Here is a 72,089-nt window from a genome sequence, read left to right on the forward strand (position 1 = left end):
ATGGAGGTATTCTTTTAATATGGGGAGTAAAGTGATTTTTTATTGCTGGGGTAATGTACAGAGCGGTTACAGTTACATTCAACAGATAGTAGGTGCATTACTTCTCACACCTTGATACCCCTTCTCACGTTTTTGGCTCCATTTCCTCCCCCCTCCCTCCTCCCAATCATCTTGTTCCCTCCCTTTCCTATTTCAAATAAAAAAATATACCAGGTAATAGAGTCAGATATAATAACTATGAGATTAACCAAAGGGAAACAAAAGAGAAGAGAAATAACTTAGCACATTATGACATTGACCCATTTGTAAGGAAATGGAAAGACTTGGAAAAAAAATCATATTAAGTGAAGTAAGCCAGACCTAAAGAAACAGGCTCCATGGTTTCCCTCATTTACAATAATTAGTACAAACCTTGGACTCTCCTAGCAGAGGATTACAATAGCTCAAAACTTAGATACATAAGGCCATATAGGATGAGGCTAAATGAAAGGACCTCCAGGATATTGAAATAAGAGGTTTATAATGTGTGATTGTTATTCTTAATGTATCATGTTATTTCTCATCTCTTTTGTTGCCCCTTGGTTATTCTCATATTGATACAGTAACTGACTTTGTTATCTGGTATATTATATATGTTTGTTTGCTTATTTTAAATGGGAAAGGGAAGGGGGGAAAACAAGATGAGGGGACGGTGTGGGAGGAGGGAAATGGGGACAAAAACATGAGAAGGGGTATCAATGCATGTGAAATAAATGTACTTTCTATCTGGCAAATATAACTGTAACCCCTCTATTAATTACAATAAAAAAGAAAAAAGAAGAACAATAATCACACCAGATAAAGCTCTTGTTTCCATGTCTTAGACATCCTTTCATTTAGTTTCATCCTATATGACCTTATATACCTAATTTTTGAGCTTTTGTAATCCTCTGCTAGGAGAGTCCTAGATGTTTACTAATTACCAATGAGGGAAACTATTGTGCCTATGTTCTTTTGGGTCTGGCTTACTTCACTTAATATGATTTTTTCCAAGTCTGTCTATTTCTTTACAAATGGGAAAATGTGGTTCTTTCTGATGGCAGCATAGAATTTCATTGTGTATTTACCTCATCTTCTTGATCCAATCATCTACTGAGGGGCATCTGCATTGGTTCCATATCTTTGCTATGGTAAATATTGCTGCAATGAACATCGTTGTGCTAGTGGCTTTAGTATGTCCTTGTTTCTGAGTGACTGGGTAACGCCAAGGAGTGAAATGGCTGGGTCATAGGGGAGCTCTATGTTTAGTCTTTTCAGGAACCACCATATAGCTTTGTACAGTGGTTGAATGAGCTTACAGGGGAATAAAGAGATTCTATAATCAGAACCCACAGTCCTGTTTTGCAACCTTGTAGAGTTTCGCTGGGTCAGGGGATTTTGCTTTGGGAGAAATATTTCTCATCTTGCCCAGGCTTCCCAGGTAGTTGAAGGCAGACAGTCTCTCACCTTGCCCAGACTCCCATCTTTTCACAAATATTCCTCATTCCTAAGACATTTATTTGGGACCTATACACACTATACCCACACTAGTCTCAACTCTAAAACTTGCATTTGGATTTCATTAGAAACACATCTTTTTTGTTTGTTTGTTTTTGATGCCTTTTCTAGTGCTTGAATTCAGGGCCTGGGCACTGTCCCTGAGTTTCTGTGCTCAAAGTTAGCACTCTACCATTTGAGCTACAACTCCACTTTCAGCTTTTTTTTGTCATTAACTGGAGATAAGAGTCTCACAGGCTTTCTTGCCCAGACTGGCTTGGAATGATGCTCAGATTTCAGTCTCTTAAGATACCAGGTGGCAGCCATCAGTGCCCCACTTACAAGCTAATCTTTGATGAATTTACGTTCACAAGTGCTATGGCTTCAAGACTGGGCATCTACTTTTGAGCATACTGCAGTCCCTAAATGGAAATGGACTCTGCTTTCAACTTCCAGTCTTCCTGGACAGGCAGACCAAAGCTGGAGAGAACAGGCACCTCTGGTGTATTGGAAAGGAATTGAGGGAAAAGAGAATCCTCAGTTCCAGGTCTGAGCTGAGAGCCAGGTCTGTCCACATAGCAATGGACTTGCTGTGCCCTTTTGCCTTCTAATTGCCACCAGTGATAAGACTGAAATGGAGTCTGTCCCCCCACTCCTGACCACACACACACACACACACACACACACACACACACACACACCCTGGTTGGCACTACAAGTAGTGCGCAAGGACAAACCATGAATTCCGCACACCTGGTTCAGCCAAGAAGCACAGTCACCAAGCTCTGTTGTGTTTCCTGGAAGACTCCTGCATTGTCTCATGCTAAAGGACAGCCTTCGGAGCATGTCTCCTGTCTTCCCAAAGATCAGAAAAGAATGATGGTATTTGAAGGCATCACTTATTTCAACAGAAATTTTCAGTAGGATCCTGGCAGCCAGCAAATCTGCAGGGACTGATTGTGGTCTCTAAATAGCTGAGGCAAAGGAAAAGCAAAACATCTGCTCTGAAAGGCAGCACACGGCTCATGGTCTGTGTTCACTAGGTCAGTGCTATTTCTTCTTCCCGCCAAATCTCAAAATGAATGACTAACTTCATTTGCCAAATATTCTATTGCATACTTTCCCTCCACAAGCCAGTAGGGAGACCACAGAGAGAAAATTAGAGGTGGCAGCTACCTTTCTGGAGTCTCCATTATTTTTTTTCTTTACCTAAATGTATTTACTGGAGTCCTATATATTTTCTGGGAAATTTTTACTACTTTTAAAGCATTTTACATTTTTTTTGTGTGTGAGTCATGGGGCTTGGGTGCTGTCTCTGACCACTCTAACCCTGGGCCTGGGCTTTGTTCCTGAGCTCTTCATCTCAAGGCTGCCACCCTATCCTTGAGCTAAACCCCATTTCCTGCTTTCTTGAGGTTAATTGGAGATAAGAGTCTCAGGTCCTTTTTGTGCCCAGGCTGGCTTTGAACCTTGATCTTCAGATCTCATCCTCCTGAGTAGCTAGGATTATAGGCGTGAGCCACCGTGCCCAGCAGCGTTTTACATTTTACAATTTATTAAATGTTTGCAGTATTTGGGATCTTAGATAATTTTCAAAGGCGAAGGTTTTGAAAACGTGGCATTTTTGTAGGGTAGTGGTATCTTTAGGAGGTAAAGTTTAGGGTGAAATCTTTCAGTCATTGAGAAATGATCTTGAGGAAAATATTGACAGACTAGTCCTTTCTTCTGTCTCCCTCACTTACTTCACAGACACGGATGACTGGCAGATGTGTTGTCTTATCACAGGTCCCCAAATCAAAGGGGCCAATAGACATTGGATTGAAGCCTCCACACTGAGTCAAAATAACCATTTAAAAAAATTAATTAATGATCTCAGGTATTGGTGATCATAACAAAAAGGGACTAAAATTCCGTTGCCTTATTGACCATTCGCTAAATGTACCCACATTCTTGTAGGAAAAACGGGAGTATAATGAAGTTAAGTATTACCTTAGATTATTCAGTAGTTGTTTCTCAGTCTCCATCTGTCAGAATGACTTTTCCCACATGAGTGCAGCTGTCCTTAGTTCATCATAGGAACAGGATGAGCATGATGATGCCTCACCCTTAATATCAAGAGTTCCTCCTGCAGGCTAACATGGCACCATAGGGCTGGAGCCATCCCTGCCCCTGGTATGTCCATTTGGCCAGAAAACCAGTGTTATCCTAGCTACAACATTTTCCAACAAAAAGCCAGGTAATATAGTAGACAAACTCAGGTACTTATGATCTATATCTTGGAAGGACATCAATGCTTCAAAATGCATTAGTGTTCTTGTCACTAGACTATCGCAGTCTGTGAAAACATGCTCATCTTTATGCACTTGAGGAGGAAGCAGGTTCCACTTGTTTTCTCTGTTCATTCCTGGAACACCAGGTAGTCTCTGGTATTGCCCTGGATGCCTGGGAAGCTGGGGGCTTGAAAGAAGAAAATATTCTTTTTCAGGGACTGAGAAACTGTTTTTGTTTATTTTTCTGTTCAGACATGGAGTTTGACTTCAGGGATTGGGTGCTGAATTCTTTTGCTCAAGGCTCATACCACTGAGCCTCTTCTGGTTTTCTGGTGGTTAGTTGGAGATTAAGAGTCTCACAGTCGTTCTTTCCCAGGCTAGCTTTGAACCAAGATCCTTAGATCTCAGCCCCTGGAGTAGCTAGGATTACAGGTGTGAGCCATGAACACCTGACTTTGAGACACTCATAAAGCATGGTTGCCCTTGATCTATGTTGGCATCCTTTACAGTAACTTTGCTGTACACATGCAGAGTCCGAATCTGCTGATGCTATAAAACAAACAACCCATGGATGGTTTTCTCCAATAGGACATGAAAGGACCCTGCTCTCTGGGGGTCACAGTTGCAAGGCTAATGGTATCTTCCTTCTCACTGTCAGCTCAGCCTGCAGTGGGAAAACATTCTAATTCTTGACTAGCTTCTTTGGCTCCATCCCTTTTGTCTTCTTACCACCAGATCTCAAGTGGAAGGAGGGGCAACTTTTCAGCTTATTTACGTTTTTACCTCTCACTATATGAAGATCTATGGAGCTAGATGAAAAAGGGTTGACTTTTCTGACCTTTATAATAAGATTAGTAGTGTCTAATGAGAAATAACTATTTCTGTGGATCCAGATCCCTTCTGAACTGTGATCTGAGGACTAGCAATCTTTCCACATGCAGTTGGAAGGAAGGCCTGAGTACCTAAACAAAATGATAAAGCATTCCTAAAGCTGCATAAAGCAAAGGCTGAGTTGCACTTACTCACCTGTGGGTTCTCATGTTTACTTGTTAAAGTATCACATTATCCCTTACCCAACAGCTTTACCTCTCTAAAGTTTCCATCTACAACTGGTAGCTAGTTTCTCAATGGCACATTTTCCTACCCACCACTAAATAGGTTTCTTTGCTACGTTTCTTCCTTCAAAGTTTATCTTCCTTCTACCTTGCTCTTTCTAGATTCCCAGAGCCGAGCCATGAGAATACAGAAAGGAGTCCTTATTCCTCAGAGAGGCCAGTTGCTCTGGCTGTTTGCCAGGGACCAATTCTGAGGCCTCAATACACGGACAAGCTGAAATTCTAATGTAGATGATCATACTTCCTATCTACCTCCCTTTCTCCTCTGTCTCCCAACAATTACAACTGAATTTGAGATAAAGGGCTCAGAACCACCATTGAACCTATAGGAATGAGAGTACTTTGGGTTTGGAAGGGCTTGACCAAAGGGAAGGAAAAAGCTGGATTTGGAGGTTATCTTTCTGGCAATAGTTCTTTGCCCTGATCCAATTCCAGAATAAGGTATTGAAGGAGCCATCGCATTACACTTATCCTTTCAGCTTAACTCTCACACCCTTCTCTCTGTCAATAACCCATCAATTAAAGGCTGCTAATAAGATGCATTGATACAGTAGATTAGACAGCCAGGTCCTATTGGTTGGTAAGTACGTCAAGTCAATGATTGTAGGATTATCAACCTGCCATTGACATTTGTTACATTCTCTCTCTACTTCCTTGTGAGATGAAAACTATAGTCTCAAAAAAAAAAAACCCAATAATCCCAGCATGCCAACCTGAAAAGCAATTCAGATGAAGAGAACACAGAGGCAACTGTGGCTTTCCTCCCTTCTTCACTCTCTTCTTCCTCTTTGTCATTTGCAGTTTAGCTCTGAACCCTGTAATCCGTTAATATCAAATAGACATGGGAAACAGTTGTTAGGGAGCAGGCCCTTGATTTGCAGAAGTTAAGGCCACCATGAGCATTGCATTTCCTTTTCTCTGGCTGGTGAATATGGCTGCAGATGAGGAAAATAAATTTGTCTGAATCTGACCTTTGGAAAACTAAGGGCATTGCACTGTTAAGAGACAGAGTGAAATCTGTCTGACCTTTTGTTTTTCTTACCCTTCTCTCTGTCAGCCTCTAGTACCTCCACAAAAGTAGCATTGAAATTATTGGATAGTGGTGGTTTTAAGAAGAATGTTGAACTCACAGCCATATGTGTGGAAAGCAAAATCTGGTGAGGGAGATGGATTGCATGGTATTTTGGCACTGCTATGACCAACAAAAACTCTGATATTAACATAAACAGAGGAGCTATTTAATTTGGCTCCAACTTTCAGGGCATCCCATGGACTGTGAAGATTACCATGGTAGCAACAATGTGTGATGGAGCAAGGTCTGACTTTATGGTAGACAGAAAGCAGAGGTGAAACCTAAAGGGGCCAAGGACAAGCTATTCCCAAGGACCTACCCCCAAACATGTTCTACATCCTAAAATTTCCAGTGCCTCCTAAAATAATAACACCAGCTGGGGACTAGGCATTCAAATCACAAGCCTATGGGGAACATTTCACACCCAAATCATAATACTCTTCCCCTGCTCCCCAAAAGGATTTGGTCCATCTCATGAGGCAAAAGGCATTCAATCCATCTCCGTGAATCTGTAAGGTATTAACAGTTCCATCAGTGTTCAAGACTCCAAATTTCAAGTCTCTCTTGAGACTCAAAGAAAACTCTTAACTGAGAGCTCCTGCAAAATAAAAAGAGAAGTTACATGCCTCCAAGATACAATTGTATAGAGTAAATATTCCCATTCCAAAAGAAATGAATGGGAGAATAGAAAGGAGGAATGGTACCAAAGCGAGACCAAAACTCGGCAGGGAAAACATTAAATCTGGCATCTAGGGCCCACAGTACAGTGTGAATGCTGAAGGCACTGGGGAAATCTTGCCTGATGGTCTGACCTCTTTCTTGGGCTGGTGGCCCTCATAGCCTATGGCTTTCCTTAGCAGAAATACCATGTCCCTGGCACCCCACCATCCTTGTGGCTTAGCCTTCACCCTCAATATCTGAAAACATTGTCCCTTCAAGGGCTCCTTGCAGGGCGTTCAAGCCTACTATAGATTGCGTGGCCTCCCAGCCTTCCCTTTGAATATCCAACAGAAAGGCTCACACAACTGAAACACATTTGCAGCTCTGGGCATGGAAGTCTACGACTAAAAGTTTATTTGGAGGCCCCACTTTGGGCTTCAGATGGTCTCCTTGCTGTGTCTTATAGGTCTTTCCTTAATGAACACATCTCTGGTGTTGCTTATGTTTCTAAATTTCCTACTTTCATGGGACACAAGTCACATTGATCATGGTATTTTCACTTGAATATCATTTTCAAGGCCCTACTTTCTAATTCAGTTCCATCAGGAGGAACTGGGGGTTTTGGGTGGGGGTGTGTGTTGGCTTCAACATATGAATGGAGGGACACAACTATAACAGTCCCCAGGGATAGCTCTGTCTTCAGCTGAGAACTAACTATCAAGGCACATTTTCCCAGAGTGATAAAGACCTTCAAGGAAGTGACAACCCACACAGCAGTCTCCCCAAGCCCGTCTCCCCCACACCTGCTTTACTCAGCAAGGAACTCACTCTTCTCAGGAGGTGGAAACAAAACGATAACAACAACAACAACAACAACAAAATTACTACTCTGAGTGGATTTGAGGTTTGAAAACATAGTGTAAAAAGATATTTCCTTATACATTATTTATCTGTACACTTCCACATAACTGCCTTTAAGCTAGTGGTAGGCTGACTGGATTCCTCTATCAGAGTTTATTGGACAGAAGCAAAGAGAAAATTTTTTCTTCATCCCTGTCACATGGAGACCTACTTATGTCCATAGCCAACTGACTTGGCAGCCCCTAGAGTATAATCCTGTGCTCTATAGATGCTCAGGGGCACAGATGCTATGTGCATATAGCTGATTTGCCTGGCTCTAATGTGTCTTGAAGGAGAACAGGGGACTCTGGTATCAGAATGAAGACATAGACTACACTGGATCCTGACGAGCAGCTATGTGAGGTTGGTCCAGCTGACCTATTGGCCAGAGAGAGAGAGAGAAACAAATGGCTGTCACCATGAGCCAATTAGAATTGGAGCTGCTTGTCAATGGTTCTGCCTAAAGATGGTCAGCCTTACTAGGGGATCCCCCCCAACCCCATCTCTTCCATTTGGATCACTGGTTGTCCAAGCAGCTGTTCTTTTACTTCCAGGTGGTCTTGTCCCCTCCCCTTCTCTCTACAGGAATAAAGGTAGCTTGGAATTCCCTACTGGATTCTCTCCTATAAGAGAGTTTGGGGCTGGGAATGTGACTTAGTGGTAGAGTGCTTTCCTACCATGCACAAAGCCCTGGGTTTGATTCCTCAGCACCATATGTGCAGAAAAATCTGAAAGTGGCATTGTGTCTCAAGTGGTAGAGCCCCATCCTTGAGCATAAGAAGCTCAGGGACAGTGCTCGGGGAAAATAACCAACTTGATGTATGTAATCATCCTGACATTTGGGATCTAGAGATTTGCTTTGCGGCAGTGGTTGAGTCAGGACTAAAAATGCCACATCTTCCTCGTAGGTTAACAGTGCTTTCCTTGGAGAATCTGCCCACTACTGTGGATTCTTATGCTTGCCCTGGCATCTTTGCGAGATGCCTGTGTATTAAGTACTCTCTACTTTTCTAAGTTTAAAAAAACATTTAGATGTCAAAAGATTATTCTTGACCTTCAGGTGAGCAGCCTTGGGCTAATCATAATCCCGGTTTATAACCCTCTACTATGATGAGTCATTTAAAGACTTTCTTTGACTTATTTGATTGCTAGTTAAACAATGGAATGATCCTTGTATTAATTATTCATGCTGTGGCAAACAATCATCCAGTTGGTGGCTTAACATAACATAGATTTATTTTCTTACAGTTCTGGAGGTCAGAAACCTGTATTTGATTTCTACTAAGTTAAAATCAAATTGTTGGCAGAGTTGTGTTTCTCTGTGGAAGCTGCAGGAAATAGTCCGTGTCCTTGTTTTCTTTTCCATGGCTTCTAGTTTAGAGGCTGCCTGCTGAGCAAATGGCCCCTTCCTTCTCATCTCCCAAGGCAGCAAGGGTCAGTCTTTCTCACATCATGTCTCTTTGACACTAACTCTCTTGTTTCATTCTTTTACATTTATGGACATCTGTAGAAAGCAGTTATTCTCCCTAATGCAATCATCCTGCTCAAGAAACAGGACATCATCTTGGGGTACACCCCCTGACAATTTCCTGCTTCTTTCTATTCAGAACACTTAGGTTATCTTTATCTTTCTTGCTTTACTTTGTATAATCTTCCCATATGTGTTATGTATACAAATATGCATATATATTTGAGTAGTTATATATATATTAATGAATGTATATAGGCATATATATGTATGTATATTTATCTCTCTCTCTACCTATCACTCTACATAGTTATGTGTGCCTATTATCTGCTATCTATCTATCTATCTGTCTGTCTGTTGGCTTGTCTTCTTGTCTGTCTGCTTATCTAACTATAGACTATCTATATACCTATTAATCTATCATCTTATCTGTATAGTTGAATATGAAATGTCTTCTACCATCTTCTATGTCAAGGCTTGTTCTTTCTCAGTAGCACTATATGGGAGGTAGTGGAACCTTTTAAAGTGGAATCCACTTTTGAGTGGGGAGTTATCCCCCTAGCCACTTCCTCTTTCACTGCTTGCTCACTCCACCAAGCCCTATGCCATAATGCTCTCTTTGCTTCATTACAAGCACAGAAACAATGAAATCAGCTAATCATGGATTAGAACCTCTGAAACCACAAGCCTCAATAACCCTTTTCTCCTTTTAAGTTGTTCTGTCAGGTGTTTGTGACAACAATGAAAATCCTGACTAACACTATGTCATGCATGTAAGCATGCCAAACAAAAATCTTAATTATACTTGTTTCAGCTTCTTATAAATGATGTATCCTATTTAAGCTAGTACTTTCAGACTTGCTTTGATCACTCAACATTGGCTACAAATATTCATCTATATCATCACATGTGGCTGTAATTCATTCATTTTCCTTGCTATCTCAGATGCACTTGTGAATATAAAATTTCATCACTACATGGGTTGTTCTTGTGTTTTGCTCTATGAGCAGGTGCTCCTATGAACAGATTTTCCCTTTTTATAGGAAGGAGAATGATCACTAGTTCATAACATATGTAAATATTGACTTTAACAAGATACTGCCAACTCCAACATCCACCTGTATTGCTTCAGAAAGCCTGCTTATCTATCTTTTCTTAGTTTCAGGCCTAATTTTTGTTGAGAAGGGTCTTAATTTGTATCTCCTGGTTGCAGATGAAGTTGATATCTTTTTTATTTCCAGCTCATGCTTTTTCTTTAAAGTATTTTGCTGTTGAGTTGTTCTTTATCTTTATATACTATAAACATTTATAATCTGGGAAGCAATCTCTTGTTAGTTAACTATGCTGTAAATACCTTTTGTCATGTAGTGGCTTGTCTTTTGTTTTTATATAAAAGCATCCTTTGAAAGATTGGAATTTTTTCCTTGGATCTGGTTACATTTATTGTTTCATTTTAAAGTTTATAGTTTTTGTGTTTTGCTTAAGTGGTCTTTATTTTACTCCTTAGGACAAGAAGATAAAGATTTTAAATAAGATTCTTGGCATTTATATCCAATTGTTTGTTGCTGTCATAGAAGAATAAATGTAGCATTAGTAACTGAGCTAGTGTCCAGTTAACTTGAAACTATTTCTATTATTTCTAAAATCTGCTCATTGGTTTCTTTTAAACATTTTCAGGAAACAGCAGTATTTTTCTAGTCTATATACTATTTTTATTCCATTTTGATGACAAATTCATATGCAATAAATGAACATGTTAAAAGTATAGTTTTGATAAATGATGATTCCTGTGCAAATCATCACTCAAATCAAGATATAGAATATTCTAGCACCTCAAAAAATTTCCTACCAACATAAATCTAGTATTTAAGCTCCTGCCCCAGGCAACCATATTTCTGAGTTTATCACTGGAAATCTCTTGCCAGTTCTAAAGCTTCATTTAAATGGGATTATACAATGTATATTCTTTGTATTTTGCTACTTTTATTCAACAATGTGTCAGTAAGATTAATTCATGATCTTGGGTACACCCCCCCAATCTGGGGCTTGAACTCAGGGCCTGGGCTCTGTCCTTGAGCCTCTTTGTGCACAAGGCTAGCAGTTTATTGGAGATAAAAGTCTCATGGGCATTTTTCTGAGCTGGCTTCAAATTATGATCTTTAGATCTCAACCTGTGAATAACTAGGATTAGAGTCACTGGTGCCTAGCCATAATTCTGTATATTGGCCATTTGTACAAGTAAAAACATTTTTTTGCTAGTCCTCGGCTTGAATTCTGGACCTGGGCACTGTCTCTGAGCTTATTTGCTCAAGGCTAGCACTCTACCACTTGAGCAGCAGCCTCATTTCTTGTTTGCACATTTTTATTGCTATATACTGTTCCAATTATTATATCAGCATTTATTTTTCCACCCAATGACAAACATTTGGATTGCTTTTAATGTGAAAGAAGCAATTAAAAATAGTGTGTGTGTGTGTGTGTGTGTGTGTGTGTGTGTGTGTGTGTGTGTGTGTATGCATGCTAGTCCTGGGGCTTGAACTCAGGGCCTGGATGTTGTCCTTGAGCTTCTTTTGCTCAAGATTAGCACTGTACCACTTGAGCTACAGCACTTGAGCACAGCTTTTTTTGTGTAGTTTATTGGAGAAATGAGTCTTGTGGACTTTTCTTTCCAGGTTGGCTTCTAACCACAATCCTCAAATCTCAGTCTCCTGAATAGCTAGGATTATAGGTGTAAGCCACCAGTGCCTGGCTGAAATAAGCAATTAAAATATATATTTATTTATTTTTGCAAGTATCAAGTTTCAAACTCAGGGCCTCCCATTCACTTGACATATTTGCTGGGCTGGTCATCTATGACTTGATTCATACTGCTGTACTGGTTTTTGGAGAAGAAATCTAGAAGAATTTCTGTTCCAGTTGGCTTTGAACCAAGATTCTCTGGATCTCAATCTTCTGAGTACTTACAATAACAGGAGTCAGCCACAGATGCCTGGAAGAATACACATTTTTAAGGACATCTGTTTTCACTTCTCATGTAATAATATCTGAGAATCACATTGTTGGTTTAAGGGAGTAAGTTTGTGTGTATGTTCATAATAAATGAACAAAATAGTTTTCCAAAGCTTTTTATAGTATTCTGTGTCCACAAAATATGAGTATTTCACATCTTCATCACCTTTAATGCAATGCAGTTACATGTAATGAAGTATGTCCATTTAAGTGGATCATTTGGTGAGTTCCCACATCACATTTAATAATCATGATCAAGATACAGAGAATTCTTATCATTCCAAAAGTTGTTACATGTTTCTTTACAGGCAAGCCCCTTACCTCTAGCCCTTAACAACCATTTTGTTTTTGGTCACTATAGATACACTTAACCTTTTTACTCTTAGTATATAATTTGAATGGTATCTATTACCATTTTATTTTTTTATTTCCTTCATGGATAGTTATTTGAATCTCTTTTGTGGACTCTCTTAACATTTCTACATCTTCTTTGAAATTATTTCTTTAAATAGCATGCCCATTGACATTTTATAATTTTGTAATGCTTTGCTGTTTCCAGATCCTTTATGTTTTCATATGCTGTAGGACTCGCTTATCCATTTATTGAAAAATCATTATGAGGGTTCTTATTTAGACTGTGATTAATTAATGATGTTGAGGATCATTTATAATAATCCATGAACATAATATATTCTTCTTTATTTCAATGACATATTTCTTTCTAAAAGTACCACATGCTTTTGTTTAAAATATTTTTGTGCTGTCATAAATGGCATTATTAAAAAAATAACTTTTCTAAATATTTTGGTATATGGAGATGCAATTTGTTTGTGTATTGGCTTTATGTCCTGCGGATTTGCTAAATTAACTAATTAATGTCTTTGAATGAGGACAGTTTTATACTCTTCTAAACTGATGTCATGTATTTTTAATCTTATGATATGCTCTCTCCCTATCTTGCAAAAATGTAGATTTGATAATGGAATCACATTGTTCCTGGTTTTAAAGGCTGCTTATTATTTGGCACTGTTTAAGATTATGTTTGTTGTAAAGCTTTCCCTAGATATCTCTAACTTGTTTAACACTGCCTAACTGTCCATAACTTCCAGAGAGTTTTATCAAGGAAACTATTAGTATATTCAGTGCTATATTCAGAGATAATAATGAAATCTCCACTGTTTTATAAATGAAATAAATGAATATTATATCTTTTCTACATGAAATAAACTTTGCATTTCAAGAATATGTTCAGTTTTATCATAATGTTTTTGAACCTTCATTCTGAATTGGATTTGCTTTGTTTCAACTCATAAATATAGGCAGAAATACTTCACGAGTATTTGTTGAAAATATAATATGTATTACAAATTGAAAGTATAATTTTTTTCTCATGTCACCTTTCTCTTTTTATATCCAGGCAAGTATTCCAGTAGGATTAATTGGGAAAATCTCTTGCATATAATTAGAGTGGTGTGGCTTTTATTCTCTGAACATTTATGTATTAAATTGTAGTAAAGCATTTCAGTATTTTCTTTTAGCCATTGCATTGATATCTGTACCTATTAATCAGGTTATTCAAGTACTCTGTATGTGTAAGATTTGGAATATTACATTTCTTGAAACATATCTATTCTAATTGATATAAAAAATTTAAATATATCATTTAAATAGTCAATTTAATTATATTGACATTAATTAATAGATGATATTCTCCTGTGGTTTGTATTTGCTATAACTGGCTATGTTTTCTCCTCTTTATCTATTATTAAGTTGTCATTGACTGGGAAAGTATTGCTTACTTTAGGATTTACTGAGGTGTTCCTCAATGAGGGTTTTAATGGGATTTCTAAGAAAACCAACATCTTGGGATAAATAAATCTTAAAGTACATTGGGGATGGAAATAAAAATAGGAGATACAGGTGGGCACATATGTGTTCTGTAGATGGGAGTTGCTGAATCTAGAGCAAGAATATTCACGATTACATAATGGCTACACTAAGATAGCAAAAAGTATTAAGGGATATATAAGTTACATATGTACATACCCAGGCATAAGCATGTCCTAGAAAGAGAGAGAGAGAGAGAGAGAGAGAGAGAGAGAGAGAGAGAGAGAGAGAGAGAGAGAGAGAGAGAGAGAGAGAGAAAGACAGTCACACAGAGAGAATGTATGGAAGTTTCCTGGCCTCTCTTTCAAAATACATGCCACTGTATTTAGATAAAAGGGACTTCAGGCTTGGCTTCAACAAAGGGGTAGACCAACTGGTTTTAAATGCAGAGAGAAAGAGAGAACTTTTTATGTAATGTATACTTAGAACTACTCAAGAACTGCATGAGTGTTCTCCAAAGTAGCAGATTTTCTAACACTGGAAGTATTTAAGCAGAAATTTAAAATACTGGTGGCTAGGGCTGTCCATTCATTCTGAAAACATTTGTTAAGGATCTATTATATGCCAGGATTTCTACTGAACACTGTGAATACAGATTCACAAAAGATGGTACTGTGGGCTGGGAGTTTGTCCTAGTGGTTAAAGTGCTTACCTAGCATGCATGAAGACCCGGGTTCAAATCCTCTTTACCACATATAGAAAAAAGCTGGAAGTGGTGCTGAGACTCAAGTGGTAGAGCTCTAGCCTTGAGAAAGTCCAAGGACAGTGCTCAGGCCCTGAGCTCAAGCCCAGGACTGGCAAAAAAAAAGATGGCAATGTAAGGTGGCTAGGTCATTGTGGGCGATGAGAATCAAAAACTCTAGAAATGATGATGTCTAAGTAAGTCCTTGATAAGATTGCAGTCCAGTTTACAGGATGTGGTAAGTGTATATAGCCCCATGACCTGTGATGAAGTTTTTCATGTCATATGAGCCTACACATGCCCATAAGCTTCTTATATCATGAAGTATCACTATCATGTTGGGTAGAAGAGTTAGGAATAAAAGTGCATTCTTTGAAGAGTACTGAATTGTAGCTTGGAAGCTTGGCTTCCAGTTTGGTACTGCTGTTACCTAACCCTGTTTCTTTGAACAAGAAACCTAGCCCCAGTATTTCTGCTTCCTTATCTATCAGAAGACTGGACAATAACACATTTCAAATTTGGTTATATATCCATCCTTTTTTAAAATCTTGGCTGTACTAAAAATTTTGAAAGAACGTAACATGGGAGAAATGCAAATACACAGTAAGGAGTATAGAAATGTGGTGGCATTGTGTGAGGTCTGGAGTCTCGAATCCATCCTCACATATTCCTAGCCATGTCTTCATGGGTTCTCAAGGAAATTCAGATGAACCTCTAAGATGCCTGGAAACACAACTGCAACCAGTAAACAAGACAGACTGTAGGATTGGTGAACTAACACTTGAATTCTCTGTGTTTATCCTTTTGTTCTTTCTATTCTAGGAACTCTTCTTGAAAGCAAAAGAATCGAAGTTGAACTCTGATAGATAAGAAAAACACAGGCCATCTCACAACAAAAAGAAAGTGTCTTTAGTCTAGGGAAGTTGCTCAGAGGTAGGATGCTGGCCTAGTATGTGCAATTTCCTGGGTTCACTGGATCCCCAGCATAACATAAACTAAACTAAAAAAGAGTCTTTCCTGGTACAGCACATGGATTTGAGGGTGAGGGTGAGTGTGTGTGTGTGTGTATGTGTGTAAGATCAACTGTATCAAGGATCACATTAGTCTATACTGCTTTGTAAAAATGTGGCTTTCCACAGGTTGGGTAAACAGTTTGGGCCTCAGCTTTCTTTTCTGTAAAATGGGTTGTTAATACCATGTGAGTTGCTGTGAACATGAGAATGAAAAACTCAATTTCCTATCCAACTTTGCAATGCAGTCCCAGTGAGTCCGGTGTCCAAGTATACTAGCTAATGGTAGACATTAATTTTACTTGGAAACTCTGGAGCAAGCTTCTATGCACTTCCTTTCCAATTAGGGAATCTCTCAGGTTTTTCCTGCAGCCTTTAAAACTCCCAAACTTGTTGCAGCATGCCTTTAGTGCTATATTTGATAAACACCCATAATCATACCATGTGCCTTCTGCCTTGGAGTGTAAACACTTCTACATTATTCATCAAAAGTGTCATCTCCCAAGATTAGTCATAAAATGTTCTTCACATCATTCACACAAACAGGTTCTTGAATCCTTTCCAGAAATAGAAACTGCAGAAGTAGGGACAAAGGCATGTTCTTGTTCCCATAGATATTGTCTCACAAAACAACTTTTCATCTTGTTCTCCAAGGAGCTAATCTCTGAGCAGAGAGACTAACTGATGGCAAGTTAGAAAAGCAGCACCAGGGTCTACCAGCTCGACAAGATTATACCCTGAATTAAGAATTTTCAATCTGTGTTTGTTTTTCGTTTTGATGGGTCATGGGGCTTGATCTCAGCCTGGGCTCCGTCCCTGAGCTCTTCAGCTCAATGCTACTACCCTGCCCTTGAGTCAAGCCCCACTTCTGTTTCCTAGAGGTTAATTGGAGATAAGAGTCTCAGGTCCTTTTGTGCCCAGGCTGGCTTTGAACCTTGATCCTCAGAGCTTAGTCTCCTAATTAGCTAGGCATGAGCCACAGCCTCCCCTTAGAATTTACAATCTGTTTTAAGGCCGTGTAACCGTAACTTCTTCCAAAGCTTTCAATACCTGGAGAAAGGAAGGAAGCCTCTGAGGCTGGAGCCATGTGGCTCAGCTTCATGGAGTTGGAGACAGGTCTTTGAGAGAATAAGTGACTAGAATATCTCAAGAATATGTAGAAAGGGGATCATGGTTGAACAGCACACCTGAGGAGGGGCAGAGAGAAATGATGAGCCTCGTCTACAAAGGAGCCTTGGCAAAATGGCACTGGGGTAAGGCCACTATTCGTTGGAGGGTCCTGACGAAGAGCCTGTTTGGTCCTGGAAGCATTTGGTATGACTTAGTGGCTTCTCTGAAGATGAAGCTGTCCATGTTCCACTGTACCTCTACCCTAATGTTGAGCCACAATGCTCCTCCTCCGCTCCTCCCTTTTGTTGGATGTCTGGTTTTGGAGATCTCTACAGGATCAAAACCTCTTGAATCTTTGTAATGAGGTGGCCACAGGACACTCCCCAGCTCCTCTGGATGCCATTTCTGTGTGTCTCAGAACCTTGCTGGGGAGAAGAGTGAGAAGGGAGAGGAAGAAGGAGAGGGGAAGGAGAGGAAGGCAGAGAGGAAGGAACTGTGGTCCAAGTATCTCCTACAAAGACATCCTCCAGTGACATTTCTCTCACTAGGTCCTGCCATCTTGCAAGGCACTACAGGATGGGGACCAAACCTTCACACATGGGCCTTTTAGGGTCATTTAAGACCCATGCTATAGCATTGTGGAGACCTCAGAATATGGCTTTATTTAGAAATAGGATCAGTGCACATATAACTCAGAGAGGTCCTTCCGCAGTATGCTGATGATTGGAAGTCCTTTTCTAATATGACGAATGCCCTCATAAAAAGAGACAGAGACACAGATAATGCTACCTGAACTGAGATACAGTTTGGAATTCTAGCAGGAAGACCTAAGATGACCTGCCAACCACAAGAGCTCCACACACTCCAGGAAGTGTGCAAGAGACACTAGCTCTGCTGACATCTTGCGTGTTAGATGTTTAAGCTTCCTGGACTCTATAACAATCTATTTCAATTGTTCCATGCCAGTTGATCCAACACACTTTGTTTCAGAAGCTATAGAATACTAAGTCCCCTTCCAGCACACTTCTCACTGATACCTGCTGGCATTTTCCTTCACCCCATCTTTCCAACTTTCCTGTAAGCTACAGACCTACTCTTGCACCTACTATAAAAGGCCCCAAGTAGCAGAAAGGATGTATGGTTGGAAACCCACCAGTAACTTGTCTATGCAGTCCTAGGCACAGGAAACGTTAGCACTAAGAATGTGTTTATGAGAGCCCACTTCTTCCATCCTCTGAACCCTACTGTGCATGTGCTACCTGCAGAGACTCTGCCCACTCCTCTTTGTCTTCTGATTTGTTCTTTCGAAGGTGGGTCCTCAATCTTGACCTTCAGCCAGTGTATCATATCATGAGGGTAAATAAGAAAGCTCCTGAGGATAACCTCCAAACCCTCTGATTTGTCACACCCCAGCTAGAGAAAATGCATTGTTTTTTTCTCCTTGTGTGTATATTTTCTTCCTAAACACAAATAACAATCCAGTTGCCCCATAATTAGATTGGATTACAGAATAATTACAACCTTGTTTGCTCTCGGCAGATTACATGGTAATTATACTTGGCATTACCATGAAGAACCAAGAAATTCCAACGATGTCATTACATGGTTATTTGTACAGTACAATGCACCAGTGTAATTATACATGCAACATTTGTTCTCCAATAGGAGAATGATTAAAACAATGCTAATGCTTCAAAGTGTTGATTAGGTGCCAGCATGATATGACATTTACAATATGGAGAGGTGTCTGCTTTTGAATTCCCTACAAGATAGCAGTATCTACCTTCATCTGGGCTCCTCTGTGACCTCTTAGGCAGACAGTGCTCTGCCCAAGAGCGATGTGTCACACCTTGCTCTCCTCCCTACCCTCATAGTCCATGTATGCTTACAGTGACTGATAGACTTCCATCCCTATTCAAACCAGGAGGGCAGCAGGAGTGCATTGTCAATTACTTTACCCTGTTTTGTGAAGTTGCCTTTCTTAAAAACCTTTGAAATAGTAGGAACAAGGGACAGGACATCAAAGCAATGTTTTTATTCTCTGCCTTTGACACTCTGTGTAGCAGGGCAAAACAATTTTCCATCAGGACCCAAATTTCTTCCTTTTCAAGACCAGAGCTGAAGGAATAGTGGATGACTGGTTGTGAGAGGATGTTCTGTTTAGTTTTAGACACAACTGAGAGTCATTAACTCTGTTGACTGGTTGCTTTCCTACTGTGACATTTGAAGTTGTCATTTGGGAAAGACTGGTTGCATACATGATGGAAAAGAAAGAATGGGAAGTTGGCGCCCAGCACATATATTTGAATCCTCTGTGAGGCTTTTTTCTTTCTCTTACAATGATAGGAGAACAATGATGATGATTTTGGAGCATTGTGAAGCCTAGAAATAATTAAAATAATGATTTCTATAATAATTATAAACCCTTGGCACCTTCTTCCACAAGTAGACAGTGCTCACCGTACAGTTGCTTGTTATAGAGGACTATGAACTGTGGAGCTCTCACAGCTGAGCTATTTCTCCTGCATGGGGAAGAGGGTGCACTGACCATGTGCCACTTTGACTGGGGTGTTGCATCCCGGCTAGAGCTGTGTTCCTGCTGCTCTCCAACCTGCTCCTTCATTCATTCTGCTTTGGAGGATCCAAACACAGCTCTCACCGGTGACAGACACAGGCACGGAATCACAGACACTGGGCTGCTGTTTAGACGCTCCAAGTGCTTCTTTCGTCCTTTTTATGTGGGTCTGAGTGAAGAAGAAAGAGTAAAGCAGCTGAAAGTAAGACAGTAATAAAATGCTTCTTTAGCTGTTCCAGCTCTGTGTGTGTGTGTGTGTGTGTGTGTGTGTGTGTGAGAGAGAGAGAGAGAGAGAGAGAGAGAGAGAGAGAGAGAGAGAGAGACAGAGACAGAGAGAGAGACAGAGACAGAGACAGAGAGACAGAGAGAGACAGAGACAGAGAGACAGAGAGAGAGACACACACACAGAGAGAAACAGAGAGACAGAGAGAGATAGTGAGGGAGCATTAAATGATTGGCAGAAAAGCATGCATTTTTTTTTTCAGGCTGATCTTGAGTGTCACTGCAAGTAGAAGGTAGAAGGAAGGCAAAAGCGGAAGGCAGGTAGAAAAGTAGGAGGAAGTAGAGCTTGTTCTGCAGTGTATTAGCCAATTGAAGTTTTTGCAACCTAACACTGTTGGAAGTCTGCCAAAATCCTAGTTCTGGAAGTTACAAACATCACTCAACAGAAATCTGGGGAACTGGAAAAGTTGAGTGGGTTAGAAGTACAGAAGTTCTAATAGGAAGGTTGACCTTGCCCCAAGAAATAGCACATATGTAGAGTTCTCAGGAGCCAAGCCACTGTCAAAGAAACCAGGCTTTCCAGGTAAGAAGCCCGAAGGCACTGGAGAGGCTCTCATTTGATTTAAGTACACCCTGCTTCTGGGAGCCAAACATCATAGCACAAAGAGGACAAACACTTCCCCAGCCTATAGACATTGCAGAAAATGATTGCCTTCTAGGCCAACATGAAAGTGAATATATGTATATATCATTAGATTGAGTGAAAATATAATAGGACACAAATATGAAACATTGTATATACATATGCATATATATACATATAAATATTTCACTGCCAGTCCTCTCTGCAGACACTGTGGTATGTGTTGTGCAGCAGGAAATTAAAATAAATCCAGCTCTGTTTCATATTGAAGCAACATGAAAGATGTGAGAGAAGATCCTGCACAGATGCTTTCCAAGACCAGGATGTTGCTGCATATAAACTCTCTATGAAAATTTCCAGCATCAACAGTCCAGGCGCTCTGTGAGCAGCCTGGGATGGTAGATTGGTACCTGATGGAGTCATGTCAGGTTCAGGGATACAGGCAAGCATATATAAGAGATAGATTTTGGAGTTCACAGGCCACCTGGGAAGAGAACTAGAGAAGCAAGTGTCTTACCTGTCAGTGGCACTCAATGTGGACATCTCAGTAAGATGCATGCCTCTCAGTTGCATCAGCATCTCTTGGACCACTTTTGTGTCTCTCCATTTAACTTGAAGAAATTCCCAGTTCTTTTATAATAGAGGAAGTGCTACTGTGGCCAGGTGAAAACAGGATCCCTGAGCCCTGCTACGTATGAATTCAGATCTCAGCTCTTCAATTTTATAGTCTCGTGAAAGTTCTTTAGGCTCGCTGAGCCTCGGTGTTATCACCTGTAGAAGTGGCTACTGGGCATGTCGTAGTTAGGACTGTGTACAATGGTTTATTTAAGAGATTCCTATCGTTTCTGGAATATATTTTCAGTGCCCAAGAATGTAACTATAATAACTTGCTGTGATATCCTACAGTAGAGTAAAACTAGAAATATATGGAATCGGGGATATGACTGAGAGCAAAAGAGTCCAGGAGATGGGCTCAAAGTCAAGGTGAGTTGATGCTAGTTGTCCTGATGACCATTAAGGACTTTTGTGGTTGACTCTTGAGGTCCCTCACATCCCAAATACCCCAAACCTAAGGAAGTGGAAGAAGCACTGAAGTGAGAAAGCTGGATACCAGAAGCTGCTGGTCTAGGAACAAGTCTCTTGGCTATACTGGCCTCAGTTTCCCCGACTATAAAGTGAGGGATTTGAGTGAAGTAGCTACGAAAATTCCTTCTAGAATTTTACAATCCTGAGAAGGATTTTTATTTTTCTCTTCCAGGAAATGTGGCCACATTGTGTATGTGAGGTCAGTTTGGTTTTACTGAGCTGGGCTTCTTTCTTCCCATATGTGTGCTCACTATAAATATACACAGACGCATATGTACATACAGGCATTGAAAGAGGAAATTGTCCCCACACATCAGTGCTTTCAATTGAGCCATCAAGTCACTCAGGGATTTATGATGGAGAGAAAAATATGGGTACTGTTTTCTTCTCCCGGGAGGATCAAGCCAGGAACTCCTTGTGGCTGCAAAAACTCACATTAAAATAAAGAAATGAGACATCTGAGTGTGTGGGTGGCTACATCGAAAAGGAGACGGTGTGTCTGCTCTGGGCTCTTGTATTTTCAAGTAGCACTATACCACCATCCTCTGTCTTCTCAAGAAACTCCACTAAAAGACCATCTCTTTCTGTTCCCACATTTTCCTTGTGTCTGCATTGGTTTGATCCTACCATGCTCATTTCTCCATCCCCCATCTGAGTCTTCTACCTGTTGGTTCCTCTCGATGTTAACTGTGAAATAATACTGTTGGGCCCTGACATTGTGGAGGGAAGGAAACATTATCAGTGTTGGGATGCACTGTAGGGAGCACAGACTCAGTGTGCCATCTTAATATTTTATGGGCTCTGGGGCATGGCTGGCTGGCTACTCCAGTCTCAATGATTTAATATAAGGAAGTCGATTCTTGGCTTGTACAGTATCAGTTCAGTCTATGCACTTAACACTTACACATTCCTACCTGTATCCCTGCCACTCTGCCTGCTTCTATGTCTTTTATTTCCCTTTGGTAGGTAGACAGAGGCCCTTTAGTTTGCAGTGACACTGACCATATTGCACATGACCTTACCTCCATCCAGTCTAGGAAGTACGAGGGAGAGTAAGCCTGGTGGCTGGCGAGTAGATAGACAATATCTCAGCTCTTTTAAGGAGGAAGGCCCCAGAGATTGAGCAGGTCTAACCTAGCTTGAGAATGGTGAAGGTCTTTTCAAAGGAGCACACTGGCATTAATCAAGGATAAGGAGGTGAGGTGGGAAGGCCCGGTTACTGGCTATGTGTTGTCACTGCTGCTGGGTAAATAAAGAAAGGTAAGACCCTTTAGGAAGTACAGTCTGGATTGAGTGCACTGGGGTCTAGATGGGTGATGAGGTTCTTGTGGATCATGAAGGATGTATTCTGACTTTGACTCAAAGACAAACAAGCTCAAGACAGCATCAAGGCACAGAAAGTGAGCTTACACTTACTGCTACAGGTAGCATTAAATCTGGGCCCACAAGTACAGTCCCGGGTAATGTGATGGGTCACAGCCTAAGGGAATGCCATTGGGATGGGAGAATAAAGGATTTCAGAGACTTGATAGTGGCAGACTCCCTAGATATAAATATCTATTAAAGGGCCCTGCTCTCATTCATCTGAAAGTTGCATCCTCAGAGCCTTCTCTCAAAAGTCTTCCGTACACTTGCTCATAGCAAAAGGAGATGGCATGGTCATGGTGCCTCTGCTGTCAGTCAGGGTTCTGAGCTGCATACAGTGCAATCCACTCCAGCCAGTGTTTGCAGACAGTGAAAGAACTACAGGTGGATCAAGCATGGTGGATGAGAAGTAGATAGATTTTAGTAAGCGCTTACCCTAGGGGCTTGGATATCCACAATTGATAGAAGGACAAAGCTGATTCTAGGGAGCCTATCTGGAGGAAAGACCAGTCTACCACATAGATGGCCTGCCAAAGGAGCTGGCCATTCCATCATCCAGATGGTGTTGCCTCTGCTGTCTCTACTAGCAAGGCAGACAGCCTCTACTCTACTGTGTCCATCTCATAATTCTTCCCAAACTTGTAGCTGGAGGGTATAACGGGGCAGTGGCATCTGATCAATCTAATTCAACCTTATTTGCTGCCTAAGGGCAATGGAAACAGGTAAATGTAGATTGGGGGAATGCCTCATGGGAAGACAGTTGTTTTTTGTTTTTTTTTCCAGCTTGCAGAGAGAGTACTCAGAAGACTTTGGGAGGACACAAATGATGGGTGACTCTGAGGTCCATCTGGCTTCCTGTGTTTTACAGCACCACGTTGCCGGGACATTTTCCTCTTACTCGCTGATGAAAACACTGACTCATAGTGACTAAGAAGCTTTCCCAGTGTCACACCGCGTTTGGCCCAGTCTGAATGGGAATTTTGCTTTGTCTGTCACCTCAAGAGTGTCCACAGACTTGTAAAACGTATCCTTCTTCACAGTTACATTCTCCCCAAACCAATCTCTTCAGTTTATTTTGCTCAGTGCAAACTGAGGAGGGTTCCTGAGGGCAGGACCATACTTACTTGTAAGGTGGAGGTGGCAGGCTTTCTTAGCATGAAGGGTCAAGGCTGGGCCAAGCTATACACATGTCAGGCTGCTTCATTTGAGAGCTGGTCTTGTTAACATAACATAGCACACTGCTGCTCTGGGCAATAACAGAAGAAATACAGTCGTTAAATTTTAATTAGGAAGAATAGAGGTTCATTATTAGTTGTCATTCCTCATTGTTTCCTAATTATGCTCATTGCATGATAACATGAAAGACTACATTTCACTTGATTGTTCTTGCTCAGGGCTGATGGAGAAGAAAGGCATATCCAGAGTCTCATCCTCCCTCCCTTACCTGATATGTCCTCTCTCCTCATCTCCCTCACCCCCACAGCTCAGTATGAATAGCAAGAGGTAGGGGGAAGCTGCAGAAATAAGAAAGACATGCATGGTCTTGACCCACCCCTCTCCACCACTTATCCACTGTCTGAATATTTGCAATACTGTTCTTTTTTCTCTGATTTTTAAGTTTTTACTCTTTGACATATTTTAGTACTTGAGCCATGTCCTTTGATATTTTAAAGATATTGCAAAACAAAAACAGGAAGAAAGGTCTAGGTGCATGGCTTAAGTGGTGAAGTACCTGTCTGCAAGTACAAATTCCTGGGATGAAAACTGAATATCAGCCCTCCAAAAACAAAACAAAACAAACAAAACCCTTTTAACCATAAGCATACATCATCAAAAAAGGACTGTATTTCCAAATGGAGACTACTTTTGTAGCAGACATTTATTTATAGGATCAAACAGAAGAATTTCCAAAAAACATGAAATTTGGGGAATTCCACTGTTAAAGTGTGTGTGTGTGTGTGTGTGTGTGTGTGTGTGTGTTGTATGTTGTGTGTCTTGGTTTATACTGAGGTTAAAAGTCAGGGCCTCATGCTAGCTAGGTACACACTCAACCACTTGAGCCCCAATCCCAAATGTTTTTGCTTTGCTTAGGTTTTCAGATAGGTTATCATGCTTTTGTCTGGATTTGACCGTAATCCATGATCCTCCTTATTTTTCTAAGTAACTTGTATTATAGGCAGGTATCACCACTCCCACCCTGTTACTGTTTCTTCATGTATTTCTTTGTGGCCTTTTAGATATATAGGAATTTTGTGCTGTCTCAGGAACACTCAGAACATATGTAGAGGGGTGGCAGATAAGGAAGACAGACTGCTAAGTTCCCCTCTCATTTCCCGCAAATGAATCTAGCAAGAAGATTTTGAGAGGAGGGGGTTGAGGGCACAAATTCTGGAGCTAGTCTGCCTAGGTTCAAACTTTGATTTCTCCTCCTGCTTCATTTCTTCTCTTTCCAGCGGAAAGTCTCATGTATGCTTATTACTGTTGTCACACATGTAAAGTGGGCCAGTTTGGAGGGCATACCCTGCCAGCTGGCCACTCCAATTCACAATCTGCTTTAGTAGTTGATCCTATCTCCTTTGACATCCATTCTCTAATGATTTTCAAGGTCAATTTCTTTTTATTTTTGCTGAGAACTGCCTGAGGGGAGGGTTTTTGAGGCAATGCTCACTTTTGGGAGAAGAAATGAACCTATCAAAAGTTTTCTCTCAGAAGTTTATTGTTGGTCAGTGGCTCCTGCCTGAAATCCAGGTTTCTCAGGGCTGAGATCTGAGGATCGCAATTCAAAGCCAATGCAGGTAGGAAATCCATGAGACCTTTATCTTCAATTAACTACCAAAAAGGTAGAAGTAGAGATGTGCTTCAAGTGATAGAGCACTAATTAAGCGCCTCTCTGTTGGGAGCCCAGTGCAGAGTCAGGCTGGCCCATGAATCAGCATCACTGATAAGATAACCACATAAAGAAATGAGCTGCCATGTATGAACACCATGCCTAACTTTGAGCTATATCGTCAGTATTGTGAATCACTTTCTGCTGATTACCATTGGGTATGAATGTGTTATTGCTTTATCACTCTCTGCTGAGACCTATAGTGAGAGTAAACATGTGGACCTCCCTGGCCCTGCCCACCTTTGTGCTGATAGGCTTCTGCACCTTATATTAGCTGAATGCACTTCCTGCCTTGACGGGTCTCCCCTATGCATCTGATTGTCCTCTGGCGAGGGAGGGCTGGGTACAGGCAGTCAGTTGGCCTTCTCCTTTCTCGGCTCATCCTGGTTGGGGCATGTTCTCTCTATCCCTCCTGCAGGTCAGGATGGACCAAGGACTAAGATCCCTGACACCCCCCCCCCCAAAAAAAAAGTACCCAGACTGAATTTAAGCTCCAGTTTGCTCCATGGCCATTGAGAAAACTTTTAGCTTTTAGCTTTATTTTTTTACCTATAGGGAGACCGCTGTTTGGGAAACTGTCTCAAGGCTTTTGGATTTTGGGGTTTAGAAATGGCCAAGAAAACCCCATTTACCTAATTCAACAAGAAATCAGTAAAATAAAACTATGATTTCTTTAGGGCATTTCAGTTCCTCAGATTTACGGTAGTAAGTCCAAGCTCTACTCTTCACACCCCTTTATGACACAGGTTTTCTCGGTCTCCTCTCTCATGGTCTCTGGGCATCTGCAGGAACCTGCAGGCGTTTCTTTCCCAGTCTTTGGGAGATTTCACTGAGGTCCAATGCCAGCATGACCCTTGAATACAAGATCTGGTACTGGTATCAGTGTCTCGTGGGATTTCGTCAAGATTTCCTATTGAGCTTTAAATAACTAGACATCCCCAGTCTCTCCACTTTCCACAGCAGCAGAGCTCATGATCCATGTGGACACAGATTCTCTTCTCCACTACTCCGCTACATAGCTTGGCTACCATGGTACAACTGCTCTTCCTTTGCCTCCATTCTCCTCCTCATGTGTCTGGTCAGGAGAGAGGGCCCTGGCCTTCCTCTCCTCCCCTCCTTGTATCTTTCCTTTCCTCCCCTTCTCTTTTGTCTCATAAGAGAAAGCCCTTGGGCCAAACTTTCCCTTGAGCAGGTGTTTGGGTCCCCTCACCCCCACCCTTATGCTTGGGGTCCTGAAGCCAACTCAGCCCTCACTTCAGTGAAGTGACCAGCAGGTTTGGTAGAATTGACTCATGGGGCAAGTTACTGTAGACATTATGAATACTGGAAAATGTGGTTGGAGGAAGTGTGAAAAATCCAGCATTGAAACCAGCCTACCACACAGAACTTGTGAGAGGATACAGATACTCCCTCCAGAAACCATGATAACTGCTGAACTGCCTGGGGTTCAGGAGACCTCTGAAAAATGAAGAACCCATACATGTAGTGTGGAGAAAGAAGGGGACACAAACACAGCTGGAAGCCAGTTTCCCAGGGAGTCCTCTCATAGAAGAGGAGGGGGCTGATCTTGAGTCTGAGGACAGAGGGGAGCAGTGGTCCCTGAAACCAGGCACCTGCTTATTGAACTCTCCTTTGAGCCATCATCTAGTGTGTTTTCTATGTTAGGAACAAGACGTAGATGAATTAAAATGGATGAGCTAATAAGGGATAGCTTCAAAGGGCCCAAGCAAATAGGTGGGGACCCCCTCTAGGAAGCAGAATCCGGGGAAGGCCAGAACTATAAACATCAATCAGCTAGCCCAGGTCCCAGGCAGGGGGTGGAATATGGGGAAGAGAGATGCTCTGAAAGCAGACCAAGGCTCGCAGAGGGGCAGGAGATGTGGTAGGGACAAGAAAGAAGCAGCCTCTACAATTCCTTCTCTGTTCCTCCCCCAGATATCCCCACTTCTCCCCTAGGCAACCATTATTTCTTCATTGAGGATTGCTTGATTCTACCTGTGCCATGGGATGAGTGTGAGACTCCAATGAAATAAAGATCAAGGTGCCTTGGAAGCTTTCAAGTGGCACACACAGATAAGGGGTTGCACAGCAGACTTCCCATTTTCCATCTAGAGGAGGAAGGGGTAGGAAATGCAATTTTGCATCCGGTGTGAACACTTTTCCCTCTCAGTTTTTCATCCAGAGATACTGGACATGTTGATGAGAGCTTTGTCTCCATCCACTTATTCATTCATGTATTCAGCATAGACCCTTTGCTGGGTGCTTGTTGCCGAGTGGCATGCCCAGGCTGGGTTGACGATGAAGAGAACTGGCACTCCCTGCTCTATCCAGGTATCAGAAAGGGAGTCACTTTTTAGATCAAGAAAGCTAAGGACCTGCTGAAATGCCGCCCAGGGCTGCTCTGTGCTTTTAAGGGGCTGCTGACAACCATCATTAGCTGAGCTTCAGGAAGGGAGCGATAATCACCATTGAGTGACTGTAAACACTGGCTGTCCCAGAAGAGGAGCTGGCTCATCTCACAACTTGTTAGCTTTTGTCTGGGCTGCAAGGAGGAAAGGGAAGTTCCCTCAGAGAGAGCACTTGCCAGGGTAAAAACATAAAATCAATCGTATGGTTCTAATTTAATTTTAATTCACATTTTTATACGTGGAGTTCGTTAGAAAGGCTGACATTTCAGCTGTGGAAATCTATAAAAGCTGAATTGTCCTCATATTAGAAGATTTTTAAAAGAAGTTCTTTGCCACTGGGTTGCAATTTGTTAAAACAAACAATAGCATAACCATGGTGCAGTTGGTTGACGAGATATTACTGGACTCAGCGAAAATCAAGCAATCTTTTTTAGGTTCTTTTCTTTCCCAACTCAGCTCCCCAGCAATGTCAGAAAATGACAAATTGCAGGACGAATGTAAGAGCAGTGCCTTCAAAAATACAATAGTTATACAAGCCATCTATTGTTAATGAAGAATATAATGCAATTTGCCTGTCTGTAATACAATTATGCAAATCAAAGGAGGAACTATCCAGAAATCTCTTTACATTCCGATTAAAATGAGATAATTTATCAAACAGAATATTACTGATTATGTTTATGTGTTGCACATTAATCCTGTTACAATACTGTATCCTTCTCCTAATGTAATGGATTTGTGCAATCTAACAGAAAATGACTTTTATACTATCCACAATTATAAAAATGTTCAAAGCATATCCATCCCAGTGTAATAGCACATGTCTACAACTGTGCAATAAACCTATTAAAACAAGCAGAGCTTATGAATGTTGTCTTCAACCCAATAAAGATGACAGTACAGTCAATTTTATTGTACTCATTATCTGAACAACTCCATAGATGATAAATAATAGGTGCAAATTAGCTTAACCTCTATCCCCCCCATTTTTTTAAGGAAAAGATGACTTTAATTAATAGCATGCAGGTCTGCTTTCCCTATCAGTAAGTCTGATATTTATTTCATTTTATATATGAGACATTTTGAATTCATAGAAGAGTTACTCTTCTTTGTAGTTGTTTAGATTTGCACATTTCCGTTGGATAAGAGTGTTTACAAAAAGTCTCATTTCCCATATTGTTTTTGTTCAAAACATTGGGAGCTTGTATGTGGTATAGAGAAACATTGCCTGAGAAGCCTTCTTCTCCACAGGGAACGCACAAATCTCCATTCGTGTATGGACATCACAGCCAAACACTAATGAGGAGTATTGTCAGTAAAAACAAGAGCCCCCAATAATTGGTGAAGGTCTCACTTGTGCTTCTATTGCCAAGGATAATCATTTTTGCATTTATACCAATCTCTTCTACCTTGATGAGAGTCATTAGCATCTGACAGTGAGTGATAATGTGCTTAAATTTCACACCTCTTGGCCTTGTTTGCATTGTCAACATTTTCCCATATGCATACTTCCACACCAGGCATGCAGGTTGACTTCAACAAATGTTTATCCTTTGTAGTGAAAGTGTAAACCCCCTACCTCCTGCCCTATGATGGCAAACTGTCACATTGTTTTTTTCATGCTTCTAAATACCTGAAAGCCAATATTGCCTCAAATAATGCTTGAATTGTTATTTTTTTCTCACAATATTGGGACCTGGGGGAAGGGGAAAGAGTAATTTTTCCTTTTTTGGTTAGCACTGCCAAATCAATAAAAAACAGAAAAAAATATCTATGAAAAGGGCCTTTACTTCACTTTTAAACACACACACACACACACACACACACACACACACACACACACACACGTGGTCCCCAATGGAGAAATCTACCATTCTTTCTCAACAGGTCAGCATTCATTGCAACTGTGAAAGATTAATTTTTTTCCCTAAAGATACAGATGAAGGAAGGAAGGGAAAAAAGAAAAGACTATATTCATGCAATAGTTTCAAGTAAGCTCTTTGGCTTAAAATAGATAAACATAATACAAATTGAAAATATCATTAAGTCCAAAAATATTTGAATATGCCTAACCTACTGAATAGCCTAGCTTGGGCACACCCACATCCATATATATATATATATATATATATATATATATATACATATATATATCCATCTATCTATCTATCTATCTATCTACCTACACACTATATATTCTATATACTAGGTATGTATATATATATACACTACGTATACTATACTATATATATTCTATACTATAGTAAATATACTATATATGTACATATATAGTAGGTATTATCAAACACATGCCAATAGTCAGGCACATACCATGAATCAGAATTTGGAAATATGGTTTCTGTTGACTACATATTGATTTCTCACCATCATGATTGAAAAGTTATAAGTTGACCCATCTTTAGACAGGGATCATATTAACATATACAGTGTCTCCATGGCTTTTCATGATGGTTTTGAGGTGAAACTTTTCATTTCCACAAGATGAGACCTTAACAAGAAACAGCAAGGGGAGCTGGAACCTGGCTTGATGGTCAAAAAGATTTCTCTTTCTATGATTTTATCATTGTTTGGAGTGCTGTTACATTTTGTTTTCTTCGATTTAGACTGGATTATCCCAGGTGGAGAAATTGGAGAAGGGAAAACTGTTTTGCCTTGGGCTATCTGGGAAGATTTTTTTCATCTTTGCTCAGGGGAGAAAAACAAAACAACACAAAACAAAACCAGCATACCCTTCACTCAGAAAGATTTCCCAGGCCAGGTCAAGGAAATCTTGGAACTTTGATTAAAAAAAAATGGGAACCTTAGAGATGTAGCCACAGCTATGGGAGTGAGGAGTCTGAAGAGAGCACACATGGAAGGCATCAATCTTCCTGCTGCTGGAGACCACACCTCCCTGTCATACCCCAGTGTTGCTAAACTCTACTCAAAGCTTGAGGTCTGAAGACAATGGCAGCAAGAGAACAAGGCATTGATGGATGAGCTAGGCTCTTCTGAGCAGTTCCAAGCTGTCTTAATAATGTGTTGGAAGCTTGGGAATGGTATTTCCAGACTCTTCTGCCATAAAATGGCTTAGAGAAAATGAGATGAGCCAGGTATGGTGGCTATACCTATAATCCCAAATACTTCCCAGTCAGGGATCAAGAGGTTGAAGTCTAGCAAGACAAAGGCTTTGAGTTCAAATTCAAGAACCATTAAAATAAATAAAGGAGAAGGAAGTAAATGAAAATTTAGAAGAGAAAAATGAAATGAACAATGTATATCAGAGCAGTACACGTGGGAGCAAGTATAAGACAATGGAAGGTAGACGATTCCATTTTGTGTAAGATGGATGGTTGGAGAGTGGGGGGTGTTGGCAGGTTAAAAAATACTTGCAGAGAAAAAAGTAGAGCAAAGCAAAAGGGGAAACCAATGAAGAGGGTAGAGGAATGAGACTCACAGATTAACAGAGAGTGAAGCAGTGAATATGGTGAAAAAAATATTCAGATAAGTATGTGTTAAAATGGAACAATAACACTTGATGAGATTGGTTTTGGGAGGAGGGAGGGAAAATGAGAGAGAGTGATGAGGAGGCTTTGTAGCCATATATATATAATATATATATTAAATGTATATAATAAATAAATAATATACAATATATAGTAAATATGTATTTCATTTTCCATTCACTTTAGTTTCCAGTCCTAGGATCTGCCTCTGTCTGTTTCCATTCTGAGCAGCTAACTTCAGGAATGACATCCTCTTTTGCTCACACCACGGTCACTTCATTCAGTCAAGCCATAGGAGGAAACTATGATGAGATACAATAGCCCTGAACTTGTGAGTTCTAGTAGTTGTGCGACATTGAGACTTGTGAGTTCTGGTAGTTGAGAGACAGGTAAGACACTGCAACTGTCTCAGAAGTAATTGGTTAAGAGTACAACATAGTGTTGCTAATAGGCTCCTATTGTAAGGGATCTCGTACATGTTTATTTTTCCTTTAAGTAAGCTGAGATGTTAGAAGCTGCAACAATTTGATTCACTAAATGACAGCTGTTAGAGCCTTCCCTGGAGCTTCAGTAAAGAATTCGTAGCAATCAACTGGATGAACTCACCTCACATCACCCAAGCTGCTTCACACACTCCATAGAGACCTCAGAGAAGTTACCAGCACATCTCCATCTCAGGAAGATCCTGTTTCAGTTATGACTGTTTCAAACACCTCACCTTTTTGCCATCACGAGCCTTTCTGAACTGTAGATGACCATCAGCCTGTCACACAGGCCCAAGAGGGAACACAGGCTCCAACCTGAATAGGTAAAGCCCTAAGTGTTTGCTTTCTAATGTCTGGCACACTCACTATCTGGGCTTGGAGCTTTAAGTCTCTGGGTCTACCAGTATAATCCCTATGTCTTGGACACTCAAGGACCTAGAATTGGCAGCACTGGAATTACTTACTTCACCTCAGCCACCCATGACTCCTAATTGTGTAGAGCAAAAGAACCCCACCTATGGGACTGGGAATGTGGCTTAGTAGCAGAGTGTTTGCCTAGCATGCCTGAAGTCCTCAGTTTGATTCCTCAGTATCACATAAACAGAAAAGGCCAAGTGTGGCACTGTGGCTCAAGTAGTAGAGTGCAAGCCTTGAGCAAAAGAAGCTCAGGGACAGTGCCCAAGCGCTTGGTTTAAGCCCTAAGACTGGCAAAAATAAAGAACCCAGATAGCACATGACTGGGAACACGGGGTCATTTCCTTACAAATGTCCTTCAAATACAGGGTCATCTTAAAAAAAAGAATAGCAATTTTGGATTCAGTGATACTGTTTTCATGCTGTTGGGCTTGTATTTGAACTCCTGGCTTCGAGGTCATAGCTGACTTAAAAGTATACTTTGATTTCTACTTGAACAATCCCCTTCTTGGTATAGTATTTCCACAAGGTTTTGTAGGCACAGTTTCTTTTGTTGTGTTATTTATTCCAAATGAAACACCATCCCACTCACTGTAAGTGACTTTTGGTGCCCCTTAATATCTTAGGAATTTCTTTCAGTTGCTTGTCTGTCTAAAATTATCCATGGCTCCTGCACGGGTGGGTGAAGTTAGTGCCCCCAAAGAGTTATAAATCCAGTGTCCCACTGAGTCATTGTATCAGATCCAAAAGTGTATGAATTGCTGCCCCAAGATATTTCTTTATTCTTTGTTATGAAATAGGTAACCAGATCTCACTAAATGGAAATCCTCCTTCGAAGCAGTTTTGGCATCTGACTCCGCTTTCAACTCCTGCAAACCTTATTTTGGAAAAATGGTCATTTATAATATCAACATTTCTATATCATGTTTTAAAGACAGTTACAGGCATTTGGGGTAACCACATGCCAGAGCTGTCTACTTCCAATCTAACAACCCCCTAGGTTGAAACCAGAGTGAAACTTAGAGACAGGCGGCCAAGAGCTGAAAAACTCTTGAGGGATATTTATAATCCCCAAATTCAACCAAAATTGTTTCCACTCAAAATTAATACTTGGAAACAGATTTTGAAGCCCAAATTTAGACTCTGTCTTCAGTTTCTTGGTTCACGATGGAGCCAACTTGCTTGAAATAAATGTGTTTGAAGCTGATTGAACATTAACATGATTGTCTTTTACATTGAAAAGACAAATAACACAAAATATTTAAAGAGATGCTGTCTTTATCCCAGGGTTCTCTGAGCCAAAGACCAGGGGTTGGCTGGAGGCCATAGCCAGGAAACGTCATTACCAGGCGTATGGATTGCACCTCTGTTTACACATGTGATTTTTCTATGGCTTAAATAAGAGTCTCTATGTGGTGAATATAGTTACAATTCATATTTATGGAGGTAATGTGATACAGTGGAAAGCATTTGGTCTTAAAGTTAGAAAATGTAGGTTCAAAGTAGTTTTATCAGTTCCAAGCTGGGCAATCTTGAACCAATCATGCTGCTTGGAATCCCAGGATCTCCATATGTAAAGTGAAGCCTACGGGCTCTGCTCTGCTCCCTCTTCACAACTGATTAGAGGCTCCAGTGAAGAAATGATACGTGCAAGCACTGATCATGATTCCAAATGTATACTGTTACTGTGTTGTCCTATTTGCTTTAACTTACTGTTCAAATGTCAACAGTTCTTGAGCAAAAGGAGCTCAGGGACAGTGTCCAGATCGCAGTGGTATACTTTGGTAAGCTAGTAATTAACTGGGAAAATACAAGCAGAAATACGATTTTCCCAAGAAGAACCTTATAATAGACATTAATTAGGACATAATCTTTGTCTTGAATATCTAAAGATTTACCTACCCCCATTCCTTGAGATTGTAAAAGGCTTTGCTGGCTAACCATATCAACCAATTTCAATAACTGAGTTTTTAATTATTCATGTTTTTACACGTCCATGTATTTCATAGAAATGAATTGGAGATGCATAAAGTTTTAGGCGTGGTTCTTCATTAGGATTGCCAAGTAACACAAACCTGAACTTCAGAAAAGCAGTGCACAATTTGTAACTACAGTACCAATACTGTAAATTCATACTTGTTTTGAAATTGCCCAAGTAATAACAGTCAAGCCACTGTTTTAAAATACTAAGTTGACCAAAATTTTAAGAAACTGCATGGAATAGTCTTATATTAAAAGTTATATACTGATACTCAGTACAAAAATATACCTGAGAATCCTATGTTTTCATTTCTTAAGTCTTCTGGCAATCCTACCTATGTGCTGGTAATGGAAGAATTCTTCCACCAGACAGCATTCATATTATAGTGAGACAGACGATAGGTGTGTACAGGAAATGTAGATGCATCTTAACCTTCAATGAAATGAGATCCCCATTGACTCCATTATAAATTGAAAATATCCTAAGTCAAAAACACATTCAGGGTGCAAAATTTAAACCACATCGCCTCAAGGCTAGCCTACCTTTAACATTCTGAGAATACTCACATTAAGCCACACAAGACAGAATCAACTAACACAAAGCATATTTTGTAGTATGAAAACCCCAAGTAATTGGCTGGCTATTTTATTGAAAGTAAAAGCAGAATGTGTGAGTGTCTTTTCACACTACTATAAAGTGAAGTGATTGTAAAGCTAAGCATCATAAGATGGGGACTGCCTGAACGATAAAGACAAATTGAGCTACGTAAAAAGCTACTATATCTAGGAGTTTGGCCTAGTGGTAGAATGCTTCCCTAGCATGCACAAAGACCCAGGTTCAATTCCTCAGTACCACATACATAGAAAAAGGGTGGAAATGGTAGGAAAGGATATGATTATAAAAAAAAAAAAACAACATGTAGAACTTTATTGGCCAATGCACAAAAATTCAGCATTATTGTAATGTAAAAAAATTGATGCTAGATTTTAAAAATATGAAAATGAAATGTTTTAACTTTTACTATGAAAGAATCAGGTTACTGGTGGAAATTAGCATTGCTAGCTCAAAGCTTGTCTCCACAGGAATCTTGTTAAAATTCAGAATCATTTTGTAAGATAATATAATTCTGAATTTCTAGCAAATTCCCAAGGGCAGAGTTGGTTGTGGACTGCACAACAAGTAAGGTGCTAAAGGCCTGTTGGAATAGGTCTGGTAACAGATGATGTTGACATACACTTTACAGGTAGCAGGTACAGGAATGGAGAGGAGATTCTAGGATTAAGGTATAGATGGAGCTGAGAGTTGATGGTATGTATGTGAAGGGTGAAGAGGAATGAGTTGTGTTTCGATCTGCTAGATATGCGATAACTGTGAGACAGTCAACTAGACAAGCAATAATCACACACAACGCTGAGGTTCAGATCACAATGTCAGGCTTGACTATAAACTTGTGAGTCACACACACACACACACACACACACACACACACACAGGTAGTGCATGGGGCTCACTGTGCTAATCTAGGAAGATAACACAAGCAAAAATAAAAGGTCAGGAGTGAATCATGTTGCATAAGTCAAGACCAAAGGAACAAAAGATGCATGGTCTCCTTGATATGTGGATATTAGATCCAAACAGTACAAAAGAGATGACTCAAGAGTTGGGTACCCAATGTTATGGAGATATAAGCATAACTACATAGACATAAAAATCTATGATGGGATATATAGTCTATAGACATAACATCGTATAATATAGATTGATAGGTATCTGTGACATACAAACCCTGCTTAATTTTAATTATGTTATAATTCTACATGCCAGTAATTGCATATAGAGATTCCTTTCTTGAATACTTGTTTGTTAAATGTGACATTTGAAATATGATGTAAAAATCAGTGTTAATAAAATTTTTCAAAAAATAAAATAAAAGGTCAGGATGAATGCTTTTTGTTTGTGTATATAATACTTAGGGAAAAAATCTAGATTGACCATAAAGATCAAGAATCAAAATCTCAAAAAACGACAGTGACAAGAGGGTGAAGTGAGTGTCAGATCTTGTTGGCTATAGGACAATAGTGAATAGTAAGGACCATGGAGCTCTAAGATTTGAAGGACTGAACTCAGTAGCTGCTACTCATTTCTCCATAGGACAGTAGACTCTTAAGTTCTCAAGAGAAGTGGAAAAATTAGATTCATGGGAAGCCTCCCAAGTATTGACAACCTATGTTTTCATATATGATGCTGAGCAATAACAATATGTCAAGCCATAGGATCCCAGTTGGTATTTTCTGACACAAGGCGTAATATTTACCATTAGTGGTTTTGGCCACTCGTGTGAGAAGAGGATGGCACCTAGGACCCAGGGCAATAGAATGTCCGGAGTCCCAGATTTGAACCTTGATCACTGATTAGCAGTTAGTGATTCCAGCACACAGTGCAGCAGAACTTCTTAGTTCCCCACCCAGTACAAGAAAAAGCAAACTCAGTGTTTTTGTGAGAAATGGCAACATATCGTTTTGGTTTAAGTGGTGAAGTGGTGAGTGTTTGGAGAGGGCTCTGAATAGGAAATTTGTGGCTTTCATTGGAAATGTGATTCAGAAAAAAGCTAGTAGCCTAGATCAACCTTCCACAATCACAAATTTGGAGGTTTGAGTAGGTCTTTGGATGTCTCCCTGGAGAACCTTTGAGATTTCTGAATATGAATGGAAGAAAGTATATAGTCTAACTGAACATCAAAACCAATTAAGGATAGACAAAATCTATTTTCTTAGTGATAGCAGCCCAGATCTCTTCTAAACTATGTGCTCAAGTAGAAAAGGCAACATTCTAAGAGGAGAAAATTTTTATTGGTAGTGGAATATGTGCTTTTCTGTCTCACAGCCAGTTTGGGACACAGTCAAGGGGGAGAGTAATAATCCTAATTATATTTGACTTGCGATGCCTCAACTAACATTTATATGTGTATGAGAGTGAAAAAGGGAGAGAGAGAATGAGAAATGATTACTGGGGTTTTAAGCCAGGCTCTTGGCTTCACTTTGTCTGCCAAAGGTTGCTGCTCTATCACTTGAGCTACATTTCTACCTATGACATTTTGCTTGGTTAATTGGAGGTAAGAGTCTCTTGGGTTTGTTGGCCAGGGCTGGCTTTGAAGTGTGATTCTCAGATCTCAGCCTTTCAAGTAGCTAGGAAATACAGGCATGAACTACTGGCACTGGTTCAACCAATGCATTTCAGAGAATCAAAGCATTTCTTCATTCCTCCCTTAAGTTATCCAACTATATCACATACCAGGACACAGATGGTTCTTGTAGCCAGCATCAACCTTCCTTTGTTCTTCGTTACAGTGATGTTGCTGTTGTCCCACAGCCATCACCATGGGCACAAATAATAGAATGACTTGCTGCTGACCACAGAGCCGGTACTACTTGCCAACTCTGTTCGTTTCAGTAAGGAGTCACTATCTCTGCTTGACTCTCTTGATGTAAATAAAAGTGACAGAGACAATGTAGATGTTACGTGGACAAAAGTGCTCAGTGCAGCACCTGATATTCAGTAGATGTGCAATAATTTCTCCCCTTTGTTTGCAAATGTGAATCAAATCTCCAAGTCTTAGAATCCAAATTGAGTGTCTCCAAGTTCTTGTTCATCTCTCCAGGAGGTTAAGGGTGGGCTACACAAGCAAGACCATAGGGTCCAACTGGGGAGTCCCAGAATCCTCTAGGCAGGAATGCACATCAAGTGTTTTTCCCCAAGAAACCCTGACCTTTGTTACACTTAATAAATCAATTAGTAAGCACGGTCCATTTATTCTGCAAACTTTGACTTGCTTACCATATGCTCAAAGTAAGAAATGGTCTTGATCCATAAGGGGCTGGGCGTCCAATGGGGAAGATCAGACTTGTAAACAGAAAGTGCCATAAAGCATTACAAATATGTATTGGGTGGCAGATGTTGGAGCCAGCTTGCCCTTACATCTGGAAAAAATATGAATTGCGACATTTTCGGAACCAAACTCTGTAAAAGCACTTAGCATGCTGTGTAGGCAGAATGCGGTGGCGTTTGTCACCCATTATTCTTGGTCCTATGATCTTCATTTTAGCAGGACTAGTCCCTCTTCTACTCTAACAACAAGTCCAGAGTATGTAGACCGTTATTTTCATGTAGCACCCAACCTATGTGAATTAAATTATCTCAAGGGTCAGAGAAGACTATATCAGCTAGTGCTGTAGAAGGAAGAAGCCAACCCCAGGAAGGAGAGGTCAAGATTTGGGACTCATATTATTTGGTGAGCTGAACATATGACTTCCCTCTGGATGGTTCCTGAGAGGGCTGCTGCTCCCCTGGCTGACAGGACTAGGAATAAATGGCCTGTATACTCCTGTTTTCACACAGTACATCAGCTCTAAGTGAAAGGTTTGTGCTGCTGCCAAGAGCTGAAAATGATAGCTCTGCATCATTTTCAGAGGAGAGGATGCTTTAAAGCAGACTCTGGCTCCCAGAAAGCTATGGATGAGATGTTCATCCCGGGCCTCCCGGGACATCTGGTCCACAAGGCCCACCCAGTACCGCCCCTTCTAAGCAATACTCAAGGCTGGGGAATGCCTTGCATGCTTCAGACATCTGGGATGGTATTCAGATCCTTGTCTTCTACCTCTCACTGAAGAGCAATATGTTCTATAAATGGAGATTAAATTAAAATAGAAGCTAGTTATTTATGGGAGCAAGCATAGCACAGTCTACATTTCTAAAGAACATCCGGGGTCTTGACACAACTGATCACTGCCTGGTCTGGACATTAAGCAGGCTGCTCTGACATAATGTGAGACAGCAGCCAGTGAAGGTACACGCTCAGTATTGCTTCTTAGATTCCTGGACCCCCTTTGCTCTACCAACCTTGTACTCCATTTTCGTCTATTGCTGGTTGCCTTGGAACCCTGTAACTCATATGTACCCTTTGTGTTTGCTTTCCCCTTCCCATCCACCCCCATCCCCGCCTCCCTGGGAAATGGATGGGGATTGAATTTGGGGATTGCGCATGCCAAGCAATTGCTGTATATCTGAAGTGTATTCCCTGCCCTCCTCTTTCTTTTACTCTCCATTCTGTTCCCCAGTATACATTTCCTTTTCCTACTCAGATGATGCACATTATTTCCAGGTCTTTCATTCTGCAGCTACTTCCTTTCTACTTCATGAGAGGCATTTTCCTTTCCTGATAGCCGTACAGGAATTCCTGGTTATGTATCCTTTTTGGCCTTGCTAATTGAGGTTTGTGAATATGGATTTGATTTCTTCTAGGTCCTTCCCATCCTTCCCTTCCTCTCTCCCTCCATTCCTTCTTCCCTTCTAAAGGTTAAAGGAGGTTGTGGAAAAGTTCCATGGGTTAACTGAAGGTAGAATCTAGTACTATGAAGGACCACGGAAGAGGTAAGATAGTGAGAAATGGTAGAGAAGATGAGATTTTGGAAGACGAGACAGTAAGAAGTTCCAAAGATGGGAATCAAAGCTATGGAAACTATAAGCTTTGATGAAAGAGTTGAGAGGTCTGACACAGGAGGCTCAAGAACTATAACTCTAAGCCACTGAGTACTGGCATTCTAAAAGCAGAGTAATACTTCCTTGCCTTGAGAACCTAGAGCAATAAGCATCTGGATTTGAAAACGCAGAAAACCTTCAATTCTCAGGGCTTAGAGTTACAAAGCCTCTGAGTTTGGAAGCCCAGCCAATGAGCCTCTGTAATTCAGGGCCATCAGTGCAAAGGGAGCTGCTGCTTTGATTATCCACAATTTCTTTTTGGATATAGCACAAGAAGCCCCTGGAAAGTACTTGTGACATAACTGTTGGACCAACTTACCCTATTTTTGGCCTATACCTTGTGATACTGGTTAATTCTGTCAATCTGATTGGGCACAGGATGCCCAGAGAGCTAGTAAAGCAACATTTCCCAATGTGCTTTGCAGGGTTAACTCCAAAAGAGGTCCAATTTTGAATCTGTAGACACATTGAAGAAGACTGTTCTGACCACTGTGAGCAGGTATCATCATCCAATCTGCTGAGTAACTGAAGAAAAGAGAAAAATGTTGGAAAGGCAAAATTGCACTTCATGCTTGAGCTGAGACATCATCTTTTGTTCTTGCACTGCACATATGCTGTCTTGCAGAAGCTTATTACAGGGCTTTTTGTCTTCATATGCATAAGCCTGTCTGTATGCATCTATGTAAGAATGCATGCATATATGTATGTATGCATGCATGCATGTATACAATTTATCTATATATCCATTCATCAACATGTATATATCTCTGTTCATCTATTCATCTACACATTCAGCAATTTATTCATCCTAATGCTTCTGGATCTTTGGAGAACCTTAATATTATACCTTGTGTGTTCTTTGGATAGCTTTGGGTAGGTTCAGAAGCCCTGAGCCTTTGCAAGGGTCTTCAGGAAATAAATTTCAGATTACTTTTTTGCAAACACTCCCTCTATAGGTACCAATTTGTGTATGTCAATATTTATCAGTGTTTCATCCATCCAAAAGTCCTGTAGAAGTATATTTTTTCCTGTTGTCTCCACTGTAGTTATTTTTGTCTTAGTGGTATCTTTTTATATTTTTTCTTGTTTCTAATTTTATTGGGTGGAAGAGGAAACAAATCCTTATTTTTGTCTAGTCCCGACACTGACAGTGATGATGGTTTGATGGCTTCATGGCTCTATGTTTTTCTCTATACTTAAGTTGTATACATTAAATATCTACAGCTTTTTATGTCAATTGTATCTCAATAAAGCCGTTTACAAATTCTATAACCACATAAGAAGTAAACAAAAATAAAAGCAAAGAAATCAATGAAAAATTATAAAACATCTTTTCAATTTTTCAAATCATAGCTCACATCTTAAAGCAAAATACAAGTGAGAGAAAGAATGGTTAAGGTCCTATTTGGCCTATTTGCCAAGGGCTTGTCATGAAGACAAAAACAGAGACAAGAGTTATAAAGTCACCATAGCAATGAAAGCTAGAGTAGCTAATAAAATGGGGTAAATGGAAGGAGGGGAATGCAGGTGTTCCCCCTGAAATCAGCAAACCAAGGCTGAACTTTCCAGAAGAATCAAAGGAATTTTGAACCCATGCGTTCGACAGGCTTTTTTGGCAAGAGGTTTTATGAAACTGTATTAGTTGTCTATTTCAGGGCTATAAATCATCCCAAAATTTAGTACTTTAAAACAACAAACACTGATTATCTCACAGAATCTGTAGTCCAGGAATCCAGAAGCAGTTTAGCTGAGTATCTTTGGCTCCAAGCCCTGAATGAGGGTGTAGACCAGATGTTGGCTGTGTGTGCGGTCATCAGAAGGCGCCTTCCCCAGATAAAGAAATCACTTTCAAGCTCACTCATGGGGCCATTAGCACAGGGAATCTGCTGCTTTCTGGTTGGAGGCCTCAGTTTCTCCTGAGATAAGACTTTCTCCATAGCCTGGTGGTGGCTTCTCCAAAGTGAATAATCCAAGAGGCAATGTAAGAAGCCAGTGTGCCTCCTGGGATCTCCTCTCCAAGACTGTGCCCCTTCAGTGCCACTTAAGTGGCTACAAAGGAACCATAAAGTTCAGAATGCTAAAGGGAAAGCGAATTACGCTCTTCCCTGGAAGGAAAGAACTGGAGGGAATTTATGGATATGGGAAACCATCACATGACCCTCTTGATTCCTCATCATTTGGAGAATGTCTTATTTTATTCTGTTTTATGCTATTTTCTTTCTTTCCTTCAAATGCAATGGTTTGAGTACATCTTTCAAATTTTATGGGTTGGAACTTGCTGCCTAATACAGCAGTGTTGGGTGAGGAGGTATTTTTGAGTGGGGGTGGCGTAATTGGATCATAAAGGCAGCCTTTGTGAATGGATTAACAAATTCATGGATTAATGGTTTATAGGGAGAGTGACTTTGCTTTAAAGCAAACTTTTTCCACTACACTGGCCTTGCCTTGCAATGTGATGCCTTCCATCAGGTGAGGACCTAAAATGCCATCCCCTCCAGAAAAGTGAGCTAAACAAAGCTAAACTCTTTTGAAAATTTCTCATTTCCCTATTATTTGCACATAGTACCAAAAAGTTGGCTGAAACTCTCACCCATCATTCTGGTATATGTGTTCCTCTTCATTCAGGGTGATAGAAACAAACTTATATTAAGCAGATTATTTTGTTAAATCCTTAGAAGTAGCTACTCAAAACATCCTGAGGAAGATGTCTTTAGTTATAGATATTCATTTTATTCAATCAATATTCAAGGATTTGTTCATAAAAGGTACAATTCAGTTTGTTTATTCATTCAGTGAATTTTAATTGGGTGTTTATGGTACTTCAGGCTCCATAGCTGTTCTGGGTATGCTGCTGACAAAGGCACAGGATGTAACTTCATGTAAATCCATATTTCCAGTGCCAGGCCTCTTTTGGAAAACCAAGCACTGTGTTGAAGCTCTCTTATCTTCTAATGCAAAGTTGGAGTCAAAGAGGCAGAGTGATGGAAGGTAGTCCAGTATAGCTTCATCTTGGCTCTACATTATCGATCTGTATAAAGGATAAGAGGTAGAGAAACCAGGGAAAAGGTGATGAGAAACAAACTAGGTATTTCTCCCAGTTCTGGACTGACTCTTAACTGTCCCTTCTATTTCTTATAAGACTTGCTTGCCAATGCCATTGTTCTACCTCCTGCAAGGCTTCCCACTTACTAGGCTAGGGCGATATCATTGAGCCATGTCTCCAGCTGTGATTTTCACTGCTTATTTTTAGGTTAGGCTCTGAAATATCCGCTGGGTACAAGTCTTAGTTAGCTGTGTTCCATCTACCTGAGGCTTCTATAACTTCTGGGATCACAGGCACTTGCCAGCATGTGTGGCTTCTTCTTCTTTTTCTTTTTTATTTTGCCAGTCTCAGGGCCTGAGCACTGTCCTTGCTCTTTTTCAAGGCTAGAGCTCTACCACTTGAGCCTCAGCTCCACTAAAGTTTTTTCTATGTATGTGGGAATGAGGATTGCATGGTAGGTAAGCACTCTACCACTAGGCCAAACTCTCGCCTGTATGTACGGCTTCTTACCATGGAGATAGACTCTAAAAGCCTTTCTTTCCTGACTGGCTTCAATGCATGATCCAATCATTCTCTAGTCTACAAAGATTATCAGCAGATTTTGAAAGAAGCTAATGGAAGACTTGAAGGAAAAACAAATTATTTGGGGGGGGGCTGGTGACAGGGGACTCATGCAGAAGGGAGCAATTTTAAAAGCTGAAGGTGAAAGCCAGGAAGGAACATTTGAGTTGTTGGATGGGGTGGGTTGATTCTGGGGCTGCTGGAATCCAGGTGCCTGGTGGGAGCTTTTCTGCTCTGTTGGGGTTGTAATTACAGCATCTGAAAGCTTGCGTGACATTCCTAATTTTGGAGAAAATGGGACAGTGGCTTAGGTGGCTGATGAGCACTTGCATATATTGCAGAAGCAAACCCAGAAATGGTGTAGGCACTAGGAAATATTATCATTAGAAGAATGTAACGATGGAAATGAAAAATGTAAATGCTAACTCTTTAGAGAGGTTTAAAGAGATTAATTGGAATAATAAAACAACTGAAAATCAAAGTGGTTATGGAACTGTGCTTTGAAATGATGAATTCTATTTGAAGTTTGTTTTCCTTTGGCATGTTCCTTTTTGGGGCTAAAATGTAAAAAAGAAATTAGTAAAGTGAGTTTCTCAAAGTCATGAAATTCTCTAATCCATATGAAATATGGATTATAGTAGCCAGATGTTACTCATTTGTTGGAGGAAAAAGAATATTAGCAATAATAGTAGGAGAAGCACAAGTTGTGTGTGATTCTTCCCCCTCCCCTTTGTGAGTGTGTGTGTGTGTGTGTGTGTGTGTGTGTGTGTGTGTGTGTGTGTGTATGTGTATATGAATGAACTCATGGGCAGATTGAGATATAGGAGTTGACAATCAACTCCTATTTAGGAAACTGGAGATGTTTACTTGAAAACAGGAGCAATAAAGTTTTTTTTTTAAAGAGTACACAGTAGAATAGAATTAATAAAAATGAAATAGAGTTGGAGGTAAGAAGTAAGCAATGTCTGGGCATGGTATAAATAATACATAGGTTTATTTGTTTTTGCTAAGACAGAAAACAATTCACAAGAGAAGAGCTGAAATTAATCATTATTATTATGGAGAATTGCCTGTTTTGAATTTTAAGCAGAATTGTATCATATCATATAGAGGCTGGTCAACAGTCAATATCTTATTAGATTCTCTGATACTGGAATAGTTTTCATTTTTCCCTTTTTCTTTTTTCGTGCCACTACTGGAGTTTGAACTCAGGGCCTTACGCTCTCACTTGAGTTTTTCTATTCAAGGCTGATACTCTACCAATTGAATCACACTCCCACTTCCTGTGTTTTGCTGGTGAATTGGAAATAGGAGTCTCATGGACTTTTCTGCCCAAGCTGACTTCAAACCAGAGTCCTCTGATCTCAGTCTCTTGAGTAACTAGAATTACAGACATAAGCCACTGTCACCCAGCTGATACCATGCTGTTAATGATGCCCTTTTTGGATTTACATGCTTGACTTCCAAGGGGGCTCCAAGGAATATGAATTTTGAAGCCAATCCAAGCTAGGTGTAATTGCTTACAGTTCACTTCCCTGCTCCTGGTCCCTCTGTGCAGAGAGAATATAATTGTGCCAACCTTTCCAGGATACCATGATGGATGAGGCCATGCTCATAAAGGGTCTTTGCACCTGCTCCTCACTTGCTACTGCTCCTTATTCCCTCCAGTTTAGTGGAGAATACTTTAAAAAGGCGAAAGAACTTAAAGTTAAAGAAATTATGTGGCCGTTATCTCAGCTGCTGGCCTCCACCTCAAGCCTAACTTGAAGGTGGGTGTTTGCAAATCAAGTCTGCAAAAAATCACAACTTACTTCACTAGTGGGTGAGCCAGTGAAATGTTATGGAACCCCTATTACTGAATACCAAGAAAATTAAAATGTATATGTTAATTAATATTGAAGATATTGAAGCAAACTTATCAAAGCACTTTGACTGAAGCAGAGGATGCATTTACTACCTGTGGTTACTCCTGGGCATTTACCCAAATGTCCATAAACAAGGACACACTAAAGCTACTAGCACTACCATAGCCATTGCAGCAATATTTACCATAGCTAAGATATGGAATCAATCCAGATTGATTCCCTGAGTAGATTAATGGTATGCTGACACTAGACAGAATGACATAGCCACATTTGTAAGGAAGTGGAAAGATTTGGGAAAAATGTATTAAGTGAAGTAAGTCAGACCCATAGGAACATAGGCTCCATCTTTTCCCTCAATTGTAATAAGTAGTATACATCTAGGATTTTTCTAGCAGAGTATCACAATAGCTCAAGAACTATGTACATATGGCCATACGTGATGAAGCTAAGTGAACTACAGGATATGGAAATAAAGGGTTTATCTTTGTGATTGCTCTTCTTAACATACTATGTGAACTTATTTTTTTCTCTTATCTTTGCCCTTATGGTTTATCTCATCTTGTCACTGCTTTAGTTACCTGGTATATTGTATATGTGTTTATTTGTTTGATTGAAATAGGAAAGGGAAGTGGAAAAACAAGATGACTGGGAGGGGGTGGGGTGAGGGAAAGGGGGAGAAAAACATGGGAAGGGTTATCAATGTTCAAGAGGTAATGTACTCACTACTTTATGAATGTAACTGTAACCCCTCTATACATCACCCAGCCAATAAAACACAATTTTTTAAGAAAAAGAAAAAAATACCTGTGGTTCTTAGGAAGTACATCAAAGTTACTGATCAGGTCATTTACTTACTTGTTACAAGATATTTTCTAGTCCTTCGTAGCTTGGCAGTCAGGTGACTTCTGTTTTCTCTACTTTAAAATAGAGATAATGATAATTTCTTATGACCCAGGAATGCCAGAAGGACTAGATGAAAGCATGAATGTCTTAACAATGTGCCTGGCAGTGGGTGAGCATTCAGTCAAGATTGGATAAAAGTTGAACAATTGGACAAACAGAAATATCATCCATTTTTCTTAAAGTGACTGAAACTCCTAGTACTTGGTGACTGTTGGCTCTCAGCCCTGGCCGTATAATTAATCACACTAGAGTGAACTCTCGATTATCTGCACTAGTGAAGGGCAGAGGCATGGATAATACAAAACAAGGGACAATCTAAAAGTCATTTATATCTTTGGCTTTGGAATGATGAATACACATGCATGCACGCATGCACTCGTGGGTGTACACACACACACACACACACACACACACACACACACACACACCTCACTCTTTGCCCTGGCAAAGGCTTGGCAACCTGGGATCTCTATAGGAGGTGGGGGAGGGCAACACTTGGCATTGCCAAAGGAGATGAAGGATGTACAAACCATTCCAAAGTTGCATTATAAATTGTTGCAAACCATTAAAAATACCAACAACACAAATCCATAACACGGGTAAATTTGAGATTAATAATAATGGCCTTACAGATTTGGGATAGGTATCTAAAGGAGTCAATCAGAATACAAGGAGCAACTTATCTTCACCCTCAATGTCCCTGTAATAAATGACATATTGTCTGCTACACCATCCTGTCCCAAGTACAGAGGGAATTTTGATCATGTCGATGATACACTATGATTTCGTTTTGCATTATTGTAAAGTATGTAATTAATTTACTGCTTGGCACCTAACTGGAGCACATCAAGAATCAGCAATACAGATTAATGTCGAGAGAGTGGCTCATGCCTGTAATCTTAGCTACTGAGGAGACTGAGTTCTGAGGATCAAGATTCAACACCAGCCTGGGCAGAAAAGTTTGTGGGACTTATTTCCAATTAGCCACTAAAAAGCCAGAAGTAGAGCTGTGGCTCATGTGGTAGAACACCAGTGTTGAGCAAAAAAACAAAACAAAAACAAAAACTATGAGCTTGGGACCCTGAGCTCAAGCCCCAGTACTAGCATGGAAAAGAACAGAGAGATCACCTTTTGGGGTGGTATTGCATTTTGACTTAAGAAAGGGAGTATTGTACCATGCTTCCCCAGAGTCTAACAGATCCATCTCATCTGAGATGGCTTAATGCAATGACTTTCTTAAGACTTTTGCCCTTCTGGAGAGTTAATGCTCATTCTCTTCTTGAAATATTTGGCAGTGACAGTGAAGGCTGGAATGGAATAAGGTGCAGGGAAAGAAGTAGTAGTAGCTCACAGCTCTTACCTTATGGGCTTTTAGAATCTCCTAGGCTAAACCACAACATCTTACTGAAACTTCATTCAGGTAAACACCATTAGCTTAGCACACCTCACAGATAAAATAATGTTCTATGTCATCTCCTAGACTCAGCCCCTTGAAGGAAAGAACTACATCTTATTTATCTTTGTCTTCTGAACACTCAGTGAAGGACTGAACAGCAAATCCTATGCCTGATGAATACCAGGATGAAGAGATGAATAAATAAGGCATAATCTCATTCTCTCAAGAAGCCTGTAGCTTGAATACAGAGGCAGCATGTCAATAGATGCTTACAGAATACTACACAGTCTGATATTTTATATGGGCTGGAGAAGGTTTCTAGAGAAAGAGATGGGTGAAGGATAGGGGTGTGACTCACTGAGAAGCACACCTGTTTAGCACACATGAGGACCTGGATTCCAGCCCTAGTATCTCCCTTTCTCTCAAAAGACAGCATGGGTCTTTACAGGGCTAGAATTAAGCCAGGTAAAGAAGAGAAAGAGAAAGAGGACATTCTAAAAAGTACTAGCTTATGTAAGGAGATGGCATGCTCAGGTACAACATGAAGAGAGAGTCTATGTAGCAGAGCAGAGGAAGGTGGGAAGTTGGACAGGTCCTTTAGCTCCTTTTATGCCATAATTCTTTTTGTGACTTATAATAATGATTCATATTTCTGAGGTAGAATGTGGCATATAGAGCAACGTACCTATGTGTGTGATGATCAAATGAAGCTTACCTGTCACTTCACGATTTATAATTTCTTTGTGCTAGAAATATTTAAAACCTTCTTACTAGCTACTTGGAAATGTTTGTTGCAGGCATAGTTACCTTGCTGTGCTACAGAGTATTGGAAGTTATTCCTGCTTTCCAATTCCTGGCCTTGTTCTTATCATACATCACTGCAGATTCATTTACTGGAGGTAGATTATTGAAAATTCTTTTGGGTTGTTCCAAAGTATTTATGCTAATGCTCTCAAGGAAAGCTCCGCAGAGCTTCTTCTTCTATAGGACTCTGAAGAGGGGAGGACATGCTCAAGGCTGTCTGACTGGACTCATGGCTCTCTGTATCTTATACTGCCCTATTTAACCTCTAAAGTCTAGGGGGTTCACACACAGATTGCCTTTTGTCTGTCTTTCACAAGAAAGTGATAGAGACAGTGTACCGATCACCCATCCACCCCCCCACCACACCCACAATGACATATAACAGTTGCACAGATTACTTTCATATCTTTTTCATGACAGTACTGGAGTTTGAACTCAAGGACTCATGCTTGCTTGCTCAAGCTGGCAATCTGTCTCTTAAATCGTGTCTCTACCCCTACTTTTTGTTGGTTATTTTGGAAATAGATGCTAGTAAACTTTTCTTTCCAGGCTATCCTTGAACTGAAAGTTTCCAGATCTCAGTTTATGAAGTAGTTAAGATTACAGGCTGGAGCACACAAGCCTAACCACAGATTATGTTTATTTTTAAAATTTTTATTGTGCATATATGACTATTAGTCAATAGAGAAGACAACAGAATGTGATCTCTAAAACATGACCTATTCTGACTGTTGCCCATCTCCCCAGGCCTGCTTCCCTCCCTCCCTCCCTCCCTTCCTCCCTCCCTTCCTTCCTTCCTTCTTTCCTTCCTTCCTTCCTTCCTTCCTTCCTTCCTTCCTTCCTTCCTTCCTTCCTTCCTTCCTCGCTTCCTTCCTTCCTTCCTCCTCCTTCCCTCTTCCCTCCCTGTCTCCCTCCTGTCTCTCTCTTCTCTTTTCTTTCTTTCTTTCTTTCTTTCTTTCTTTCTTTCTTTCTTTCTTTCTTTCTCTTCCTTCCTTTCTTTCTTTTCTTTCTTTCTTTCTTTCTTTCTTTCTTTCTTTCTTTCTTTCTTTCTTTCTTTCTTTCTTTCTTTCTTCCTTTCCTTTCCTTTCCTTTCCTTTCCTTTCCTTTCCTTTCCGTGAATAAAGACATTGCAATGCATTTCTTTTTTTAAGATTCTACTGGCAGACAATTTCCATCTCTTTATCTATATAAGTTATCTTCAGTGGCAATTGCAGAGAGTAGGGGAGAAGCAGAGGATGGGAAAGAAGTTAACCTCTCTTGACTCCAGGCTTGCTGGAAACCTGGGGCATGTCTGCAGGTTAGGAGGCTTCCTTCATATCTGGCCCATGCTAAATATTCAGTGCCAGGCAAGAAGATGCATGGGAGGGAGAGAGGGTTGAGCCAGCACAGGGCTGTGTATTCCTGTGTTTGCCCCACAATGGGAGGGACAGAAATAGAAAAGACCTAGGCACAACATAAATATTTCCTATTATGGACAAACTGAAGTCACAATGGAACCTGTCATGCTTGTGATATGAGAGATGGACAATATTTCGAGGCTGCTGCCCTGCTGGCACCTGAATGGAGTTTATATTTTGTTTATGGAGTTGAATCCGAAGCCTTTTATTTTTTTGGTCTAGCCTGTGTAATTCTTCTTCATGGGAGCTCGAAATGGCTGCGGAGCAGCTCAATATTCCATTTATTTTATTTATAAAAGAAATTCAAAGGCTGAAAAGATGAAGTAATTGACTTACTGGGATGACAGTTAAACCCACTAAATTTAATCTTATCCTCTCAAGTACAACATATCGCGCTTACAAATTATCGCCAGGCACCAGGCAGCCCCTCGCTGCTCACCTAATGCAAATGGAGTGGAGGCTCTGTTATTGTATTATCTGACTTTACTATCAGCATTAATCCGGCTTAGCTCACTTAATGATGCCACTTGTGGCACTCTGAAGGCAGCGGAGAAGTCTATAAACTACTTCCATTAAAATGCAAATCGGGCCCAGCGAGAAAATAAGTGACACACAAAAAAAGTAGGCGAATTGGGCCCGGCACACCAGGCTGGCCGGCAGCCTGCGAGATCTGCTATGATGACTGATGCGGCGATTACCCGAGCGCCGCCCAGAAACCATGCCAGTCTAGCAAGAGGAGCCACAAAAGTGCTCCCACAAGCCGGGCCGTTTAATTTCTGAAGAGATTTATATTTTTTTGTTGTCAGGAAATGAACAAATACTTATCAATGTAAAAACTGTTATCTCGGATCTCTCTGCCAGGTTTTTCATACTGATATTATTTGCACCCCATAACACAGGAAATGAAAATCCTCTCCGCCTTTCAAGTCGCCACTGTATCTTCAAATCCTCTGCGAACAGACTTGCGCTCCCCCCCACACACACACTTCAACCCCCACCCCCACGCCCCTCCTCGGGCTCCCTCCCTGGTAAACAGAAAACTTTTGTGGGCTAAAGATGGAGAAAGTTCAAGACTTAGAATTCTCCAGCTTCGCTTGAATTTCAGGGGAGCAACACGTCAAATGCTTTCTTTCAAGGGTAGGGGACAGGATGAGTGGATGAGTCGGGGGAGGGGGAGAACGAGAAAGGAGGGGGGGCCTGGATACTAGCACTTAAGGCTAACATCTGTTTTACTTAAGCGGCCTGATTCTGTTTCAGGATGAAAAAGTATTCTCTTTCAGCAGGAGGCATCGTGGATCCAAGAGCCCTGTATTGATTCAGAGCAAGACCTAATAAAAAACGAGCAGGTGATTTCGTTTCATATTTTGAGTCCTTTGTTTAAACCGTTTCTCTCTCCAGTTCTCTGGTGTGGGTTCCGGAATGAGAGCATCTCGCCTTTGATGTGGGAGGCCCACGGGGGCCGCTTCCCAGGGTGGGGGCAGGGATCTCTCAAATCCTTCAAGGATTTATGGTGCTCCCAGAAGGATCAATACTACCCCTTAAATATTACAATGCCTCTTATAGAGACAATAGTATAACCCAAACTCGGTTAAAATTGATTCTGGTCTCCTCCTTGGTGGGCTTCCCCAGGATTTGGCACAGGAGAGGACAAAGCTGGGAAATCTATGCCATACCTGGTCCTCTCCACAGAGCCCTGGGTGCCCAACTGGAGGAGGGCCACAAATGGACATTTTCAGGATTCTGGGAGTGTGGAGAAACCTTCTCTTGTCCAAGTGTCCTTCCTTGAGGGGTCTCTCGCTCAGCTCCAGGACGTTTACCTGCCCAGAGGAGTTGAGCAGATATGAGAGCTCCCAGGAAGAAGCTGGAATGGGGGCTGAGATTGAGTATCATGGGCCCTCCCCTATGTGTGTCCTGACTAGAGGACACTAATGTTTACTTCTCTCCTTCACTGAACTGGAAGGTGCTGCGTCCTGTTCTTTAGCCTCCAGGCGATGCCTAGAATAGTCTCTGGCCTTATAGTGCATATACATGGTAGGCATTCACTGAGGGTTTGTTGAATGACTAAAAGGAAGAAGGCTATGTTCTGGCTTGGATGTCTGTCCCTTCTTAAAATTCTTATACAAAAGCCTCATTTCCTATGTGATAATAGATGAAGACACATTCTTTGGGAAGTTATTAGATCATGAAGGTAGAGCCCTCATACACTAATTGGTCCCCAGTTCCTCTGCCATGAGAAGATCTATTTATTTATTATTTTCATCTGAAGATTTAGGAAGAACCAAAAAGCTGACTCTCTGTAGACATTAAATTTCCCCATTTTATAAACCAGTTATAGCAGTGTGAATGGACTACAGCAGACTATCTACAAACAGATAATACATGGGCCCAGGCATCCCTCAAATGGGAAGAAAGATTACCCTAAATGTTGCTTATCCACTTGAACTTGGCTAACGTTGCCTCAGTTAAGTATGGCGTCACACCCAAGTTTGGTAGCAGAAAATCAAGAGTTTGTAGAAAAGCAACCGATCAGAGAATTGTGGCCTATGAAACTTGTCATTGGCATAATAAACTGAAAAACCAAAATCTGCCTGAAATATAAATAGGGCTATATAAGAAGGACAAGAATGGGGAAATAAAAACTAGACACTAAATCTTTGGTACCATGACCTTACAGGAAAGAGAAACTCATCAGTCAGAAAAGAAAGCATCTTGAAGGATTGCCATTCTCATGATTTAACCCAAGAACAAATCCTGTATCAAGGGAGAGAGGGTTGAGATGACTGAGGTGAGCTAAAATACTGTCATCTTTTGGCACATCTATGTCACAGGCTCTCTTTCTCTGCTGTATTTCTTTTCCAATGAACTTTCTTATCATTTTTACTTATCACTGAAGCTCTAACCCATGTCTGAAATCATCTGACCATACCCCATTAACAACAGCAGCAACATTTAGAGAGTATCCACTGGGTGCGAGCAATTGGCTAAGAATTTGCATCTATTTCCACTATTTCTTACAAAAATCATGAAAGCTACTATTTGTCTATGAAACAACTGGGGAAAACGAGACAATGAGATTTCTTGTAGGTTACTCAATTGGTATAAGTCATACCGGGGATTCAAAATGGTCTGTCTTCCCTGAGTCCAAGTGTTTTCCAGCATAATATCTACAAAATATCATCACAATCTCTAGAGTAGAAAGAGATGTGAAGACATGAAGGAAAAGAAGTGAGGATTTCACAAGCCTCACTCTTTAGGGGTCATGCAAATCAGAAAACATTATAGCAATCTGGTGTCTCTGGAGTAATCGTAAGTAATCCAGTGTAAACATGGAGTTTTTGTTAGCTGCATTAAGTTCTGAGTCAGCTAACTTCTGAGGCATTCTCATGCTCTGCTTCATTCCCAACTGCCAGTTGCCATGTCATGACTCAAGGCCTTTCAGTGCTGAATGTATAAGCAATGGATGAGGGCTTAGGAGGCCCATCTGTCTGCACTCAGTGATTTTGAAATAAATATTTGTTGGGTTAGAGACAAATATAAGCTCACAAAGTCCTCCCTTTCCCATATCTGTGTCCCTTACAACATACCTTTGCTCGTCTACTGCTATAGTAATGGCCTCTAAATGCCTAAAGTTGAGTAGTAGCTAGCTGGGTCATAAAAATGTCTCAGGATGAATCTGGTAGCAGACCTTCAGGTGATGAAGGGCTTCATTTTGAAGAGGGTTGTGGGACATGGTCTTCTTCCCTCCCTCCCTCTCTCCCTCCTTTCTTGCTTGCTTGTTTGCTTGCTTTCTTGTTTGCTTTCGTTCCTTCCTTCGTTCCTTCCTTCCTTCGTTCCTTCCTTCCACCCTCCCTCCCTCCCTCCCTCCCTCCTTCCCTCCCTCTCTTTTTCCCTTCCTCCCTCCCCTTTCTTTCTTTCTTTCTTTCTTTCTTTCTTTCTTTCTTTCTTTCTTTCTTTCTTTCTTTCTTTCTTTCTTTCTTTCTTTTCTTTCCTCTTTTCTTCCTGATGATGAGATTAGCAGCTTTGCTCTACCAAGAGCTCCTATCATGATACTCACTACCTCCAAACCTGAACATCCCAAACTGTGAGTTCATTCATTTAAGGCATTTGTTATAGTGAAGAAAACACTGGCTAAAATAGCTACTAAAGAGAAAAGAAAGACTCCAGTATTGGTTATTCTTATAACTTGTTTTGATAAATCCAATGAAACATAGTAAGATGGTAGGAGTGCTGAGACTAGACCTTGAAAGATCACTCTGTCTCACCTTTTTTATGATTCTACTTGGAGTAGTTACTATGCCAGAAAGAGATAGGATGAAGAGCCAAACAGGAAGAGTAGTCTACTTACCTCTGTGTTACAATCACCTGATTAAACTCAGCTACCACTACATGCTGTTGCTTCAGTGAGAACTGATGAGCCAACTAAGAATCTTGGGGAAAAGACAATTGTTTTAACTCTCTCCATTTTGATGTGACTTGTTACACAGCCAGAGATAATTGATATACAAGATTTTTACCAGGGAATGGGAATTTAAGGATTCTTTAAAATGCAAGTATATAAAAGGTACTATAACTCTAAGGAATAAATGGAGGTTAATCATTGTTCTTGTTACAGTGATGGTTATAGAGACAGGTACTCAATACTATTTGTCAAATGCATGGTTACGGAAGTTTGGCATTCTGAACAAATCGTTTCCTTTCCAATCTGGACTGGTTAAGACATATTCCTAGGACACTGTGTTTGCTGACTGCTAAATCAGGGCCTTCCTATAATGTACAGAGAGATCTTTGAAATAGTAGATGTTACAGAGGCATTGAGGCTGAGGCTGAGATTGAAAAGATTGTGGTTCTAGGCCAGCCCAAGGCAAAAAGAAATTTTGGAGACCCCATTTCAATTGAACAAACAAACAAAGTATGCTAAGCAGTGCATATCTGTTATCCTAATTTATAGCAAGAAGTGTATATGGCAGTGATTGCATATAGAGATTCCCTTCTTGAATTCTTGTTTGTTAAACATGACATTTGAAATATGGTGTAAAAATCAGCCTTAATAAAATCTTTCAAAAAAAAGAAGTATAAACAGGAGGATTATATTCCAGGATGCCTCAGGCAAACAAAATCAAACAAACAAAAGAAAATAAAGACAGTCACCGTACACTATGTGTAGAAGAATATGTGTATGTGTGTGTGTTCCAATGAAACTTTATTAAAACAAAGAGGACTACATTTTAGCCAGTAGGCTGTGAGTTGCAATGTCCACTTCAGGACATTAGAGTTACTTCCTCTCCTATCAAAGATACAAACTTCAGCCACTGATTTCCAAATATTACTACTTGCCTTCAAGTATGTAATCAGTATCAGCTGCAAAGTACAGAATGTCCAAGCTATTTGAACAAAAAAAGTTCATTGTTCTTCTAAAATGAAGGAACAGTACCTCATCTAAGAAATTGTTAAAAATTAAAATTACGTATAATTTTTAAACTCTGCCACTGTGCTGTGATTCCGCCTGTGAAATTTTCTTGCAGAATAGCTATTCTTTCCCACTGAAGAACCACAAATGGGCTGGAGATATTTGCATACCTTTTTACACACAATATACACCAGTACTCTAACCTCTGATTCTTCTTACCAAATCCCATTTAATTTGTCATTAATTAGTAAATTGTTATGTGAAACACTGCAAAGCATCTTGGGTGAGCTGGCCAGCAGGGATGATTATTCTTTTGGAAGCTATCTGAAATTGTTACTATGGAGCAATTTCCATGAAAATAGAAGGGTCTTTTGGAACAGTTCTTTTAAAATAAGAATAAAATGAAGCAAATGGGGAGAACAAATAAAGGCAATAATAAATCAAGGACAAAAGACAAGAAACTAGTTCCCCCAAAAAAGTATCCTACATTACTTCTTCCTGCAAACAGTAGTCATTTCTCCAACTCATCTTTGCTGATGCTAAAATAAAATAAAAGAAAGTGAAATTAAGGCAAGTGCCAAAGCAGGCTTTCTGAAATCCCTAAGGTATTTACTTTAAGAATCTTCAGATCTCTCTCTCTCTCAAAAAAAAACCCCAACAAAACCAAAAGCAAAAAGAAAAAACCTTCATCTAAGGGGTCAGAGTGTGGGGGAAAAGGTAGAGAATCTTGAGCAACTAAAAACTAAAGTCACATTCAGAATATGAATTCATATTCACTATGCCCATTTCAGAATCATAGCTTGTCTGCTTATCATTCTCCTTTCTTTCTCTCCCTCTCTCCCTCATTCTCTCCCCTGTTAGCTAGCTCTGCTCCCTTGCTTGCTCAATTTCTTTCCCTGGCCCGCCTTGCCTTATCCCTTTCACAGAAAGGCACGCTAAATGTACCTTCCTAAAAGATGGGGTAGGATTTGCCTTCGAGTTGTTTCCAGAATTTAATTCCTCCTTACTGTCTCGTCTGTCCGGAACCAAGTCCAAATGAAAGGCGAGCCTCTGCCCCTTCACCCTCCCTTTCCTGCCTTCTCTTCTCTAGGGTTTCAATGGCTGATTGAACGGTGGGTTAGGTTCACTGAACTTGGTCTTGGCTTCAGTTCCAGGCACAGACAAAGTCTGCTTCCAGGCCAATTTCCATATGAAAGGGGCTGAGATCTCTTTCCCCATTTTGGAATTCCAGGCAGCACCCTGGGCTCTGACTTTTCTGAGAGAAGTGGTTGCCTAACTTTCCCCCTACTCCAACCCACTCCTTGAGTCCCTACCCCTCTCCTTTCCCTAGTCCTTGTCTTCTAAGTCTCCCAGGCCACTACAGTGGCAAGGAGAGAGTGTCTGTGAACTCGAGAACATCTTGCTTTATGTTTTCTGAGGTGTAAGACTGGGATTAGTTCATTAAGGTTTGTGATGGACAGTGGGAGGTGAGAGGTCCCTCCCTGGTAGAAATAAAGAAGCAAAACTGGTTGGCATTAAATTTAAGAAAATGGTAATTCCCACTCTCAAATATGATTCTATTGAAGAATTTACTGTGTTGCCCACAAATCTGCCTCTAAAATATCTAGAAAAGGACTAGGTAGGTGGATTGTAAATGTGTGTGTGTATGTGTGTGTGTGTGTGTGTGTGTGTGTGTGTGTGTGTGTCTGTGTGTCTGTGTGTGTGTTTGGGGTGGAGGGAAGGGTGACACTTCTTTTGTTAGCAAATAGCTTGTTTAGAACTTTAAAAACTCTGATACTAAAAATAATATTGTTAAGTTAGCAGGGGAGGAGGATAATAGTATTGTTAAGTGAGGAGGATGGGCTCCTTTCAAATGCCACAGAGGTGAGCATGGCTCAGAACTAGGAGCATCTCACAGGTCCTCTTCCCCTTCCACTCAGAAGGGCTGAAGAAGTTGTTAGGGGCCCAACCTTTATTTGCTTACTTGTTTTAATATTTCTACCCTAGTCTTTTCCCTGTCTTAATACCTGATCAGCTTTCAGTTATGTTCTCAACCATGCATTACTTCTTTTGTTAGGGTATAAAATGCAGTGATTTACAGACTTTTAATAGCAAAAAATGTTGTTATCTTTTTATTATGTGTTTCAAATATGATATTTCTATAGTAGGGTGCAATTATCCTAAAGATTGTAAATATGGCAATAATTGAGATACCACAAAATAGCTCTAGAATCCCTGCCCTGGGTACAAAGATAAACAAGTTTATATTCATAAAATGTGTGTGTCATTGTACAAATACATATGAACATCTATGTGGTTTTTGAATGCATGAGTAATGTCTATGTGTATGTGTGGTATATTTTCAACAATGAGTATACACAAGGTACTTGTGTATATGTGTGAATGCCCATGAGAATATGAGATGAGCATGCACAGCACTCAGATTTGCACGGTGAGGATCTAAATTTGCATAGGTAAGTGGCTATGTATGTCAGCCAGTAGATGAATGCACAGATCAGTATGTGGAACTCTGCCAACAGGAGTCCCAGCATCCTCCTGGCAGCCAAAGGCTTTCAAAACTCTTTGTTATGGTTGCAATCCCAGCAGGCTCCAAACCTCAGTCTCTGCCTGGGGGTGAGGTATGCTCTCCTGAAAGAAGAAAGTATTTGAAAGGCAGAATGTCTACTGTTGCAAGTCCAAACTCTACCAATTTGTGTCGGCCAGGTCCCTGAGAAACAGCTTGGACATCACTGCAGATACAGGCCCTAAGCAAAAACACATGTGCACGCCTCTGCCTTGGAATCCAATGGTCTTTAAGGAAATGGATCTCTGTTGAAGAATGAAGGGAGAAAAAAAAAAAAACTGAGTTAGGCCCACTGTTTGCAGTGAAGGTGCCTGGAGTTATTTATTATGTTGACCAAGTTCTGTCTTTGTACATTATAATAAAATGATCTCATTTTATCTTCAGATATTTTATTGTCTTGTAATGAATTCATACATAGTGGGGGTGACAACAAAGAAGAGTTTAAGTATTTCAACAGTGTTAATACTGATCACAGAATAGATTAAGGGATAGTGAGGAGGAATTTTCTTCATGGGATCAAATTCTTCCTCTTTCCCATTCCCCAGAGACAGCCAGCAGCAGCAGATACCAACATTTATCAAGGCAACCATTTCAACCCTTGAGCAGAAAGCCTCCCATCCCAGAGATTTTTTTTGCATCTAACAAATCACTACATTTGGTCCTTAAATTTATCCCATGGCAACATTTTGGCAGGATTGTTGGACAGTGGGATAAAGAGTGGGAGAATCTTGAAAAGATTTCTCACCCCCAGCTGCTGCACAGGGAACCATGTCCAGGGGGAGGTGGCCATGATTAATCACAGCAAGCTCCCTAAGACCCACTGCCCTTCCCCCTCTCCATTTCCATGGGCGTCTACGACAGGGAGAATGATTTACTGACTATCTGAGGATAACAGATATCAAGTCTTAGGTTCAATCTGGCCATGCCTTGGGCCCTAGCAATATTGCCTTTTTTGTGCCCTTTATTCTGAACCATTTGCCTCAGTTGCAGAGCTTGTTGGCTTTGCCTGGTCCCTAACTAGAGCCTTGCAGAGACCTTGTTCAAGGACTGAGTCTCTTGTTCTGACCTCTGACTTCTGGCATATTTTGCTGGACCACCTGGCTATTCTGTGTGGGGGCTTCTCTGGGGGAAGCACTTTGCATGATTTTAACCAGCATCCCTGCTGGGTTCTCATTAGTACTAGAGATGGAACCCCAATTTCTAGCCAGCTCCAGCTGTGTTCTGAGAATTACTGTCAGCATAAAATTTAATTGAAAGTGAAGAGGAAGAGGCCTCTAGCTTACTGGTCAGCTACATTATGCCAAAGTGCTGTGCAAAGGAGTTTTATCTTTGTTACCTAGCTGTCTCACCACACAGTTGATCTTTGCAGAACTGGAGTCTAAGAGTTGAAATAATTGTCTGAGATCACTCAGCACAGCCATGAGAATACTAGCTGAGGTTTAATCCCATAGCTAACATTTCTGTTATGATGTCCTTTCTACTAATCCTATGTGAGATACTGTCTCTGCTCTACATTGATAGCTGCTAGGCTTTGTGCTCAGTCAATTATTTATCTTCTTTCCTTATACTCAAAAAATGGAAGACAGGGGGCTGATGGCCCACGCCTATGACCCTATTACAAGAACCTCTACAACCAGTAGAAAAGTCAGGCTGCATGGCTCATATGATAGAGCACCAGCATGAGCAAAAAATCAGATGAGAACACAAGGACATGAGTTCAAGTTCTAGTAATGCAATTGTGTGTGCGCATGAGCTCACACATACACACACACACACACACACACATATGCATGGGGTAGGGGAATTAATTCAGATATAATCAAACCACTTTAAAAGTATACAATTCAGTGATTTTGAAGTATATTCACAAGGTGTAGAACTATCACTGCTATCTCATTTCAGAACATATTCACAGCCATTTCTTGCCTCCTGTTGGAAATCTTTTGGGATACTGGAGTGTCACATAAGAATAAGAAAACCAGCTCACAAGGAACTTGGCAAAGTTTTACTTCTGCCAAAGGGCATGCTACTGATAGGAAACCAAGCATGCAAGTGTGCAGGGTGTGTTTTATCCCTAATGCATTAGTGCCCCTCATTCTCATTGGTTACAACTTAGTTTCAGGATCTTGCACAAACTGATTAGTTTGAAAGGAGTTAAAAGTTTATCCAAGCAATCAATTGAGATGGTAACATTTAGCCAAAGCTAGCACTTGTTAGAAAAATAAGAGATGCAGCTAAATTAAAATAGCTTCTTGGAAGATGATGGTGACCTTTAAAATTGCAGTGCTTATTGCCAAACAACCACTCTTACAGTCCCTGGAAAACTATATGTTCATCTTTGTCCAAAAACTACTGTGCTTTCTCACTATAGATTTGTTCATTTCACATATTTCCTATGAGTGGAATTATTCAATGTATTTTCTTTTAGTTCTGGTTCTTTCATTTAGCACTGTATTCTCAAGATTCATGCATCAGTAGGTGGTTTCTGTGTGTGTGTGTGTGTGTGTGTGTGTGTGTGTGTGTGTGTGTGTATGTGTGTGTATGTGTAGGAGTTTGTGTGTGTGCCCATCCTCATGACTGACCACATGTGTGTATGATCTGTCTGTCTGTCCTGGGGTTGATCTCAGGGCCTGGGTGCTGGCCTTGAGGAAAATGCCCTGCTACTTGAGCCACAGCCCCACACCCAGATTTATTGATAGGTTACTGATGATATGAATCTCAAGAACTTTTTTGTCCCAGCTGCCTCCTGAGTAGCTGGGATTACAAATGTGAGACACTGGCACTCAGGAGTAGTTTGTTTTTACAACTAAATACAATCCCATTGTAAGAGTACAACATACTTTGTTTATTTTAGGTAAACTTCCTCAATACTCTAAGAGGAAGTAAGGTTATTATCACCTGTAAATCATACATGTGGATCTATACAGAGGTTACACAGGCATGCCTGTGGACAAGGCTGTGTCCATCTATGCACCCTCCCTGCTCTCCCCTTCAAGGCCCTGTTCCACACTCTCCCTCAAGGAGGCATCCAAGAGGTAACCTATACCCCTGCTCCCTCGTTTTGCAGGTTGATCTGGGACCATGGTCTGGCCAAGAAGGTAAATGAGGAGCAGCAACATTGTTGGGCATGGATCACATTTCTCAGTGAGTTACGTGTCCATCTATCCCTTGCCTTGGGCAGGACTGTGTAACATGCAACTTATGCTTCCTCAAGGCAGATACCAAGAGTGAGGGAATTTTGGAAAATGAAAGAACTACAATACAATAGTGAATAAATAACATTGTAGAAATAGTATCAGCTTCATTCCAGCTTCTATCTTTATGATTAATTGTTATTGCAGACGCTATGTAATAGGACACAACCCCTTCCTTCAATGGAGAATGGGATCGCTGCAGGGAAAGCCAGTGGTATTGTGGGCTCTTCATGCTGTGTCTCACACTGGTACAGACGGGGATGTGTTGGAGGAGTCAGAAGAGGGAGGATTGTAACGAGCTAGATGCACTATGAACCCTCCCTGTATTGGAAAGCAGCAATGGCCTAGGAGGAGTGGAAGGCTTTTCTTTTTCCGACATTTTGTTGTTGTTATAAAGGAGTACAGTTATAAAGGAATACAGAGGAGTTAAAGTTATGTAAGTCAGGTAATGAGTACATTTCTTTTTCAACCATGTTAACCCTTACCTTGCTCTTTCCCAGTTTTTCCCTCCCTCCCGTCCTCACTCCCAAGTTGTATACTTTACTTTCAACAGGGTCTAGTGAGTCATACTGTTGCCTGTGTTCATCATTATTGTTCCATTTCTGTGGGAGCTGAAGCCTATACAAAATTCAGGGAAGATCTAGAAGAGGACAGAAGTGGAGAATGTGCAGCAAGGTCTTGGAATGGAGACCAGGAAGGAATATTGGAATGGCACAGTGCAAAAAAAAAGTCACAGGGTTAGGGCTACATTGCAGGTGACTGGAAAAAGAGTCAATGTGTCTGGCTGAGCTGAAAGGGATACATGATATTGTAAACGAAGATGGGACTGTGAAGAAAAATTTAGATTTGGTTAAAGTGAACAAAATTCAGAGCAGGGGCAAAGTTTCAGGGTCAATGGAGCATGAGGCTGTGCTGGCAGGATGGGCAGTGCCAAGTCATTGGGAAAATTTGTCTTCTTATTGCCTTTTGAGAAATAATAGCAGAGGATCTGGGCTTGAGCGGGGTTGGGAGGGTCAGCTTAGGGTGGCAACTCATGGACAGCTGGAGGATATTAGGAGCCAAACACAAATATAAGTTAGGTTGAGCTAATGGCAGGTGTAATGAGGGCAGAGAAAGTGGGGTCACGTGTTTGGGACAACTAGCCATCATTAGGGATTGCCCGATTTGGTGGCTACTGTAGTTTGGACCTCAAAAGGCCAACAAAGGCCCGTATAGTAAAGGATTTGTCCCCTCTGCAGTGTTAGGAGGCAGTGGAATCTTTAGGAGGTAGGGCCTCATTATAGAAAGTTAGGTCATTGGAGATGAGGGCCTGGAAAAAGCATTAGGTCCACAGCTTCTTCCTTCTCTTTATTTACTGCCTTGCTGCCACAGGCCCAAAACAATGGGGCCAAGTGACTATGAATTAAAATCTCTGATGCTGAGAGCCAAAGCAGACTTTGTTTTCTTGTAGCTATAAGAACATAGCTGTTTGGTCACAGTGATGGAGGCTGAATAACCCAGTGGTCAAGTCAAGGCTGTGAACTCAGACACAGGGAATGAAATAGAGGGCCAGCATCTGGGATGGAGTCTGTTTATATCTCAGCTGAAGAAATGTGTCAGCTCAACATCTGGGTGATTCAAACTGCCTACTTTTTAAAGTACATGAGAATCTTTTCGTTTTGATGGTAGCTCTCACTTATTGGACTTACATGTGCTGGGTACATTTTTGTAGATTGGCTGTAATGTTTACACTTCATGCATAAGACAATGCTCCAAGAGATAGAGTGACTTTCCTAGTGCTGAACAGTGAATAGCGAGGAGAGGGCTCAGTTGTGTAAGTAGCATCGGATCTGCTCTCCTTGACTTGCTCCTGTGGCATCTGTTTTCAGATATGGTGTCGACAGGAAGGCATCTGTGCATATTTCCACCCGAAATAATCTTGACTTTTGACTTCTTAATCCACATGAGAGGACACACAACACTTCCTGTTCCCTGTACTGGCTCTGGCTTAACCGGGAGAGGTGGCTGCCTCTTTTCAGAGATAATTGAAAAGGAGTTCAATGAATATCATCCATTTATATCTGTGGACTCTGATGCCACAACCACATGCTGGAGCTTTTCTGTAAGTGTCTACAATCTGGGTGGAATATTTCTTTTGATACTTAAGTTAAAGTGCCTATAGGAAGGCGTCATCAGTGAAGCAGAAACTCACATTGCCCTTCTATAGCCTTCCCTTTGCAATGGCCTCTGAGCTCACATTCCACAGGGGAAGGGTGAACACAAATGTGTCAGTACACATGTGTGGGCTTTGCACACATTCTCATTGGAAGGGAATAGGCACAAATAGGCAGTGGGAGGTAGTCTGGCCCAGGGAAATCTCTTGCCTGTCTGGTGAACTCCTGGTGGAGGCTATGTTGCTGGGGTAGAGAGCCTAGGTGGTGCAGGTTTGCACCTCTGACCTTTCCACCAAGACCTCTGCTCTGAAGACAATGCTCAAGGTCTGAGTCTGCTCACATCAGGCCAGGAAATTTCACCCATATGTTTCTGATTCATTTATACTCATAAAAATGTGATTTTTAAAAGCAACATGACATACAATAAGCTTTCCAGACTATCTTTCCTCCTCCATATCTCTGCCAGCAAAGAGTGGACTGCTGCATGATCTTTCAACCCACGGGCAGAAACATCAGAAAGTCATACCCAGGCATTCCTCTGCCAGCTTGCAGTGTCTCCCAACAATGTACCCTCAGGCTGAACTTGTGCCTAAGATCTGGCTTCTGCTCCTTCTCAGGAAGCTCTGGTTCAATAACCCAATCATAATGATGCTTTTTCTTCTTGCTATTTTTATTTTCTCTATTTCTCATCCTCTTGCTGGCTCTCATTATCCTAGGAGCATCGATTTTCCAGCTCTGCTTTCTACTCTAAGCCCTTGCCAGCCACCATTGCATCTTTGTTCCTCGTATTGAGCCAATCTATTTGCTTCCTGGCTTAAAAAAAAAATTAACCTGGATGTTGCAAATTGTCTCAACTTCTTACTGTCTTTGAGACTATTTAGCTCACCAACTGTGCAACTTGGCCTAGCTCTGTCATCTTTTCCAGTCTGCTATTGCAATCTATTGGTTTTATTGTTGTTGGTGGTGGTGGTAGTGGTGGTGGTGGTGTGTGTGTGTGTTTCTGGTTAATCCTAGCGGGGTTCCCTCTTTGCTGCTCCTGGAGAAGGTGAATGAGGTCTGCCTTTGACATCATTTCCAAGTGACAGAAACGTACTGAGTAGTGATATTCCATCTCAGGGGAAGATGGCAGCTTCAGAGGCCCGTAGATTAGGGAATTCACCCTGAGCCTACCTTTTCCGGGTCATATGACCTTCATTTTTGGCTTCCTTCTCTGTAAAGTGAGCTCTGTAAGCCCAGATCACCCAGTCACTGGGAGGGTTTAATACAACAATGCCATATTTATCTGCGTGACCCATCACCTGACCTGGCATGCAGAGAGGCCAGTGCATGTTGTTTGGCCCAATCTCCTTCAGTAAACAGTCACCAGAAACACACCACTGGTTATATATGCTGAGTTTAAGGAGACCACAGGTACCCCAGTGGTATCCCTGGGATATTTCAGAAAGGTGTTCCAAAGATCCTGTTATATAACCTGGGCTTTAGTCAAGTGACCTGAGAAAAAGTCTAAGTAAGGAGGAGGGGTTGATGTGGTAGAAAGTGAAGCAAATTCTATGACCAGGGGTCTTAACTTTGGTTCACAAGAAGGGGAGGCCAGGCAAGAATAAAACTAGATCTGGTAATGAAGTAGTAACCATTCATTTTGGCATGGAGATGCATGTGCTTGTTTTTGAGCATGGCACCATTCTATTTTGGCCCGTTCTTAGACACTACTAGAACGTGTGCCTCACTTTGTCCTGTTTTGCCAAGGTCCCTCGTCTGAAGAAGGATTGAATGACTTGTCTATGCTAGTAGACTAATACAGGTGAGCTGTGAGTGCCGGGGCCACATTTGAATGTGGAAGGTTTGTCTTTCTTTCTGACTAGCTTCTTCCTTGTCCAACCTTAGCCCTAAGTTCCACAATCCAAGTTCAGCCTCAGCTTCTCTTTCTGGGTTCTTCATTCCCACTATGCCTCTCTTTTAGTGACAAAAAGGAGGTAAAGATATGTTCAGTGGAGACTAATCTGGATGAAATCCTCACTCTGATGGTGCCGACTGTCACCCGGCAGCAGTGTGTCATGCCTGTAATCCCTACCTACTCAGGAGGCTGACGTCCTTGAACCCTACCGGCCATCTTCCCTCAAACTTCCCAATCCAACCCCACTTCTATTCTCAAGTTCAAGTTCTACCCCAGCTACTTAGCCTGGCAGCACCTTGAGTTGCATTCATTGTATCCTCTTGGCATCTTGAATCCAGTTTCTCCCAACTTTGCAAATGCTCTGCTACTTTCTGTACAGGTGTTGCCTCCTACCTTGAACAGAGAGGAGAAGCTCCCAGGGTGTCTGACCCCTTCTCGTCACTTCTCCATTCTATAATATCCTCACCTCCATCCTGGCCTCTCTCCAAAATGAAGAATTGTGAGGCTAATTTTGCCCTATCTCCCAATAAACCTTTTTTTTTTCATGCTTTTCTCAGAGTTGCAAATTTATCTTAAAAACCACTTTTTAAATTCATTCTTTCTCTTCTTTCTTTAAAATGTCAACTTTTATCATAGTTTAAACACGTGTTTAGACTCTTTGGTCAACTGTTAGTATCATACTTTTATATTACATTTGTACTGAGGTCTTAGCATTTTGTCTTCTTACCCAGATGTGTTTTCTAGGATTATTGGTTGGCACTGGTTCCCTAGTATATAACTCTTCTGGCTCACATTTGCAGTCCCAAGTACTCAAGAGGCGGAGGCCAGGAGGTTTATGCTTTGAGGCCAACCCAGGCAAAATGTTAGCAAGACATGGTGGTGAGCTGTAATCTCATCTACTGGGAGGCACAGGCAGCAGTGCATAGCTAGCCCTGGGCAAAAGGTGGTGCCCTATGTCAACAATGGCTAGAGAAAAAGCAAAAGCTTCTGCATGGCCCAAGGATCAAAGATGCCTAGCAAGTGTAAATCACTCAACTGTGACAACTATGACAACAACTATGACAAAGCTTCTTCATTAAACAAATCGCGTGCGTGCACGTGCACACACGCACACACGCACACACACACACACACACACACACACACACACACACACACACACACACACACCCTTCAAACAACAACATCCAAAAGATCCCTTTCCTCCTGTCCTATACTGTCTGGCTACAGCTGTGTCTCAAAATTTTTATTTCTTGATAGTCACACTCTTTTTGTTGTTGTTGTTGGAGGTGGTAGTTATGGGGCTTGAACTCAAGACTTTGGCTCTGTCCCTGAGCTCATTCACTCTCCTTTCTTTCTTTCTTTCTTTCTTTCTTTCTTTCTTTCTTTCTTTCTTTCTTTCTTTCTTTCTTTCTCCTTCCTTCCTTCCTTCCTTCCTTCCTTCCTTCCTTCCTTCCTTCCTTCCTTCCTTCCTTCTTTTTTTCTTTCCTTCTTCCTTTTTGTCCGTGCTTGGGCTTGTACTCAGGGCCTGGGCGCTGTCCTCAGGCTTTCGCAAGGTTAGCATTCTATTACTTGAGCCACTGCACCGTTTCCAGCTTTTACTGTATATGTGGTACAGAGGAACTAAATCTAGGGTTTTATGTATGCTAGGCAAATACTATACCACTAGGCTACACTACTGGCCCCCTGAACTTTTTCTCTCAAGGCTAGCACTCTACCACTTTAAGCCACTGTGCCATTTCTTATTTTCTGGTGGTTAATTTAACATGAGTCTCATGGACCTTCCTGCTTGGCTTGGCTTTGAACTGTAATGTTCATATCTCACTCTCCCAAGTAGCTAGGATTACAGGTGTGAGCCACTGGTGCCCAGCTTGTCACACTTTAAAAAAATCTTATCTTATTTTATTGTCATTATTAAGGAGTTCTACAAAGGGATTTACACTACATATTCTTATCTTAACACCCACGCCCCCATATACCTCTCATTCCCTGGAAATTCATTTGAAGTAAGTACCTAGGACCTCTGTTTCTAGATTATTCTGGTGTTCCCCCTCCCCACATCTCAAAATTAAGCAGGACATACCATCTGAATTCCAGAATGATGTACACAACTTCCACCCATTTTCTCTAACTGTATTTATCACCTCAGAAAATGACATTTTTGCATATTCAGGTATTTAAATGGCAGACCTAAGACATTCCTGACAATGTCTCTTCTGCACCCTCCAACCTGCCCTAAATGTGTCTTCAGTTGTTGTTCTTTTTTAGTTTGCCACTGTCCTTATTTGCCCTGGACCTCTGCAGCTGAATCTGAAGGTGTGTTCATGCTTCCTGTGTTTCTTCTCAGAGGCTGTGTCCAATCTGTGGCCAAAGTGAGCATTTGAAATGCAGCAGTGACCTGCACACCCTCTATAAACCCATCACTGGGTCCAAGTGACACTGAATGAAGCTCACACTCAGAAATATGTGTTCATATACTGAGACTTAATGTCTTCACCTGTGAAATGGGAGTGATACTATTTGCCCTTCTTATTTTATGATGATAATGTTTCATCAGATATATATGATATAAAGTACCTTATGAAGTAAGGATGATAATCCATTGACTGGATGAATGGGTAGCTTCTGCCATTCAGTTTCCTCACTGGGCCCAGATGGATAAGGAGGAAGATCAGTAGGGGAGACAATTTCTAGCCTGCTGAGGTCGGGGGGGCTGCAGCTTCACAATCTGGGACCAGTATGTGTAAGTGCCAACTTTTCTTCTCCTCAAGTGTCTTTATTGTATCCATCTATAAATCCAGCTGTGGAAGAACCACTTCAAATACACATTCCCCTGCATATATCACCACCCCCTGAGGAGGAGATGTTCTGTGAAGTGAAGGAAATAAATATAGATTTTCCTAGAAGGGGAGAAAAAGGGAAGACTTTCACTTTTATTCAATTATCACTTTAGCAGCTGTCTGCATAACTTGGAAAATTCTCCTCACATCTCTCTGTAGGATGGATTCTCTGTTGTCAAAATCCTCCTTCTTCCTGGCTGACACAAACTGGTTTTCAGTGCCAAACACATTTGATGTTGAAATGTGGAAGTGACGCTGGCATCTTTTCCATGTTCACCTCTTCATTATTTCTGATATAGATATTACCACATCATCACAGATTTAATAGAGGCTGGTGGGAATACAATTCTCTAGGGTGATTGTTGTCTAAACATAGCTTGTAAACTTTTAGAAGCAGGTATTCTATGTGTGGAGGTGAATGAGCTAAAACATATGATGAACACACAAAGCCATCACCTTTACTAGCGGGGAGTGAGAGACAAACTTCTTATTACTGGATGATTGACATTGGTTTGTGTCCATTCCTGGCTGCAGAAGTCCCAATGTCATAGCAGAGAACAGAAAGAATTTTCCCCACAATGGTGATGGAGACTTTAAAACATGAAGTTATGGAAGCTGAAAGTCAATGGTTTCTAAAACTGCAGAGCAAACAAATAATTTTGCACTTTGCTGTTAGTCAAGATGTTTCCTTCCAAGGCATTACTTTTCACCCTGTGGTATCTAAATGATATATATCTTCCCAATAGCCACAGGTGGTAGGTGTCTGTTCCAAAGATTTCCATATAAGTGTTTCCAGCAGGCTCCCATGGAGCTAAAGAGACAGGATAAAAATCACTGAAGTTGCCCAGCTTTCAACTCAAGGCAAGTCTAGTGTCCTAGAACTAACTCATCTCTTTTCTTTCTTTTTTTTGTCCCACATTGTCTTTCATGTGGGTTTTACATCTGGATACTCTCTTCCCTTGATAGGCTCCAGGATTAGAGATTTAAATCTCACTGTCTGCTAGTCTCTAACCTGAGACTTTCTTGGGTTGAATTTTTTTTTTTCAAAATCAGATCCCTTGATCACAGAGAAATGAAATAGTCACCACGTTTATGCTGTTGGGTCTCTAGAGGGGCCCCTCCCAGCCATCATCTGGGCTCTGATTGTCTTGCTAAGAGAATGAGGTGATGACAGAATATAGGTTAGGTGATGAGGCCCATTACAGAGATAGGAAGCTTGGGCTTGGATAGGTCTTAAAGATGGATCAAGGTCCTACATTTCTATGGCAGAACTAAGAAAAATCTCCTCATCTTAACTCCCTGGGTTAACATTCTGATTCACAGAAGACCAAGAAAAAGAACTGGAATGGTGACAGTTTTCTGAATGTTCCCTAACTAAAGTATTTTAGAATACAGTACAAAGGACACATTCAGGTGGTAGTAGTTTCCTATAACTTTGGCTGGAAAAAGAATTACTTCCATGAAAAAAAAAGTGTTTCTTGAGAGCTTCTTCTGACATTAACAGAGGTAGAATATTGAGAGTCGACAGGAAAATTTATTGCCATAGTTTAAAAAGGGGGGGAAAAAGCCCAACAGTGGCAAAAATCTCCTGGGAATTTCTCATAATCTTGAAGTATAATGATGTATCTTACAAAACCATATACCTTCTAGCAAATTCCCAGGGGTTGGTTTTTCACATAACTACACAAGAAATAATGACCATTCTCAATTGTAAATGAATATTGTAAATGAGTAGTTCATAAGATGCTAGTAAATCTGGCTTCTCTTTCACTGAAGGTTACAGATACAAGTAAAAAATTAGAATTAATTAATTTTATAACACTGAACTGGTAAATTCAAGCTACAGAACTAGATCTATCTATCTATCTATCTATCTATCTATCTATCTATCTATCTATCTATTTTTTGGTCATGGGGCTTGAACTCTGGGCCTGAGTGCCATCTCTGAACTCTTCAGCTCAAGGCTACTGCTCTACCTATGGGCCTGGGCACTGTCCCTGAGCTCTTCATCTCAAGGTTACCGCCCTACCCCCTGAGTCACAGCACCACTTCTGGTTTTCTAGTGATTAATTGGAAATAGGAGTCTCAAGTTCTTTAGTGCCTGGGCTGGCTTTAAACTGTGATCCTCAGATCTAAGCCTGCGGAGTAGCAGGCTTACAGGCATGAGCCACCATGCCCAGTAAACTATATATATTTTATCTTAGTAATAACCCTTCTATACCAATCACATGAGGCATAATGTTAATAAAATATTAAGGATGATGAGAAATGAAAACATTTAAGTTCAAAGGAGTAAAAACAGAAACAATGAAGACTAGGAAGAAAAGTACTCACAGTGAAACCAGAAAAGCAATTCCATTTGTGATAGCCTCAAAAAAATACCTAAGGATAAAGATGTGAAGGATCTCTAGAAAGAACACTTTAAATGTTTGAAAAAAGAAATGAAAGCAAATTTAAGGATATGAAAAAAAAACCCTTTCATGTTCCTGGATTGGAAGGACTGACATTGTGAAAATGGCAATACAACCTGTAGCTATTTACAAATTCAATGTAATTCCCAACAAAATCCCAACAGCATTCTTCAAAGAAATAGAGAAGGCAATCAAAAAAAATCCTATATGGAACAATAAAAGACCCCAAATAGTAAGAACAAACCTTAGCAGGAAAAAGTCTTGAAAGAATATCAATACCAAACTTCAAACTTGATTACAAATTCATGGTAGTAAAAGCATCTTGGTACTGGCACAAAATTGTATTGAGGACAAATGGAACAGACCAAAAAACCAAGTCATGAACCCACAGACCTATAGCCACCTAATATTTGATAAGGAAGCCAGAAAACAAGATGGAAAAAAGACAGCTTATTCAACAAATGATGCTGGCAGAGTTGGCTATACACATGGAGAAAACTGGAGCTAGATCCTTATATATCACCATTCACTGGAATCAATTCCAAGCAGATCAAAGGCCTCAATGCAAGGCAGGATAGGGCTTGTAGGCACAGTTCAAAACTTTCCAAGATCAAGAACCATATCAAATCAAAGAAAGGCTGGATAAATGGGATTGCATCAAACTGAGGAGTTTCTACATGGCAAAAGATAAACAGCCCACAGAATGGGAGACAGGGCCTCATATCTAAAATACAGCTATATCTCAAAAAATTATACCCTCCAAAGATAAACCCTCAAAGAATCAACCACCAAATTAATAAATGGGCTAAAGACTTAAAAAGGGAGACTTCTCAGAAGAAGAAAGATTGGTCAATACACATCTGAAGAAATGCTCACATCTATGGCCAGAAAAGAAATACAAATCAAAGCAACATTGAGATTCCACTTCACTCCAGTTAGAATAGCCATTATCAAGAAAACAAATAATAACAGATGTTGCAAGGGATGTGGCCCAAAGGGAACACTACAATTGGTGGGGATGTAAAGTTGTTCTAAAAATAACAACAACAACAACAACAAAAACAAAACAGTATGGAGGTCCCTCAAAAGACTAAACATAGAACTCCCCTATGATCCAGCAATCCCATTACCGTGTATTTATCTAAATGACCACAAACAAGGCCACACTAAAGCTACAAGCACAACCATGTTCCTTGCAGCATTATATAGTGTAGCTTAGATATGGAACCAACCCAGGTGCCCCTCAGTAAATGAATGGATCAAGAAAATATATTATACATGCACAATGGGATTCTATGCTGTAGAAAAAATAACATCACCACTTTGGAAAGGAAATGGAAAGACTTGGGAAAAAAAAAACATATTAAGTGAAGTAACCCAGAACCAAAGAAACATAGACTCCATGGTTTTCCTCATTTGTAATAACCAGTACATGTCTAGGATTTTCTTAGCAGAGGATCAAAACCTGTGTACTTGTAATCATATAAGATGATGCTAAGCAAAACAAACACTAAGATATGGAAACAAGAGGTTTTTCTTTGTGGTTGTTGCTTTTAATGTACCATGTATAGTTGTTTTTTTTTTCATTTTTCTCTCTATGGTTTCATCCCCTGTTGTCACTGTATTTGATTTTGGTGCCTGGTGTATTGCGTATACATTTATTTGAATTAGAGAAGGAAAGGGGAACAACAAATGGTGAGACACAGGACAAAGGACAAACCAATGCAACAGCAATACTCACAAGACAACCAGTTGTAAATGAATTTTACAACTGGAGGGGGGCTAAGAGGGGGAAAGAGAAAATGGAAGAAAAATGTGGGAGGGGTTAACAGTGTTCACAAGAAATATGCTCA

This window comes from Megascapheus bottae, chromosome 12 (assembly GCF_031878675.1).
Source record: "Megascapheus bottae isolate mThoBot1 chromosome 12, mThoBot2.hap1, whole genome shotgun sequence".
Lineage (NCBI taxonomy): Eukaryota > Metazoa > Chordata > Mammalia > Rodentia > Geomyidae > Megascapheus > Megascapheus bottae.